The following is a 69,032-nucleotide window of genomic DNA, read 5'->3' as shown; positions in this document are numbered from 1 at the left end:
TTTCCTTAGGAGAACTTGTTTTAAATATTATTCAGCAAGGAATCGTGTTTGACCTCTGAGCGTCCATCATGAAATGATTCATTTTCGCACGTCCTGTCACTGCTAGACGTCTCCATAGTCTCCATCTATTTTATCACGCGCTGCTGCATCTACGAATCTAGTACTTAGGGAATGTGATCCAACCACTAACAAGCAAAGGAACAACGTTCCAACGAGTAGATTATGACTTACTAAATTACAATTGAAATCGCATAAATCAGATGGCTTTTTCCATCTTTCGGTTTGCATCTTGCAGAAATTTTGTCTGCATCGACCGTCCAGCATTCATTCCTTTCAAACTTCAAGGCGACGAAAAGCACGGGGCAACTCTCAACCATGGCCGAATGGACTAGCCAAGAAGTACGTGAGAACTGCTCAGAACGACCATTCATCATACCAATCTCCCCTCCCTCTTTATAGGATCGTTTCTTACACAAAGTCGTCAACTCTACAGAGGATAGTGGAAGTATCGAGTTTGCAAAAGGTAAGAGAGACAATTGTAATTGACGAATTAAATCTTTCATCGGACTCATACTACTTTCAACTAGTTAAACGAGAGTTGAAAACTGGCAAAACGGTCGCTGAAGTATGGACATCAAATTCAGAGGATTTTCCAGACATGAACCTTACGTGACAAACCCATCAGACCTTAACCGAAACCGTTTCATTCTTTTTATTGGCAGATCCGAGAACGAGTCAGATACCTACGAGCACAAGGACGCCGTCGTAGTTTTGCTTCCAATGCGTCGCCATCTAAAAAATCAACAGAGGAAAAGAAACCCGCTATGAAGAAACCAGCATCTCGTAAATCTCAGACATCGGCTGAAGTCACCAAATCTACTGCTGCCAGTAAATCTCGACGATCTAACAGCCGAGTTAGGACCGATGATGTCGCCGTAAACCAGGAGGATGTTGCGACCGATAAACCACAACGATCTAGTAGTAGCTTCAGAACGGAAGATGTCATAAAGATCGAAGACGACGACGCAGATTACGCAGCTGCTAGTGCTAGTACTCCAAAGGCAAAGACTCCCAAGGCAAAGACTCCAGGAAAGGCCAAAGCTACTCCAGCAAAACCAAAAGCTACTCCAACCGCTGCAAAGTCAGCCTCTGTAGTCGAAACTGCAACCCCTCGTAGCAGTCGTAAAGCCGCTCAAGTAGCTCGAAGCAGTATCTCATTACAGCTCAACGAAGATGCCAAACCAGCAATAGGTAAACGTCGTAGATCAGATGTAGTAGCCGAAGCTCCCAAAAGTGTCAAAAAGGCCAAAATTGAAAAGAAGGATGCTGATACCGAGACTGCTGCGGTGGCTAGTTCTAGTAGTGCTGATGCAGTAGCGGATAAAAGTGTTGCTACTCCACGACCCATTATAAAGAAGACTCGATCTGCAAAGGATGTATCTAAGGCCGATGAGGCCAAGTTATCCACTATTGCTAGTGCAAAGAAGGCTGGGGATAGTGGTTGGTTGACTGATATATGGTCAACTATTGGCCGTACACTGTATCTCTGGTAGTGTGTTTTAAGAGAGGACGATGTCATATAGGTGTCTTTCAAACTGTATTGGTGCCGGAAAGGCATAATACTCCCATCTTTGAATGTAGATTTTGGTTGTATATAAGTACGATTTGTAGTCGGGTGTGTGCTTCTTTAAAAAAACACCATACATGTACCAAATAGAATCGAATAACTTGCATTTCCGACTTCAGAAGAGAGCGAGGGAAGGAGTCGTTGACCATTTGGCTGGAATTGTCGAATGTCTTGACAATAGATCTAGGCCAGAGGAAATAGGAAAGCCAAGAAGAGAGGCAGCCTATTCGATACATGCTCTGTTATTATAAGAAAACTTCTTATGAGCAATATGTCATTAACGAAGGAAATGTAATTGGGTTGTTCGAAAGTTTGAGGATAGATCTGGACCACAGTGAGAGGAGAGCCAGAAGGAGAGTAAACCTATTCGATGGATGCACTGATAATACAGAGAATCCATACAACTGTTGTGCCATACTAGACAGAATGGTCTCATTCCAACCACCTCGAAAAACAAAAACATCAAAAACTTGCAGCAGCATGAATAGCATTCAAGAGAGGACTTGATACATACCTGGATGTGGTTGTGTGAGTCATTTCCGATGTGTTTTGGGGGTTTCTCCTTTGTTAGGGTCTTTTGGAATATAAGAGTTGCTGTCGCCCTTCGTTCGAAGTCATTGAGGCGTGTGGCTTTGAAACAGGCGCAACGAATCGATTTCAAGCTACACGTGATTACCAAACGTATCAAGAGGTTAGAGCAGGAAAAATGTCGTGAGAAATTGCAGTGTATTTTGATCATCATGCTCCGCTTTTCAATTTCAATAACTGTTGAGTATTGGCAAACTTAGGAGGTGACAAACAACACATGTGTGCATGAATTAACTGGCACCAGTTGATTCAGTTTAAGAATCTTTTCCTTGATTATTGTCTTCATATTTTCATGAATAAATGTCTTTTTGAATCTCTTGAAGAATCGAACGACTCAATCAGAGGCAACGACAAAAGATCGTAATTCGTGGTTTGGAATCGAAGTAACATCCGGTACTCCGCGACAAAGGTGAACAAAAAAAGTCAGACCAACTTATTGAATGGAAAGCAAGACGATGACGATGATCTAATCCTCTGACAGCACTCAACAAGACCCGCGACATTCGAGTTTCCCTTTTCAGCAACGACATCTGTTTTGTCAAGAAGGCCCAAGCAGGTCGTGTCAACATCCATTCATGTAGCTCACTATGTGGGAATTCTAAACGATTTACACCTTCCAAATCCGACAAGGATGTCATCTTTTCAAAAGCGAATTTCACACTGGGTACTTGTGGGCCAGTTGCTGATACAGGGGATGCGACGGGAGATGTTTCATCGGGAGTGGTACCTATTGTTGGTGATATACTGCTACTTATGCCGACAGTGCCTTCGGGAGTATCTGTCCAGGATGGCAACTTGTTGTGGCAGTTGTTTTGAATGATGAAGACGGGGGTGGTCCAGACTTTACATCCCCGGACTATTTGGAATATGTAGATACAGATGGTCCCACTCCTCCAAAAGTCATTTCCTCATCATTATCGTCTTCAGCGTTTCCATCTTCATCTGCATGCATATGATCATGGCCCCCTACTTCTCCCTCATTGTCATCATCATCGTCAGTACCAGACAACTCCTCTTTGTCACTGCCACTGCTACTGCTACCAGAAGAGCTACTCCTATCGGCGTCGCTCTCGTCGCGATTGGTTGCGCAGCGAACGGAGGTGCGACTCTTGTCCTACTGCCACCTGTAAAAAGATGCAAGTTTCAACACTTCGAACAAAACTTAAAGTTCAAACACTCACGTCTAGCTGACACAGTATTATAGTGTGGCACAACGTGATGCAGTGCGAGAACTGTATGGAGTTCTTCTGTAGAATTATCAATATGAACCAATCCAAATGCGTCAAGATTCGACAAATTCATGATTATTTCACTCACGATGGGCGATAGGCTATTAGAGCGATCTCGAAGGTTTTGATGGCGAGAAACCTCTTCAATCTCTTTTCCATCGCAACCTCCGACTCTCCGTCCCTAATCTCGAAGCATGCCACAGAAACCAAACTAAATGGTTTCCAATCGTTTCAAAGTGAAGATGTTTTGCTGCACTTCTTTGCTGACATACCAACGAGAAATGATCGCCTCCTGTAGACAGTGTCGTTGAGGGGGCGAGTATTTCGTTGTTTATCAACACCAGCGTTACCATTGGCAGACATCCTAGCCGTCTTGTTTCGATTATCATATTCACCGGCTGGAGCTCATTGTTTGCTGCGGTAGGCACACCAGGAGGTCTAGGCACACACACTGGTATGGGGACTTACGATCGGACGTTGATACATATGTTGATTGTCTGTTGGAAGTCTACTGTCATTGCCATTCAGCTTATTCGTTGAAGGAGCTGGTCGTTGGTTTAGTTGTTGGTTACCACGGCCTGTAGTCATTAGTGCCGGTGGTGGAACTTTCCCTGTTGAGACAGAAACGGAAAAGTGAATTAGCTGATGGTTGGAATCACTCCACAATCACAACATCGATGACAATTGGATTTGTTTTTTTGTCTTCTCGCCTTGTGCTATCCAATCAAACAGCGAAATTCCAATGCAAGCAACATGCCAGTATGATGATCATCATCAGCCAAAAACGCATCCATTCAACATCGTTTATCATGTCTTTGTAAGCCCGATGCACGACTTGATCTACAAGCGAAAAGAATGTTGTCAGATGACTGAAGATTTAGCAGTCAATGTATCCCTCATTCCTCTCTTTGTAAAAGCGAATAGATAAATAAACCACGTTGAGACGAACTAACTTCCTCACGATCTCCTTCTCTGCTTGCTGTATGATTCCTCGCTGGAAAAGTAGGCGGAGGCACCCTGCAAAGAGGTCGTTGTGGTGGTTGTGACGTCAGGAACAGATTTGAAAGCGGCATTGGTGCAGGAGACGGCATTGGCGAAGGTGAATATGATGAAGGGTATGCGGTTGGTGAGTGCGTCTTTGAGACAGTGAAGAAGGCGGACTGCGGTTTCTGCAATTGTTGGGTTGACTGGTGTTTCGACGGCTTCTTGGAATCCTTTTTTCTCTTCTTTCTTCTGCTGGTGCCTAATTGTCAGAAATTCCAAAAAAACTGTGAGCGAATGCGTTTAGATGATTGTTTCTCGACCAGTTCCCATCGAACTGAATAGATCCAAAGAAGAAATAAAATTATAGCGTGGCATAAATCATGATACATACATTGTAGTTGCCAGCCCTGTCGGGCTCTTTGCCTTTGGTCATGCTGTACTTGAGAGAAATGTCGCACACCGAGAGCTCACATACAGACATCTCGAATTGTCACCAAAAGAGACGGATCTCGTGATTTCGAGCATTTACAAGATGACTGGCTATTTAAACTTGCACTTGAGCCTGTGCTGGTCGTGCAATCGCGTGGCAAAAATCACGTTCAAGCTCGCAGGAGAAACAAGCTAAGCTGACCGAAAAAGTCGCATCTGGATATGGAAATACGCCATCTTATGACCCGATATATGGTATGCACATACGTCTATTCACAACACGTCATCTCATTGCGGCTTCGCACTCATCTCCCGTACTCTTCATTCATCAACGCTTGACATATTTGAACATATAGTAAATGGCAACCATGTCTGGTTCCAGCAAAGACATCCTGGTCAACAGATCAGGAATACCACAGGCTCCATTCATTGTAAGCTCTGTCCATCCTCTTGTCTATATTGCTCCAGCTTTACTCAACTTCAGTTTCTTCGTTCAGGACGATGTTGACAAATGGATGCAAGGAGAAGAAGCTGAATCAACGCTTCGTAAATTCGACGAAATGCTCCAGTATGTCTTTTCGCCCCTCTCCTTATTGTGTTGGCATCGAATCAGTCGACATCAAAACATCACCAGACTGTGCATATTACAACTCTACGAACGAGGTTGACACTTATACCATCATCATCATTATAGAAAATACAAGTACATGGAGGCTAGCTCGCAAGCTAGAAAACGGACCTTGGAAGACAAGGTACCTGAAATTCGAAAGACGTTGGATGTGGTCAAGTTTATTATGAGCCGAACGGTACGTTCAGTGCTATTTCCAATCAAGCAGAAAAATGATGACTAACGTATTTATGATGATCTCCTTATAGGATTCAGCTGAACCGATCGACTCGCAATTCGAGGTGAACGATACCTTATGGCTGAATGCCAAAATCAAGAATCCTCAGACAGTCTACCTTTGGCTTGGGGTAAGCCATCCTGGAATTGATGCTGTTGATGTTTGTTTTGGTTGGGAATCGATACGAGCAATGATATACTCTTCTGTCAAGTGTTTGGCTTGAGCGACTCAGTGATCGAAACACACACAACACTAGTATCCTTCAAACGCTCACTCGTCATCTTCATAGGCTAACGTAATGCTGGAATATCCATTGGGAGAAGCTGAATCCCTCCTAGACGAGAAATTGACTGGTGTTCTCAAGACACTGCAAGCTCTCGGTGAAGACTTGCAGTTCTTGAGAGAGCAAATCACCACGATTGAAGTCAATATCGCCCGTGTGTACAATTGGGATGTTAAGGATCGCCGTACTAGGCGTGATGGGAAGGCCAAATAGGATGTAATGAAGGGAGAGGAAGGTGTTTGATACTATTCTTTGGAAGGAGTGCCTTCTTTTGCTTGAATATATATAACGACTGCTATCGCTTTGTATAAAAGTGTTAAAACCAAAACAGGATTTCAAGATTGCAATAGTCAAAAACTGGTGCCTTTGTTTTTATACTATAATTGCATCCTTTGATACAAAGTTGCTCTTTTAATTTCATGCTTTAATACAAAGTTGCTACTTTGCTATGAGTTACATCTCGCATCTCCATCATGGGCTTTTTGCATTCCCTCCCTCGTTTAGCTTTATACAACAATCTGTCCAATCTGTACCCACAACTCCTCTTCAAAGCCCAAATCGTCTCATGATACTACCCAAACCAACAAAAAGAACTCCAACCACCATCCCAATCACCCAGCGATACGACAAGGCCGCCATTACCGCATGAGCAAACACCAAGGTGGATGAAAATGTCTTCATTCCTGCTGCACCTCCAACACCAACATCAGAAGACAACAAGTCCAGACTCGCTACAATAACAGCACATCCCAATACGAGTCTGCTTCGGGCATATACCACACTCAAGACCTTGACCACGAATAAGACAACTTTGATGTCGAGGGGTCTAAATGATGCCTGTTTCAAGAATGGAAGAGAGATTCGAGATGGTGTATGACCGCTATTATGGTGTGTGGCTGATGCAGAAGATGGTGGAGATGGTAATACTACAAGTGATGCTCGACGGGTCATTGCTGCAGTTTTATCGTTATATGAGGATTTTACTGGCACGTAGGGTAGGCTCGGTGATGCATCATCTAGTAGCTCGATACGACTTGACTGGCCGTTCAACGTTGGAGGCGATTGTGACGATGTCGATATAGGAGAAGTCGGCGATGAAACTGATAATGGCCTGTCTATAATGGCAGCAGCAGCCGCATTATGATGATGGGTCTTCTGTCGCGCTAATGGTGCAGGAGCAAGGAATACTCGACCTCCTGTTGCTGTTGGAATTACAAAAGACTGATCTCCACTCATAGACTACAGAAATGGACAATTGTAGTGTGAGTAATATGCTTTTTTTGGCACTTGCCATGTCACTTCCCACATACAGTCTTTCTCGTTCCAGATGGAGCCAGACCTTCAGCTAAAGCTACACGGACGGACGAGAAACGATCTAGTATGCTCTGAGCTGAAGGTCTTGCAGCTGGGTTTCGTGACAAGAGCTCGAGCATGAGACTCTTTAGTTCCGTTGGTACTCGAGGATCAACTGATGGGAATATAGGTCTAAGAAAAGGTGAAGAATGTATAAGACCAAATTCCATTGTTTTTTGTTGATAATGTAAACGACAACTCACGTCTCAAAACGCAAGATCTCCTCCTTAAGCAGATCCACATCATCGACCTGCGAGTAAGGCACGCACGAATAGCAAAGATAATATAATACAATCCCCAGACTCCATAAGTCGGCAGTCTGGGATGCTTCAAATGGGAATTTCTGACCCAAGTCCTGGAAGAGGAGTTCTGGTGGTAGGAACTCTACAGTTCCAGTAGCACCAGTCCGTGCTTGCTGATGGATTTCAGACAAGACCTCGCATTCACCAAAGTCGCTGATGAGGACTCTTGGTCTAACAAGGAGAGACATGCGTTAACGCAAAAAAGAGGATACAGAAGGAAAGGACAAATGTCTCACATTTCAGACTTGTCATTCACATTCGCGTACTGTAATAATAGATTTGGAGGTTTCTAAAGGTTGAAACGATGATCAAGTTAGCCAAAGTCTCGTTCCAATGAACCACCACTTCACATACCAGGTCTCGATGAATAATCGAATTTTTATGAAGGTGGGCTAGTCCTTCTACTATATCCAGAAACAGAGACCAGATCTGGATATCTTTAAGATATCTGACCTTTCTCAGTCCATCCTGACTCATTCCTATACCTCCGTACAGACGAGCTCTCTCATCAGCTTCAGTCAATGAGGGCTTCGTCGTACTTCGCTCTTGTCTTAGTCTTCGTAATCGTTCTTTGGCAACTGATGCTATAGATGGCTGCTTCTTGACACTCGTATTACTCAAGTCATCGTAGTCATCCGAGACGTATTGTACCGATACGAACTCTTCTAGGTTGCCTCCGTTGGCCCGTTCCATGAGGATGAAGAGGTATGGCACTTCGGGAGCGAATACGGTTAATCGATGGTTTTCAAGCCATGCATGCTTGTAATTGATGATGTTGGGGTGTTTAAGCTTTTCCAAAAGATTGACCTCCTTGAGCATCCTGACTAGCCAATTATGGGAGTCACCTACAGGAATCTTCTTGATGGCATATTCACCTAGAGTGACGCCATCTAATACATGTTGACAGCCAAAGACACTACCCCTGTATCCTCTTCCTAATCGTCGTTCTTCGACAAAGAAGCGTGTGTAATATCCATCTATAAAGGAGTGTGACGAGACTCCTGGTGCTGCGGCTGTTGATATTGGCGATATTGGATATGATTCCTGTTGTGGCTGCACAATGTCTTCATCAGCAGCAGATGCGAGATCTGGCTGCTGATCATCACCACATATAGAATCCGTTTCGACTTCTATACTAGTCCTGATACTCGTGTCTGTATCACGACCTTCGAATATTGAAGGATGGATTGATGCAAGTAACCTAAAGTAGCTTCTGTCGGTGTGTACGAATGGCGATCTACTATTCCTTGTTTGAGCTTCGACATTGGTGCCTGGTTGAGGGTTGTTGAGGGAGGCAGCGTATTCATCTGCTGGATTTATATTACAGTGTGGGTTGCCACAGAATGGACATCGTGGTTGGGTATTGTTGTTGGTTGTTGTTGGAGCTGTGGATACGGGAGGTCGTATGGAGCGTACAGCTAGCATGTGAGGCTTATATAAGACGATTCGGCCTTCATGTTCGTTGTGTCTATAAAAAGATCAAAAGTAAAAATGATTGTGACTTTCAGTACGACGAGTGAAAGTGTTCGTGATGAGTGACTTATAAGGCCGAATTGATCAAGAAACTAGTTCATTCACTCCGTCATATCACTGATCCATCATTAATCCAGTATGTAGCGTATAACACAGTTCTTTGCGAACAGATAGAAGGTCAAGTGATTTACACCAAATGTTGCAATGTTGATCGTGACCAATAGTGAATAGTAAGAAGAGTAGAGCATAGATGATCTTGTACTTACAATACTACACTCCAAGGAATAAGAGTATTAGGAGTTGGGCTGTCTCTTGGACCAGCTTCTTGTTGGACATTTGAGCTTGTATTTGAAGGCCGAAGCTCTGAATTGGAAGCCGTTCTCGACAAGTCAGGTTGTTTAAGATGCTCACGTGGGCCTGCTGGGGGTGTCGAGGTGGACCTTTTTCGTTTCTTCATGTCCATTGTCTTGAAATTTGTATGTTTGCTATACTTCCATGCTGTTTGACGAAGATGGCGATGCTGAATGGAGATGTACACTTGAAGTAAAACGCCACAGTGACAGTTTAAGACGCGTTCTACACGTCAACCGTGTCGCATTTGCCAGTTCGTCATCAATGATCTGGCAGCCTATTCTTTTTCACATTAAGCAAAACTTGAAGATTACCAATTGGTCTATTCGTGTATAGGAAGCAGTACACCATAATCGTATATAGTTCTATCAAACATTCGTAGGAGCAAATGAATGAGCTCTTGGACAACTTAATCTCTCCTAAACGAAGTGCTCATCCAGAAATGGGAACTTCCAAATCAGAGCATCTGTTGCCACCGTTGAATGATGCTACCAGTACTGCCACATCGCCCCGTGAACGGTCTGGCACCGGCTCGTCTTCTGGAACTCTGTCTGATAGCAGGCATTCAATCATCACTACCAGCATCCAACAGCAACAGGCAGAGATACCAAAACCATTGATAGTCACGGGTGCTCCTACTAGAGACCATTGGGTGGTATGTACACTCATCCTTTACGCATTGTTAAGCCTCCTGGACTGCTTGTTTGACTGTGTTGCTGTCGTCGCAGTGTTATCTGTCATGTCACCCTGAAAGTACTCTGTCAATACAGAGGATATTTCAGATGTCAATTCTGAGTCTTGTCATCCATTCTCAGTATCTTTATCAGTATTTTAGTATTAATCTCGTCTCTTTTCTACATAGCCGGACGCTGAACAACAATCTTGTCGATATTGTGGTCTCAAATTCAATCTCTTTGTAAGGAAACATCACTGTAGGAGATGTGGTCTCATAGGTTGTGGGACTTGCTGCTCGGTAAGCCAGAGTTTCGATATATTGAAAAGTATACACCCAAGGGATGATCGAGCAAAAGCAACCGATCGCTACCCTCATGCAAAGGCAACTGATCTGCAGCCTCAACACCCAACTCGCTCGTTCTTACACGCTCTCCCCTTTCAAACAGCAATATTGCCGTCTTGACCAAACGGCTTCATTTCACCCTGCTGGAGTACTATCCAGAGTTTGTCAAGTATGTTGGAGTGACTTTACTGCTCGAGTGGTGCCTGTAAAGCCAGTCATATCTTCAGCTTCTGAAGAAGCAGAAGCTGCTCCGTTAGAAGGTATTGCGATCAGTACTGGAGTGTGTATCAACGTGTGATCTGACTTGCTCTGCTTACTAGATGCAAATGGAATACCCATACTATTGAAGGAAGGAAGAGAACAACCACCACTTCAAACAGTTCCAAATGATTGGTCTTGGAGCACATTTTAAGGCATTGTGCTGTTGAAACCAAATGTCATCAGCATCATCGTTCACTATACTAGTAGTTTCACCTTTCCGTCTTGTCTTTATAAACAATCACGCACTTTAAAGTTTTGTACAGTAGAAAGTAACCGAATGAATAGAGTATTAGAATCACTCCTCAAGTAAAGTGGCAAGTGGGAGCGTTTTGCATAAGCTAGCAGTAGCATCACTTTTTGGACGTCCATCTTTCGAGAAACCTTTCTACAGCGTGATGCGTTCAGGATTCAGATTCATCATTCATCCTTGATTATAACGCGAAAGGATTTCTTTAACATCGTGCTTATTCTTATTCGACATCTGGCCAAGATCTAACTTGAACTTCAACTCATCACCAAAGTACACCCAAATAACAACCATGAGCGTTCCGTTTGTAGCTAGAGATGGACATGTGCTCGTTGTAGAGACAGGATCCTATCGAGTCAAGGCAGGAGTAGCTGAAACTACTGGAACTGTCCTGGTAAATCCAAATTAATCAAATTCCAAACCTTTTCTCAAGCGCAAGCTCCTTTAAACACACTAACTCCAATACGCCTCCAAATTAATTCCATAGAGCATACCGACCCTAGTTGGAAGCCGATCACATACCACCGAAACCCGTGTAGCAAACAAACATGGAGGGATGGCTGGTCATCAACAACATCAAAAAGATGGCGATGATGGTGGTGTCGCCACTGCCAATAATAATGAAGACCATTCCAATGATATGGATGTGGACAGTCAATCAAATAATACTACAGTGAAACGAGTTGTCCATACAGAGAGATTCTGTGGTGACTTGCTGGACGATGAATTACAACGAGTCAACACGTTAGGTCCAACGCAACAATTACACATAAAAAGCGCTATAGAAAACGGATTGGTGTCTGATTGGGGGGATTTAGAAGCTTTGCTGTGAGTATGCATCGAAATGCTTTTACATAGAATGTTGAGCTAACAATGCAATCAATCGGTTACAGGGCAAATATGCTGGCACGACACTTTCTGATACGCAGACGAAATAATACATATCCAATCATGTTTGTGGTGCCAACTAGATGGAGCAAGTTAGAATGGGAAAGGCTAGCTCAAATGGCGTTTGAGAGACTTAATGTTCCTGGATTGTATGTTACGGATCAAGCTCTCATGACTACGTATGGTTGTAATGTACAGACTGCTCTCGTTATTAATATTGGACATGATGTTACTGGTAAGCTCTTGAGAGAAAGCTGTGGAATAAAAGGGACCGCATGGAAGAAAGATGATTCCGAATCGTGTCCGTACAATCACTACTCATATACAATATCTCACATGATCGTCCTCTTTATGCAGAGGTGACTCCCGTAGTCGACAACATAGTCCTCCGATACGCATCACGAACACTTTCAATCGGAAGTTACGATATTGATTCGTATATGGCTCAATTACTACAGTCAGATACAAACATGGTCGCCCAACTGTCGTCAAAATTGGGCGGTGAACAGGTGGATTGGATTCAGTTAGCTCGAACCATTAAAGAATCTAATATCTGTGAAGTGAGATCCATGCCTGCTGAATACTCCAAGAAGGACTTAAGTGTTGCTCCTGTTGAGTTTGAGTATAAAGATGTCAAGGTAAGGAGCAGAGGCATAGGATGTTTTCTTGGCCTTTGGTTTGGCAGACATTGTCTACCCTTCCGTCAGGGCGTTTTGTTGGGTTGGTGCTGCATTCTTGAACCGAGGCTCACGCTTATTCCTTATACCACGATAGATAAATGTCGGGTTTGCCAGAACACATGCAGCTGATGTGCTGTTTGATCCTAAACTGGTGGGCAAGAATGAAATGTCACTGCCAGAAGCTATCGTATCAGCTGTAGCTGCAGCTGTAGAAGTTGAAAGGAGAAAGAGCCTATGGGAGAGCCTGATTCTCACAGGTGCAGGTTGTCTCATCAAAGGTAACAAACAAGATAACAAAAAATGTAGTGTATCAAGCAAGGGATGTTTTGGTAGTGTTGAGGCGGTCAATACGAATGTCTAGGGGAATTTTTTTGCCTCATTCGTCATGTGCTCACGAAAACACCTCATTTTTTCCAGGAATGCCAAAACGCATGGAACAAGAGTTGGCACCTTTTATAGCTGCAGCAGACACAGCCAACGAAAACCAAGCCAAAGAAGTCAACTTTTTGAAATGTCCAGAATTCTTTGTGGCGTACAAGGAAAGACCACATGATTGGAGCTTCTTGGGTACTAGTGTCTTGTCCAAGGTAAGCAATGGGAGTTGTGTTGTGGTGTTGTTAGTGTTAATTCGCATGGCCGCCTCTGATGCAGTGTTTTTTTGGCAACATAGTACGTGTTTATTGACACCAGATCGTATACGAGCAAGGTTGAATATAACGAGTATGGACCATCAGTTATAACGTCCTCGACTCCACGAGACAATAGATGAGGGGATGAAAAATATTTTTACATGTATAGTTTGGCTGCTAATGTGTTGTAAAATAAAAGGCCGTAAGTAGAAGCACAATCCCTTGAGATTTTTATGTTTCTTCTATTATGGTCTTTTTACAAGCAAGACATTTGTTTGAAAAAGTAATTCAGATGTTCGAAATAGAAGACTCATACTCACTTGCCATTAGACGACCTGCGTTTTATTATATTCCAAAGATATGTAAACCACCTCTAAATTTATACAAATACCTACATAACCATGCTGTACATAAACAGAAGAACACCATCAATCCATCTCAAATTCACTCTCATCACCACCACCATTTACACCATCTCCTCCCCCACCAATATCATCCTCATCAGCCTTCATCACATACGAAACTCTACCACGTGTAGATCGTGCCGTAGACGCTCGTCTTGAAGAAGACGTTTCCACTACCACAGCGTCCTCGTCATGATCGTCTTCATCGTCATCAGATACAACACGACGAGACTTTGCTACACCATTGCTATTAGCACCACTCTTCCTCCTCTTACTGGCACTACCACCTTCACTCCTGTTGTTGCTATTGCTGCTGCTCCTTTTACGTTTAGATGGTGAGCTAGTTGATACTATAGCTCTTGATGATGGTGGTGAATTGATATGCTTGGTCAAGAAATCTCTAGCACCACCAACATCATCATCACTACTACTTTCTTTATCATGTTCTTCATCATCGGAGTCAACAGCATTGCTATACACCGACCGACGTTTCGGTAGTCGTGTACTACTATCCGTATCATCGTTATCGTCGTCTTTGTCATCGTTTTCTATACTACCGAATGAGAAGAGCCGGTTTCTTGAGGTCTGTTTGTCGTCATCACCCACATTCTTAGATTGGTCAACTGACGATCCATTTCGAGTTGGGAATTTTACTACAACAGGATCATCATCGTCGACATTGACTACAGGATTCCAAGCCTTTGTAGGCTTTGTTCCATGTTTAACTCCAACTACAGCGACATCTGGACTAGCCTGTCGACTGCTACTACTTAAACTAGTGGGAGTGGTGGTATTCTTTTTAATGGGTAATTTGACGGTTGTAATTGCAGCAACTGAATTCCAATCATCGTCCGAATCTCCATCTAAATCGATGACTTTGGGTGGTTTGGGCTGTTCAGTTGCTGTGACAGTTGATTCGGTCTTGGATGAAGGGACCTTGTTTAAGAAAGTGGATAAAGAGGCTCGCTTCGTGCCTAACTCTACATTAAAAGATCGTGAGCGCGAACAAAGAGAGCATACGTCCTAGCTAGCTTTACCTAGAATCTTCTTGCTCTCATTCACAGCTTTACCACTGTCCACCTTCTTGACATCACTAGTACCTTTACTGCTCTCGGCAGCCTTCTTGGCCTCATTTGACCCTTCGCTGCTACTGTCGACTTTCTTCTTGATCGAATCTGCACTTTTACCTGTTTCGTCTTTCTTTGCAGTGTTGCTTGAACTGGCCTCCTTGGTAGTAGCAGCAGCAGTTGGTGGTTTCTTAACTGCAGCTTTTGAAGATGCCTTTGGCTTGACGACGACCAAATCTTGAGGAGAAAGAAATGACGGCGTTAGTCTAAGCAATCATATTGTCGTTTCATTGGTTTTTTGTTGTACAGAAGTTTCTAAATCATACCATTAGCATCCTCCATCTCATCATCAGTATTATCACGAGTTGGTACTTCATCGTCATCACCTCCATCGAAGGAGACATCGTCATCCGATTCATCTTCATTTTTACGTTTCGATGTGGTTGATGATGAAGTGGCAGCCTTTTTAGAAGCACCACCTGTAGAACTCTTTCGTGGCTTACTGATGGTTTTACTGGCAGTGATTTTGCCTTTGCCCTTCAATACTTTGGACATTGTTGCAGTTTCACGATCTGTTCGATCGACTTCTGTTTTCTAGGTTCAATGAAAATCTGGTGTCACAAAAAAACCACGATAATGCGACTTAATGATGGTCAACTGTTTGAAAGCAAACTCACATTCCATTCAGCAATGAAAGCATCCAAATCCGTCCTCCATAAATCCTTGACTGGAGTACCCTCCAACTCTTCAAGTGCAAACCGTTTCTTGTCTCGTTCAGCTTCTAGCTTCTTCATCTACAAGGACCAAAAAGGCGTCAGCCAACATCCATCAACGCCCTCATGCTCGACTTCTCAATAACACCAACATACCTTCTCAGACGTCAAATTCCATATTGGCATAGACAAGAGGTAATCATAGCCATGCGCAATGGCATTCTCGTCATCATCACCTCCATCATCGACCTCTCCTTCATCATCTTCCCCATCAAGAGATTGATGATCTCCAACAGTACCGTCCTTTGATATAGTAGCATAACCGTGACTCTTCAGATCACGGTAAATGTCTTTTCTAGGTCGATTCTGGACTTTGATGTTGCCAATAATCACATCATAAATAAATCTGACTTGATTGTCCAGTTTGGTGTATTCTTGTTCGAGCTGTTTAACCAGAAATGCCTAACATTTGAAAAGAGCTATTGCGTTGGAACAAATGCGAAGAGTTTCAGAAGCCAAAAACGCCGTGCATGATGGACCTTTCGTTTCTCATATAAATCAAGCCTCAAATCATAATACTCAGTCATAATATCATCAACAGACCGATACTTGGTCAATATTCCATCCTTGTTGAACAGGACCATGTTTGTAGTTGCCTTGTTACTGGTCATTTTAAACTTCTTTTCGAGCCCTTCTTCAAGTACTTGTTTCATCTTTTCTTCACTGAGTGATATCACAAAGTGAACAGTCGTGTCTGTGTGATATTCTTTGTAATCCTAGAGAGATAATAAATTAACATCTTGAAGACCGGAGCGAAAAAAATACAGGATGGCAATGTCTAGTACCTTGATGGTAGGCTCAACATTCTCCTTCCCAATCAACATAACTTCTAGGAACTCTTTATACGTTTGTGTCCATGATCCAATAGGCAGTTCGGTAATCTCCAAAGTGGTATCGTCAAGCTGACTTATAATGCCTGAGAGCTTGTACTTGTCTGCACCGACTTGCTCAATGGTGCCCTACATACGCAAAAAAAGATGGAAATTAATTACTAAATTACATGCTGTACAAGATTAGTGCCATTGCACACCTTGAAACCACGATACCACGGATGCATGATCTTAAAATCTAGTCCATCCATGCGGCGTTTGAGATTTTCGGCAACATCAATTGGATGGTAATTGGGCACACTCGTTGCCCATCCTGTCCCAATACCCTCTGCACCATTCACCAGAATCAGTGGCAGAATTGGAATGTACCTGAAAGAAGAAAATTGAAATATGTGAGTCACAGCAACAAAAGCAAAAGAACCTCAGTAGAACGGGATTGCATACCATTCAGGTTCAATCTTCATGTTTTCCTCATTCAAGTAAGTCACCAAATTATCATCAGCAGGATGAAACAACATTCTGGCAACCGGTGACAAGAGCGTAAAGATGTAACGACCATTCGCTGCATCTTTACCACCTTGTAAACGTGTACCAAATTGGCCACGAGGTTCAAGTAGATTGATGTTGTTGGCTCCGACATAATCCTGAGCCAGTCCTATTATTGTGGCTTGCAGTGATTGTTCTCCATGATGGTATGCTGAGTGCTCTGCCACATAGCCAGCAAGTTGGGCGACCTAGGATTTAGGTGTCGACCATTCGTGAGTGTTGGATGTTTTTCGCTGCATGACCCTCAAGAATCACGACTTTGTTACCTTGATTTCATTTTTCACCAGATTCCTCTTAAAGCAAGCAAAGAGGACTTTACGATGACCAGGTTTAAATCCGTCGACCAGAGACGGTATAGATCGAATATTGTCTGCCATACTAAACAAGATCAACTCCTTGTTGACAAAGTCTTCAATTTTGATGGCTGCAGCTCTGTTATCAAGAAATGTTCCTGGCTAAATGTGTAACAAGGAAAGAATGAGTACCTCGACACCACAAACTCTCAACAGCATCTGTAAAATACAAGACACTTACAATATAACCGCCAATCCACTCTTTACGATCATCCGTCTTCTTCTTATTGAATGCTAGATCGATAGCATTTCGATCATTTTCATTCGCAGACTTGAACGGTTTCTTGTGACTGTCCATGCGAGAAAAGTATTTCCTGGCATCTGCCGCTGTAGATGTACCAAGACCCTGTTAATAAATTGGACGAAATTGTGTCAGTAAGCTGAGAATCGTTCGACGCAAAAACAGACGGGTTATAGCATGGATGGATGTGTCCTACACTAATGACTTCTGCAACGCATTACCTTGTAGTACTTAATGTTCCAACCTTTACCGCCAGCAGTATCTTCCTTCCATTGTTCATATTCAGGAATCGTATAGAATGATAGATCACGAGGTCCTTTAGTCACCTTCGAGCAGGAAAAAAAATTGCACAGGTTATCGATGTAGGTCAACAAAGGGTGATATGACAGCCCGCATTTACCTTGACGATAGGAGTAATAAACTCCAACAAGAATCCTGGAATCTTGAGTAAACTGGGCCAGTAATGATCCAAGAAATTAATGAGCAGTCCTTTAATATGAGATCCATCATGATCCTATATCGTTAATGAGTGAGATACGAGTTTGTACATCAACAAAAAAATCTACTAAAAGCCACGTATACTTGATCAGTCATCAGCATCAAATGCCCATATCTCAATCCTTCAACGGAGGCATACACTTTATTATGCTGCAACCCCATAATCTTCTTTAGATTATTGATTTCAGCATTATCAACCAGTGACTTGTGAGCAGCATCCCTCACATTAAGCAATTTTCCACGTAATGGAAAGACACCGAAATTATCACGCCCAATAACAGAGAGGCCAGAAACAGCTAATGCTTTAGCTGAATCTCCTTCTGTGAGAATGAGGGTACAATGACGTGCGTTTTTCGTGCCTGCATTATTGGCATCGTCTAGTTTTGGTATTCCTGATATTCGTGATCGTTTGACTCCATCGGTTTTTTTCAGTTGCAGGTCTTGTTTGGCTTTGGCTAGAGTCATGATGTTGTCGACGATACCAGATTTGAGAACTACAGAACACAGTGTGTAAGTGGAATGGCATATAAACGATACGAGTGAAGTCGTGTTTTAGCTCCTTTAACACATCGTCTTTCTCCTCATTCATTTCTCTGAAAACGTACCCTTCTTCATAAAAGCTTCCGTCAAGGTACATTTAGAACCAAATTGAGAGACTTTGGCCGTCATGTTTTCTTTTGTTTGAGAGTCAAACGACGGATTCTCAATCTGACAATTCACAAAAATCCACATGTGGTTTTTGATTTGTTGAGGTTTTATAGTACCGGTTGCTGTCTTTGTCTTTTTAACAGCAGCTTCCATGATTTGCTTGACTATCTGATCTGTGACATGGTTTACGTGGAAGCCTCCTTTTGATGTACATATACTATTGACAAAGCTGACCTAGGTTTTGAAGGGAGCGCAAAGAAAAGAAAGTCATTCGGCGTGAATATCAAATGTAAAAGCATCATGCTTCACAACGCATAGACACTGACTTGTTGGAATTGACCATCACTAAGCGTAAAAGCGACTTCCCAACGTTCATGAGGCCGTTCAATAATGACTTCATGCTTGGATCCATCTTCAGTAGTACCCTTCAAGTACAGATTTACATACTGCTTGAATCCTTTAATTGTGATTTGTTCGTCATTCAGAAACACTTTGACGCCAGTTAGAATACCAGCCATATCATATACACGTTTCTTCATGAGCGATATTATATCGTCATCTAGCACTTCCATTCCGAAACGTGCTAGATCAGGCTTGAAGGTAATTCGTGTAAAGTCGTTCTTGGCAGCGTTCTAGTATAAATTGACAGATAGGGGGAAAATTTAATCCATATTGTCAGTTGAAGGCGTTCAACACTTGAAACTCACCGTGATGCTAGGTTTGTCTCGTTGAGACATATTCTCTCGGAAAACCTGTTGATGAAAACAGAGAGAGTCAAAAACTTGTGTGAATACGACGAGAATCAAGAATTTGACGACCATGCGGAAAAACAAGATATGCTGTTCAAATATAACTCCAAGTTTACCTGTTTAAACTTTTTCTTTGACTCTGCATGCGAAGTCTCGACAATAAACTCCTTACTAAAGATATTGCAAAGCTTTGCACCATAACCGTTACGACCACCAGTGACCTTCTTTTGCTCATCGTCATAGTTTGATGAGGTCAAGAGATGACCAAAGATCATTTCAGGGACATACATTTTCTCTGCAGCGTGTATTTCGACGGGTATACCGGTACCATTGTTGTATACGGATATCGTGTTTTTGGATTGGTCGATAGTGACTTTTATTTGATCCATGGAGGGATCATTGACCTTGTTGTCCGCTAGAATGAAAAAGATTTGTGTGAGATACTGTGAAACGCTTTCCCAGAATGCTCTTGCGATTTTATATGCGTATTTTTGGTTCTTTGAGTGCCACGATGTGATCATCCTCTCCTTGATTCTCTTTTCCACGCAATCCTCCCGAACACGATATAATGCGATATCGACGTGTACATACCAGCATTTGAGAGGATTTCGTCGAATATCTTGTACAGTCCAGGTACAATGTTGACAGTCTTGAAGACCATTTGGTCATCCTCGTAGACCCACATAGGTTGGGCATTAGACATGACGGAACCGACGTAGGAATCAGGTCTTAGCAAGATATGTTCGAGCTGAGAGACTCGTTGATATGTTTCCTAAAGTAGATAGGAGCAAAAAGATGAGACAGATGTCGGAAGATAGGTCGGGTGTTGTTCTAGGCCTTACTTCGAGAGTTTTAGCCTTCTTCTTGTTTGGATTCTTCTTGTTTGTCGAAGAGGAACCGTGATCGTTGGGATCGTCGACGTCCCTCACGTCGAGGTCATCCTGAGCTTTCCTCTTTGCAGCGTTTGATTTTGGAGCAGCAGCAGTAGGCTTCTTGGTCTAATAAGTAAAGCGATGTATAGAGTTAATTTGACGAGTTGATCTGAATTGAATGAAGGAAATAATGAAAACAAGTTGCCTTTGTCTTTGATGCCTTCGGTCTCAAATCATCAACATGGTCGTCCTGAAAGTCAGAGTCTTGATCTTGATCCGAGTAGGTGTCGCTGTCACCTTCATCGTCTGATGTCATGGCTGAAATGACTGTTGATATCTATCTCTATATATGGGTGCTTATTACTATACTTTGATTGTCTATGACATTGCTTGTTTTGCGTTTGGAAAAGACAGATTCAGCCAATAGCTCGTGTTGCAACGTGTCATATGAACGAGATACTGCAAACATCGCGTCAAGGACTATATATCGACCATTTCCAACCAGTCCTGAGCTCGGAATCTGGTCATTAATTTTCATTGTTTCTCGTACCAATTTGCACACGTACAAGTGAACATACCATAGGCAACCACCCTGGAGAGCCACCTCCTAGTTAAGACTGCTATAGGAAGCACTCCTTAACATAGTATCAGACCAGGATGGGCAACCATGCGCCGCCGTATTCAGCGACCAAACGATATGATACTATAAGGAAACTGGTCAAATCAGCTAGCATTGCTAAAGATTGTATGAAGAGAGGAAAATCCTTGTCCTGGAGGCTCTCTATGAGACGTCCTTACTCTCTTGCTCTCGAATATATGGTCTCAAAGTCGATTAAACATTTACGCACAGTTGAGAGGGTATGTATCTCAGTCATGCTTCCTCATCGAGTTACTGTGTTTCTACCTAGTCTTCATACTCCATTCTTGAATTGTTGGTGGTATCAGATTACGTCTGAATTGATTCAAATCATTATTCACTAAACCCAAGGATCACATAGTAACCCACCGTATTCACTATAGGCATGCGTCAGAGCCGTAGAACGAGGGTCGGCTATTAGTGATGCCCTGCTGGAAAAGACTCTGAAACTCGCTGAACAGAATATCGGACTGGATGTCGACACCACTGATACTCCCAATACTACAACCACCCCGTCTGATGACACGGTATGATATCCGCTGCTCCTGCTGCTGTGGTTCTCATCATGCAATCTCTAAATCCTGACTTTTGTGTACAGACGACCGTTACCATCGAAGGGCGATCAATCAAGTTTGGATCTAGGACGGATCCTAGAAACAAGACATATCCAATGGATGAATATGAAGGAACTGGATATCTGGGATTGACTTTTGTCATCAAGGTAAAGGTCCTTATAAAAGGGATTTGTCACCTCGTGATCGCTCTTGTGGGCAAATGTTTCCTTGCCCCTATATTTACACGAATTAACGCTCATACCACAAAATACAGGCAATCTTATACGTCCTCGAAAACATCCCAACCGATCAAAAATGTAGAATCTTCCTAGATAATGCCTTCCTGGTCCACGTCCTACGAAACCCGGAAGTTTCGCTACCCATTCCTCGGATACTCGAGCCCCTAGTAGAAAAAGTCAAACAACGGTCTGGTCACCTCAACTGGTTTTTCGCTGAAACCGGTCTCTCAGATGAAGAATATAATGGTTACGACTCGTCATCTGATGATGAGGATGACGAGGACGATGATGATTGTCATGTTGAGCAGCTCGCAGATACTGGTGTGCCATACACCAATTTCAGGCCATTTAGAATAGAAGATCATGTGGAGCCCACATTTCCTCCAGGATGTATGTTACAACCGAATTGTTTTGGATCCCAACCTCTGCTAAGTTTTTGACACTTGCTTTTCTGTCTGATAGATTTCGACAACGCAGCCAGGTATCGTCGTAGAACTCGTACAATAAGATCAGATATATCGCTGCTATCTTCACTCTCGGAACGTGATGCTCGCAGAGACACCCAAATCATCCGACGTGGTCAAACCGGTACTAGTAGTGCGACAACCCCTATGAGTGGTGGTAGACCAGCAATCGAAATAATAGCTGTCGAGGAATTAGAATCAGATGACGAAGAGGGTGACGACGAAATATCCGGAGAAGAGCCACTACCAACCACACAAGGTGATGGAGTCGCCAACTGGTGGGAAATGGAGGACGAATACGCTCACACTGAGACTGATGAAGAGGAGGGTGACGATGACGTTAGTGGATTCCGTCTAGCTGGACGACGACAATCACTGGACGTTGATGATGGTGACGAACACGAAGTCGACGAAGATTCAGTAGCGGAAGAGGACCGTAATGGGTGGAATCGACTGCTAATGGAAACGTTTGGTGGAGGTGATCGGGCCTCATCAGGTCAACATCACCGTCGTTCTCGAGGTCCTAGAGCAGGACCTAGCTTTAGTAGAGACGGTACTCCAACATTGTTATGAGAAAGAGCCACACGCATAAGAAGATTTCACCGATTTGGACGTCTGCTGTTGTAAGATATAGGATAGAGCAAAAAAAAAACACATTTATATATGACCTTGTTGAAATGATGTGTTTTTTTCAAGTTGGAAAAGGTACAAAGGTTTGAAATTTTGAATCACACTAGCACTTTCTATGAAAGTGGTGCTGATTCCTCTCGATTGATATCTTTAAATCGAGACTGTAAAGGTACAGTGGCTTCCTTGACAAGAAATTGTAACTCGTATACTTCATGTGTTGGTTTTGGCGAGAGGCGTTCAGCAGACCGGTGTGTCTGGCGTACTGGTTGCTGATTCTGCGGATGTTCATTCAGCTCCAGATTGTACAGAGGGATATTGCAGATATCGTCCGACCAGCAGAGATCTTTGTGGTTTGTGAATCTTGTTCACAGGTGCGCATCTGCCACATCGTTCCCAGTATTTTATGTCAGCTTTTGTATATGATCGTGCTTGTATACAGAGACTGGTTACCAGGGAATCGTTGATATAAGTGAATGAAGCAAATCCGGCCTACCTCATCGGAAGTTCAGCTTTGATGGCTGAAACTGTTTCATGCGAGATGATTCAGCTAATAATCGGTCAGATCCTGCACCAGAAATTAAGGGATTACCCCGAAAAGATTTGAATCTGATTTCGACCGTGTTGCAAAAGCATACGTAGCTCTGCCTCATCGCAGTCGCCAGTTCAACAATTCCATCATCGTCCTACAGAAAGGGATAAGTAAACTGTCTAAACAATTCCAAGATACGATGAACTTCCAGATTGGTTCCATCGGAGCACATCTTCCTTGAAGCATATCTATCGAGAATGTTTGCATTTAGTCGCATGAATTCCAACGCCATAGCACAAAGTCATACCCCGTTAGACTCTAAATCCGACAAGAAACGTACTCCAAATGACAAATTTGCTCCGTCTCTTTCCAATGCATTTCTACTCTGCTTCGAAACAGGAGCTTGCGTCAAAAAGTCAATTGGATGATGTGTCGATCGTGTTTGAGGTCATTGGAGGTCAGATTCTGGTGCCCATCATGAATCGATTGATAACAATTTGCAGTTTATATTACTTATTCGCTATCAGGTTCGCTCATGGGAAGTTGGTTGGTTTAGCGAGGTTGAAAGATGTGAAAGTAGTGGTCGTTGGGTGTGAGCCTCGATACCAGGTTCTTGACGTAAAGTCTACCCAGCAATGGTTAGCCAGTACGTCACTAAAGAAGGAAGTAGGCTGGTCTCATAGTCTGGCCAAAAACCTAGCATCCCTACGGTGATATCGGCACTTCGACCCTTGCGACAGCACTTTTAGTGGTACATTTCAAGGACCAGAATCGTCCTTTTGCATTGCGTAAGCGCTCGTGAACATCTAAACTTGTTTTCGACTTCTTTCGTCAGCACCTTGTCTCTTCATCTTCTTCAGGCACCTTGTCTCTTCACCTTCTTCACTCAACGAAATTTAATAAACCAATGAAAGCATAATACCAAAATATGGACCAACGATATCGTCTCCTTTGCTTGTGTATGAATGCGAGATACTACTCGTCTCGAAACAGTTATAGCTCATTGGGATTTCGGACCAGTACCATATATTGGATTGACTACTCCTTCCAGTTTGGATTTCTGCTCTTCCATGTCTTGCATTCGTGGCAGTAAATCCTATATATTCTCGGTTGACTATTCCATCCAGAGTCGTTTTGATGCAGCACACAATACTCAATTTTGTCCGACTGGCCTCTGAATATCGATTGGCTTATTCAAAGATAAACGAGACACACATTCAAATATGAAGATGTCAAATTGATGATTTCTTTACACTTGCCAAATTCACAAAGGTCTGAAATTTGAATCACTGTAGTACTTCTATGCAAGTGCAGCTGATGCTTCACGATTAATTTCTTTAAATCGAGATTGTAATTGTGCAGTTGCTTCCTTGACACGGGCTTGTAACTCGTATATTTCCTATGTTGGTATTGGACGGAAACTTAGCATGCAATCGTCGAGTCAGCGAATACGTACTCAAGCAAAATCAACACTCGATCATATGCTCGCACCTTGGGAGAAGACAAGGGTATCGACGATACAGAGAAACTGCTCACCAATGACAAGAGCTTCGTTTCAGCTTGCATACTACATTGAGGGAGGAAAAAAGAAGATCAGACCCCCAACAGACAGGCACTGCATGACAAGCAAACACTTTCATACCTTTCCTTGACACCATTTGGAATAGTCTCCATAAACAGTCCATTTAGGGTCTCTTGAGAACTCCCGACTCGATGAGACAACTCTTTCCCAACATGATTCACATTCTCTATCGACGCTCCAGATTCACATCCCAAACTTGTTTGAATGGAGGTGAGAAGTGAATCGTTCATCGCATCGGGAGAACCGGAGGACAAGAAATTCTAGTTTGAAAAAAACGGTCGGTTCTGCTGTGAGAAAAAATTGGAAGCCCAGGTAGATGCATGACTAACCTGTCTCTTCACACTCTGATTATGACGTTCTTTGATATCCTGCAACAAACTCATCACCATTGCTTTATGAGACTGCATTGTCTCCTTGTCGGAGGACAATATGCTTAGTAGCAATGAATGGAAGACGTGTTGCCGTTTGAGCAGATCTTCAGCCTAAGACGAGTAATCGAATAGTCAGTCATGTCATTGGAATTTTTTTTTCGTTTACACGGTACCTGCTCGGCTGACTTGATTGTTTCAGCTTGCTTGGCTATGTTTTGAGAGAGGCGTAACGATTTGACTGGATGAACGATTTGGAGGTCTGCGATATAGTTCAAGATCAGAGCCAAATCTTGGTTGCAAATGGTAGAGATCTGATCGTCCAGATCAATAGTTTCATATTGCAAAGCATTTCTGTTTGATAAAGGCGTATTATTAGAATTGGGCGAAAGAAAGATCGCTGCGTTTTAGCCATACGTTTGATCATTTGCACCGCCGTCTTGCAGAATCCTCCTTTCTAGCTCTAGAGCAGAGAGCTTCTTCTTGGAGGACTCTAAAGCCAGACTCGCTTGTACGAATTGTAGTTCCGTCAATGTAAATCTAGTTTGTTTGGCTATGAACGATGTTGAACAAGTTTGATCTTCAGACAAAACATGTACTTACAAGCTCCGCAATCTGTTGATTTCATAATTCACCTCATTTGGACCCCAACCCCCAGCCATACCACCATATTCTTCTGCTTCTGTCTGCTGGCAGAAGAATGAATGTTGGTAAATCATTGACACATCGATCAAGCTATAGCATAACGGCAACTCACAGGCATCTCCAACCAGTCATTCGAGATCCATGACATTGCAGCATTCCTCATCGCATCATCAGCAGATTCAAACTTGGCGACTTCTTCGTGACATTGATGCAGGTATACGTCAGGTGTACTCGTTGCTGATCCTGCGGACATCAATTCAGCGCCAGATTGTACAGAGTTCGATATTGCAGATATGGTTTGAGTAGCTGAGATACAAGTGGTTTGCATTTGTTGTTCAAGCATGGAGTCTGCAAGATCGTTCTGCCGTTCCCAGTGTTTGATGTCGGCTTTTGTTTCTGATCTCGCTTTTCTACAGAGAGTAATTACAATGAATGTCTGATAATAAAGGCTGTGGCGAAAACGGACATACATCAACGTTGGAAGTTGAGCTTCCAACTTTAATTGAAGCTGTTTCAAGCGAGATAATTCATCTGCTAGTTGATCAGATTCGGCACTAGCAAGAGACAAATACTATTCAGTATCGATGCAGGCAGGTTATGCTGTTTCCCGTTGACGTACATGAGCTCGTCGTCGTCGCAGTCGTCGTCCTGCGCAAATCCATCATCAGCCTATTGAGACGAATGAGCATAATGTCCGAATAATTCTAAAATACAATAAAATACCATATCCGATTCATCCAAGCCCAACTTTCGTAGAGCTGCATATCTACATTAAAGATGATGTTTGGATAGTGTGTCGCAGCCATGTCAGATTCACAAGGAAACGTTCATACCCGTTGGACTCTGTATCTGATAGGACACGTATTCCATATAATGAATTTGCTCTATCTTTGTCCAATGCGCTCTTATTCTTCTTCACAACAAGAGCTTGCGTCAAAAAGTCGATTAAAAAATGGGAGTTGGATTGTGATAGAGCCCATTGGAGATCAGATTCTAGGATATCGGATGTCTCGAATATGGAGTATCCTAGTGCGGTTAGTGTATTTGCTAGATTTGAGGCCATGTGGTTGTGTTTGTCTGCCAAATATTATATCGACTCAGAACAAGCGTTTCTCGCTGTTGGGTCCAGCAAGGACAAGGCAAGTGGCCGCACACTTTTCAAAACACTTTTCGACAAATTTTGCTGCTTGGCGCACGTCGACTCGGTCCTGAACAGGCTGATCTGATTTGCACATTTTAAACTAGTGATTTTCATTTTGCAGATGGTGTTTGGTATTGGTTGATTTGAGCCATGTTTGAGTTGATCAGACACCAAATCCTGGTGCTCACCAAGTTCTCTATATTGGATTTTCATGTATGGTGTACTCAGTTGGTAGATTCGGGCCTTATGGGTTCCTTCACCATTCCTCAGTTTCCGTATCTTCATGTAGTTTCCCAATATTAGAAAACTCGACCATTGAAACTCGACGCGTCATTTGACATTGAAAGTCCAAATTATCGTAAAGGTGTGTTCCTCCACAACTTCACAATACTCAAAAACAAGCTTGTACCCTTTTTCGCAAAACATTCACGATTCATACAGACAGGCAACAACACAAAGCCCTAGAGCTCTAATAGGCTTCAATTATCCTATCTTTGTTGTATTCAGATGTACGTTGCTTTCCCTTTGCTGTTTGCTGTCTACATACAACGACTTTACCGTTAACGATCTGGTAGTAGGAGGCGATGAGTGAGCACGGATCTCGTCATAAAGAAAGCAAGAAACGGTCTAGAAACGATGATGAAGACAGCGAACATGCCGATTCGCGATTTGGGCAGCCAAAGATCACGGCTGATGATTACTTTAAAAAATCATCAGAGTTTAGACTATGGTTGAAGGAAAAGGAAGACCTGTATTTCACTGAATTAGACGCTTCGAATGCTCGGAAGTGGTAGGGCTGAGAGTTTTGCTCCTTGCTTATAACTGTACAGTGGCTCGACATTTGAGAGCTCCACTTCCCTGCACAATGCCTTTACTTAACACTTCTATCAATAGGTTTGACAAGTTTGTAAAGAAATGGAATCGATCAAAGCTTTCTGGTAGGTCCCTCTCTGCAGCTTTCTCCGTGTTTGGGGTTCGCAGCAATGAATATAGACTTTCTCCAATATCTACAGAACGCTATTATCGAGGTATTGCTTCTACAGAGCTACATAGTTCCGACCAAACTCGATACAAGTGGAAGCTCAAGAATGTGGTATGTTGTCTCTAAGAGTTCAAAGTTTCGCTGCACAATCCCAACTTTCCGCTCCAACATACCCAAGGCATTAGAATTCTCTGTATAACACTATCTGACACCTATTTCTTTTATTAGGACGAGGATCAATTGATGAGCGCCCGAGATTCGGTCGACGACATGACTCAATCAACAAAATACCTCAACAACACTGGTGGTGACGGCAGCAATAGAGACGATACGTCGAAACGAGTCATGGGCAAGTTTCTAGCATTTCAAATCCATGAAACGTCGTAGGTGTTAACAATTTGGTCTATAATAGGCCCGCACCGACCATTGCCAGTGGGGCCATCGCTACCTACTTCAAGATACAAGCCAAACGAGGATATGGACGATGAAGACCGACTACGATATGAGAAGGGTATGGCCAAAAAGGCCAAAAAGTCGGAACAATCGACACATCAGGCAGTGCTCGACGAGATTGCTCCAAAAGCTACTGGCCGCGATGCAATTCTCGATAAAAAGAAGAGCATAACGGCGTATCATCGCCAAGAAAAAGACACCGATCCCGAATTCAAGGAAGAGTTCTTGATGGGATCTACATCATCCAGCTTCCAAGCCGCGTAAGAGTCTTTGCATGTGTTGGATTGTTCCTTATTTCATGAGTGTTCAACTATTCTCTGATCTCATCGTGTGTTGCACTATTATTGATTTTCATCCACTGATATGTTAGGGTTGCTGAACGTGAGAGAGCAAGGCAACGAAGGGACGGTTCTCGTCAAACAAAGACTGAAGAGAAGGCTGCTGTTGCTCAACATGCCGTGTCGGCCTATCGTCAAAAGGAGGACGCGACGATAGCCATGCTTAAGGCCATGGCCGAAAACATCCGCAAGTAAAGATCTGTAATCCTTATGTAAAATAAAATACATCGTTGTATGTTGACCTTGCTGATGGAATTCAAATACGGGAATTCTCAACGGAAGTTCAGCCACGATCGTGATTACTTTATGAAATCGGTAAAAGTACAGAACGCAGGTGAACGACACCAAACGACGAGCCTCCCTTTGTAAACAGTTCACTAAATCTGTTTCCCAGACAGGTAGTTTTAGTCAAGTAGAGGGAGACGCATACAGTGGAGTTGATGCATATCCCGATCAACCTGTTCGATCTAGTTGGAAGTTACGAAGGCTGTTCTAGTTGTTACCGTGACGAGACGTTAACCAGTCAAGTGTGTTAAAAGGTGATGGACAGCTTCTTCTTTGTTCCTCCACCTTCTTCAAATCATGGAGAACAGACTAATGGACAGGTATTAATGCTGAACTATCATCTAGCTTGTTTCGAACACGGTGTTTTGGAGACATTGCGCAGAAAAACTTGAATTTAACTCCAACTTTATTATTCATTAGCAGCAACGACTTCCGCCGATGGGAATATCAGCTGCATCAAGTAGTCCAATGCTGCCATCAATTGACCCTTCTTTGCCATTACAACAGCCACGTCCACAACAACAACCAATGCCAAACGCCAATATCACGAATATAGGACGAACCAACTATTATAGTAATAATAGCAATACAGCATCAGCAGGTTCACCACTGCCATCCATGAACTCGAATCTAGGCATGTCTGGATCTACGGGATTTCCTCTCGGAATGCATCCTTCTTCGCATATAGCTGGAACGCATACAACGATACCACCTCACTTAATGCAATATCCCTCGTATTCAACATCGCCGCAGCTTCCAACTTCATATATACCGACCGATCTCAATGGTGCCCAACCCGCAATGAAAAGGCAGAGACTCGACGACAGTAGCAGTAGCAGGCAACAACTATTGGTATCACCGTTTGCTCTTCCTCCTTCTTCATCTGGTGCCCATGCAGCACAAATGGGTTATTCATATCAGAATCCGATAAGAGTAGGAGGAGGATCGCCGCTTCTGCCTCCACATTATATAAATTCTCCACCGCAGCAACAACAACAGCCGCAGCAGCAAAGACCACTTGTAGCAGCATCAGTAGTTCGGCCTGCAATGACGCCGCGTCAGAATCTAGTACTTAATCAAGTATCTGTCGTAGCTTCAAGCTTGAACATGAGTCCTCAACAGTTAGTTGCTGCTGCTCAGCAGGGTCGATTACCACCAGAAGTAATGACGTGGCTGCATCAACTCACTGGTGCACAACCATCGACTCTAGTGAATGGTGCTTCGAATGGAGTAGCCGGATATGCACCGCAGAATAAGCTGCAGCAGCAACAGCACCAACAGCAGCAGCAGCAACAGCAGCAGCAACAACAGCAGAATCGTGCCTATCCTACTCCAGTGTCTAGTGGACAACAGCAGCAGGCTCGACGTACAACTCAGATTTCGCCTCAAACAGGTCATACATCTATGCCACAACCACAATCACAGCAACAAAAAGCTCCATCGAACCTTCTCCCACCTCATTTGTTAACACAGCAGCCAACAGCGGCAGCCCCACCAAATACAATACAATTGCAACTACGACAAGGAAAGCATAGACCAGTACCAAGACCAGAATGGGATGCTAAATGGCTCGCATCTCTGAAAATGCGAAATATACAGATACCACCATCGAACATGGGAGTAGATTTCTACCTGCTATTCTGGAATGTAGTCGCGGAAGGTGGTTATGATGAGGTCTGTAAACGTCAATTATGGAATGTCCCAAATCGTTTTATACCAGGCCGTGGTCCATCGAATCTTGGACAATTATATGGAGCGTATTTAATACATTTGGAAGATGTCATGTTTCCTGGTATGTCGCCCAAGAAACCTGGACTTGTAACTCAATCAACGCCACTAATGAATCAGACACAGTATCCGGCTGTACAAACGAACTCGTCGCCTGTATCGTCACGACAGCAGGAGCAACCAGCTCAATCTAGACAACTATCATCTGCTTCTCCCATTATGTCTATCAACTCACCGATGCGATACGGTATGTCAAAACGGGTTGGCTTGGAATGTTGATCTCATAGCTAACATTTCCTGTTCTTGCTGGTTAGAATCATCCAATGTAAACAACTCTGTAAAAAATGAACCTATTGTCATTTCGTCTCCTGCTAAGGTCGCCGAGGAGGAATCCGTCCCAGCAGAACCACTACCTACTCCATACCCTCTGAAGAATATGGTATATACGCCAGTTGCTCGTAATGTAGATACTCATGGTGGAGTGGATATTAGAACCCTTGTAAAGGAATGGAAGCCTGCTCGCCGCATAGTCAAGGAATCGCTAGGTGAGTTGCGATATACGATTTCTACAAAGCAAAACACAATGTCTGAAAAAGAATGTTCATTGCCTTTGATCTTCGTTTAGGCACTGTAAATATACATATAATTATCATGAAATTACGATCTGCTCTACCCACTCAACTCACAGAAGCTCTAAATACGCTAACTATTATTACTGCCGACCCTGACGAGCCATTACGCCTCAGGCACTGCCCCGATCTCTTGACCGTAATAATTGAGACATTTTTGGGTTGTTTAGGGTCATCAGGCTTATACCCAACTGTAAATCAGAAAAAACATTCCACATATTCAGAGTTACATGACTCTGAAGTACAAGTAGATAATACCTTTTTTCCTAATGCCAAGGTAGCTAGAGATCTAGGAGCTGAATCCGATGAACGGGCTGTAGCATGTGGTGTCATCTTGCGCAACTTATCGTTTGCTCAGGATAATCGAGACACGATGGCACGAACTCCTTTCCTATGGACGGCTATTGATGTCATGTTGCAAGCTGGTGAAAGTAGTTATAGCAGTAGTAGTGATATAAGTGGTAGCAGTAAGAGTGTAGGAACGACGGAAGGTGCAAGTGCACATACATCATTATTTAATGACGTAGAAGACAATGAGGGGCTAACATGGAGGGGTCGAGCACTCGAACATAGAAAGAATGCCGTAATGATGCTATCTAATATCACTGTATCAGACAATGGAATAATCTCTATAGCTCTGAAGAGGTCGCCAGCTACTCAACGTATATTTGATACTCTTGCCGATTTTATGACGGTCTCCTACTCGGAATATAGATACGTGGCAGCTCATGCTCTGTCGCACTTGTGTCTCAGTGCACTAAATCGACCAACAATCATGGGCCTGGAAGCTGGAACCGTCACACGACTTGTAAACGGTATATTAGCTCTACTGCCAATTGGGTTTATGAAATGGGAGGAACTGCCGAATCAAACAGATTACCTTGGTTGGAGTGCTGCTATGATATCTATGTCAAGTTTGTCGGATTTGGGAGGCCATATAGTCGAAGAGATGGTACGAGTCCCCAATATAACGTCCTTGATGAATTTGGTCATGTCGCAGGTATGGAACCAGACCTACTTTTATCAGGATAAAGTACGGGCCTTGGATGTAATGAGTGCTCTGGCATCGTCTGGTCTGGCTGGCCGATCCCTAGTTGCCAAGTTTGAACCAAACTTGATCAAGCTCGCGACCCAGCACTCTCGAGTCGCTGAGGTGGCGGCTGTTGCAGGAGCAGCGAGTGAGGTATTATATTCACTTACGCGTGATGCTACATAGTAAAGTACAAAATAGATTCTGTATATTCTTAGCAAAATAGTAATTCGCATTGATTGTCTCGACTCTCGAAGGCGAACAGTGATCAATGAAGTATGTGGAACGCGCTAGGGCTTCGAATCCATATTCTCTTTGCACCAGCTTTAGAATTGTTTTCTTGTTCGATCATCACTACTCACGATGCAAGACAAAGAGAGACCAGAGCTTACTCTCGGTACGACCATTAAAATGTTCCTGAATCGTTAATATTTGCTTTTCCTATTTATGATTATGTACTTTCCAGCTCACAGAGCTAACATTCAATTTCTAAACTAGACAAGGGATCTGAACAAGGATTTTGCTCCTTCTTCAAGTCGTTGCCTCAAGTACGTATCAAGTGGATCAATTATCCTCTCGTTTGATCTCGCCGTTGCTGTTCTCAAATCGTCTTTGATCAAAACATCAAAATATGATTTCATTCTAGCCAAGTGACTTGAGCTCACAACCATCATTGTTATATAACTCACATAGAAACCTGAAACTACAATTCGAATCTTTGAACGTAATGGTGGTGTAAGCAAAAAAGAGTTTGGGTCTACTAGAGTATTGCGCAGCGAAGCCCACTTCACACATCATTTCATATATAGGAATGGTACAGTGTTCACGGTGACGACGCGCTCTACGTGGCCCAAAACGTGTACAAGACATCAACTGTAATCAAACAGCTCGGCGGTGAAGGCAGTCGAGCTGTTCCAAGCTGCACCTTGAGCAAACTCAACACTGTCATGTTCTTGCGTGATCTCTTGCTCGTGAAACTATATCGGGTAGAGATTTGGGAGCCTGAAGGGAGAAATAATTGGAAGATTAGTAAGAGGGTATGTGTGTTGGATTGATTGGCATAACTTTGTCGTAAGTGGTGTAACGGATTTTGGGTCTACTAGGCATCTCCAGGAAATTTACAAGGCGTTGAGGATTTGATATTCAGAGACAATGACGTGTCTGCTTCGCCAGTTGTGCTGGCAGTTAAACTTGGAAGCAAGAACGATCAGATCGTGAGTACCTTGTGCTTTGTTATTGATGCGAGACTAAATCCATTCTAGTGTGATCCTGAAATTGCTTGTTTGTTAGTACGTTGGAGCCGCATTCGCCGATACCACAACACAACGAAAACTCGGCGTCTCAGAGTTTGTCGATAACGATACCTTGACCAACTTTGAATCACTCTTGATTCAGTTAAGCGTCAAAGAGTGTGTTGTATCTGACGAGACTGGCAATTACGAATTGGCTAAACTCAAGTCTATATTGGAACGATGTGATGTGGTGATTACTGAACGTAAAAAGAATGATTTCAATGTCAAGGACATTGAACAAGACTTGAATCGATTGTTGGGTGAAGGAGTGTCGGTTGCTACTTTACGTATGCAAGCTTTTCATTATGCCCTTTTTGTCGCCAAGGTATTTTAACGGTTTTTACTACACGTTTTAGCTGAATATGATATGAAGTTGGCTATGAGCTGTACAGCATCACTCATCAAGTATCTTGGCGTAAGTCTCAGTCTTTCAAGTTTCCAGCAACAATTGTACAGTCGATCAACCACAATCTCATTTTTTTAGCTCATGAGTGACGATACCTTCCACGGGCAATACGTGATGGAAACTCATGATCTATCACATTACATGCGACTGGATGCTGCTGCAGTCAAAGCTCTAAATATGACTCCTGGACCTCATGATGGTAAAACTATAAACTTGCGCAAGAGTTGTTTGAGGCCCGTAAACTGCATTGCTCGTTCTAAGGTAATCTTTTCTTCGCTAGGCACTCGAAAGAACATGTCCTTGTATGGACTGCTCAACAAGTGCAAGACTAGTCAAGGATCTCGAATGCTGATGCAGTGGTTGAAACAGCCCTTGATGAGTCTGCCTGATATCAGTATGTCGACGTGCTGGAAATTGATGATGGAATTCTGTATTGATGCCCGTCTCAACCTCCCCTAGTCACTCGACAAAATATTGTGGAAGTGTTTTATACGGACACTGAATTACGACAATCGATGCAGGTGCGTGAGAAAAATCATTAACAGCATTCGTTGCAAAACAAAGTATGAACTTTGCTTCTCCAATCTACTAGGAGGAACACTTAAAAAACTTTCCTGATTTACATCGACTATGCAAAAAATTGCAACGTGCCAAGAGTAATTCAGGCTTGCAAGATATCGTTCGCGTCTATCAGGTTGTGATTCGTTTGCCTGCTATGAAGGAATCTCTTGAATTGTATGACGGCACATACCGTCATTTGTTCAAGGAGGTGTATCTTGAGAAGCTAGAGGTATACGACTGACATCTGTTGAGTAATCTGAGGTTCGCTTTTTGCTCAAGATCCATTTTCGCTTAGAACTTTATTGCAAGCCTGACACCGTTGACTGAACTCGTTGAAACCACAATTGATTTGAAGGCCATTGAGATGCACGAGTTTCGAGTCAAAGCTGATTATGATTCAGAGCTGCAAGGTGAAGCCTCCCAAAGTTGGATGTTTCTCGATTTACTGTACTTTTTTGGTCTGATCTTGTTCTCGTTTTCTCAGAAACCAAGGAAAAGATGGACGAGGTTCGAGACCAATTACAACCGGAAGCTGCAAGAGTAGCTGATGATCTTGGAATGGAATTGGAAAAGAAACTCAAGTTTGAAAAGAACGCTATATATGGTTATCATTTACGATTGACTCGAACGGTAATGAACTTGTCTTGATGTCTTGGATTTGGCTTGCCAACTGATTCCTATCGGTTTTTCATTAGGATCAAAGCAAAATTAGAGGAAAGAAGGAATATATAGAACTCACCACTCAAAAGGCTGGCGTCTTGTTCACGACCTCCAGGCTGAGAAAGCTCAGTGATGAATTTCACGAACTGCAAGACAAATATGATACACTGCAGAGTAATTTTGTCAAGGAAGTGGTTGGCGTCGTTGGTATGTGACAACTTTGCTGTGATCTACTGCTGGGATGAGATACTTATTTTTTGGCCTCAACAGCAACTTATTGTGGCGTCTTGGAGCAATTGAACCAAATGATTGCACACCTAGATGTTCTCGTCAGGTAAGTGCAATCGCAAAACTCGAACTCACACGTTCCATCCTCAACAAAAACACGGAATCTATAACTAGCTTCGCCCATGTATCCATCCATGCACCCACTCCATTCGTACGGCCAGCACTCCAACCAAGAGGAGAAGGGGATGTCATATTGACGAAGTCACGTCATCCATGTCTTGAAATGCAAGACGACGTTTCATTCATAGCCAATGATGTCTTGTTGAAGCGAGGTGACTTCACATAAATTTCGAGAGATATGTTTTTGGCACTTTGTGACTCACGTTGCATTTTTGAAATAGGCGAGAGTGAATTCCAAATCATCACTGGGTTCGTATTTGACCTGTTTGACTCTTCAGTAATGTGGCCATCTTCCTTACTTTTGTCATTCGAAATAGGCCCAACATGGGAGGTAAAAGTACCTACATTCGCCAAATCGGTGTAGTTGCTTTACTTGCTCAATGCGGATGCTTTGTGCCCTGTGAAGATGCAGAGCTCTCTATCTTTGACTCAATATTGGCTCGTGTTGGCGCTGGTGACAGTCAAATGAAGGGTGTTTCAACATTTATGGCAGAAATGTTGGAAACCGCTTCTATCTTGAGGGTAGAGAATCCATCGAACTCGTTTTCATTTTTCGTTTCGGAGTCCTGACATGTGGTTTCTCATAGTCTGCGACATCAGATTCGTTAATCATTATTGATGAATTGGGACGTGGTACTTCTACATACGACGGGTTTGGATTAGCTTGGGCTATCTCTGAGTAAAATTCATTCAATTCTCCATGAATACTGATGCATACTCATTCAAATCTTTTCTCTCTCGGTATAGACATATCGCTACGAAAATCAAAGCCTTCACCATGTTTGCCACTCACTTCCATGAATTGACGGCCTTGTCTGACCAAGTCTCGACCGTCTCAAATCTTCACGTCGAAGCTATGGCTGATGACAAGAGCATCACTCTGATGTATAAAGTCAAGCCAGGAATTTGCGATCAAAGCTTTGGTATTCATGTGGCTGAACTAGCTGCTTTTCCTGAAAAAGTCATCAATGTGGGTTGTGGTTTTCTTCCAAGCCAATGGGCCAAACCCGATGTATATAATGCAGAATATGAATGAATGACATATCTGGTTTCTTTGATTTGTAGTTGGCAAAGAGGAAGGCTGCTGAATTGGAAGACTTTACGTCATCCAATGATACTGAAGAGAGATCGAGCAAGTATTCCAAACAAGAACTTGAAGTCAGTATTCGTGGCCTTAAATCAACATTTTTGGTGCAAGACTTATGAGCTCTCTATATTTAGGATGGCAACAAGACTATTGAGAATTTCTTGAAGGAATTAGCTGAGAAATCTAGGGACCAAGATGATGCAGATGCAACCATGAATACTGTGAACGAGTTGCGAGAAAAGTACAAGCAAGAAATTGATAGCAACACCTACCTGAGAGACATGGTTGTCGAATTGTAGAAAATATAAATTGTAAGTAAAGGAACATCGGGATTGGTAGAATAAGATTCACATATGTAAAGAATCCTTCGTTTCTTTGTGCATAGTACCTTATGTGTCCTATGAAAGACCTACTTTTTCATCCGGAACTAGCGAAAACGTTAAACACAATCACGAAGAAATTTGCTTTAACAATTTATATTTTTGCTCTGCCCTTTTTCTAAGCTATACATACAAGATGTTCACAAATCCCTCTTCACATTGTTTCTATAGCTCATCGTGGTCTCCTGGTGCTTCATCTCCACCACTTGCATCACCACCTGGAGCTCCACCGCTACCATATAGTTTCGACGTAATTGGGTTGACGACAGCCTCCAGTTCAGATTTTTGTTCTTCAATGTCTTCTTTTGTGGCGGTAGATCCGTTAGAGTCCATCCAATCTTGTTTGACTTTGAGAGCATCCAGAATCTTTTTCTTGTCGTCTGAATCTATCTTGCCTCCCAATTGTGATTCATCATTGACTTGGTTTTTGATGGTGTACATATAGTTTTCAAACAAGTTCTTGGCCTATGTTTAAAAAAAGGTTTATCAGAGAAGGGTACAGAAAAATAGGCCGTGAAGACTTTACTACATGACTGAAGATTCCTTTTACCTCAATCTTCTCCTTGAGTAATCGATCCTCTTCAGCGAATTGTTCAGCTTCTTGAACCATTCTTTCGATTTCTTCTGGAGATAGACGACCCTTGTCGTTGGTAATAGTGATGGATTCCACTTTACCAGTACCCTTTTCGGTAGCTGATACTCTCAAGATTCCATTCACGTCAATTTCAAAGGTGACTTCGATTTGAGGTACACCTCGAGGAGCAGGTGGGATGCCATTCAAATCAAACTTGCCTATTAATGCAATGTGTTAGTGGGAGAGGAAGTGAGAGCGGAAAAAGTAACCTAAGAAAAATTGAGGTCATCCCAGACTATACTCACCCAGCAAGTTGTTGTCCTTTGTCAGTGGTCTTTCTCCTTCAAAAACTTGGATCAATACTATAAAAGAATTAGGAATGTCAGTCACAAATTCAAACTTATTATCCAAACTGCACTTCTTTTACAACCCAAATACGTCCAGCAGACCTCAAACACATACCAGTTGGTTGGTTGTCAGCAGCCGTTGAGAAGATTTGAGACTTCTTTGTGGGAATCTGAGTGTTTCGTGGTATCAATTTTGTCATGACACCACCAGTAGTCTCAATACCAAGAGTTAGAGGGTTGACATCCAATAGTAAGACATCGCCCAAGTTCTCCTTGTCTTCACCAGTCAGTACACCACCTTGAACTGCAGCACCATAGGCCACAGCTTCGTCTGGATTGATACCTTTGGAAGCCTTCTTTCCGTTGAAGAAGTCTTCCAGGAGTTGTACGACCTTTGGTATACGCGTGGATCCACCTACTAGTACTATATCATGGATTTCGTGTTTGCCTAGATTGGCATCCTTCATGACCTTTTCGACGGGTATAAGAGTCTTTTTAAATAGGTCAATGTTGATTTCTTCGAATTTGGCTCTTGTCAGAGTCTCGGAGAGGTCTTCACCATCGAAGAAGGATTCGATTTCCACACGAGCAGACATTTGAGACGATAAAGCTCTCTTGGCTTTTTCGACCTCACGTTTCAGTTTACCCATTGACTTGGCATCTGTGGTACAGTCCTTGCCACTTTTCTTCTTGTAGAGTTTGGCAAAGTAGTCAATGACACGGTTGTCAAAGTCTTCACCACCCAAATGGGTATCACCGTTTGTTGCTAGGACTTCAAAGACACCTTCGTCGATGGTCAATAGAGACACATCGAAGGTTCCACCACCTAAATCGTAGACCAGGATGTTCTTTTCACCTCCAGTCTTGTCTAATCCATAGGCGATAGCGGCGGCTGTTGGTTCGTTTATAATACGGGCAACGGTTAGACCAGCGATGACGCCGGCATCTTTGGTTGCTTGACGTTGTGCATCATTAAAGTAGGCTGGTACTGTCACAACTAATAGAGGAAGTGAATGATTGGTGAGTTGAGATAGAAGAGACAATGGAAGTGATGCAAATTAAGAAAAAGTCAGTAGAAAGGCATGCAGGAGCATCATCTCCCCCTTTCCAACACATCCACACACCCCAATATTCCGAAAATACACAACATAATAGTAGTAAACCTACCGGCATGAGTTACTTTTTGACCTAGATACGACTCAGCGATCTCCTTCATTTTGCCCAAGACCATAGCCGAGATTTCTTCGGGTGAGAAAGTCTTCTTTTCGCCCTTGACCTTGACTTCTACATATGGTTTGCCGTCTTTACCAACGACTTTGAATGGGAAGTGCTTCATGTCTCCTTGGACGTCCTTGTCATCGATACGACGACCAATCATACGTTTGACGTCGAAAACTGTATTATATGGGTTTAGAGGAGCTTGGTTCTTTGCAGCGTCACCGACGAGACGTTCTTCGTCAGTGAATGCGACGTAAGATGGAGTGATTCGATGACCTTGGTCGTTGGCAATGATTTCGACACGGCCGTTTTTGTAGACACCAACACATGAATATGTTGTACCTATTGTGAAACAAAAAAAGTTGAGTGTTATTGTTCATGAATATGATGGAGTGGAAGTGGTGGAAGTGTCAATTTGTATGTTTATTATGAGTTTCAACAGAAGGACGAGTTTGATGTGTTGAAAGTTCTGATGTTTGTATGCATAACGAGAGGAAACAGAAAAAGGCTTACCGAGATCGATACCAATGACAGGACCTTTGATGGCATCCTTTGCGTCCTTTGCTGATTCGTTCTTTGCATCAGCGGCGACTACATCAATAAATCCAGACGACAGTGACAAGAATATGGTGATTGTGGCAAATAGTTGCCGATATAGCGACCTTCTACCCATGGATGGAGTCTATATGTAATTATCCTGTATTTATATGCTAGTTCTCGTTGCCCTCTCTAGTAATGATTGGGTGTTGGAGCGCTGCTGAGATTCAAAAGAAACTTTTCGAAATATTGAGAGATGAAAGACGAGACGTGTGAGCCAGGTGTGTGAGGCAAGGAGAAGATTCGAGAGCATGAGTGGAAGTGACGATGGCACTTATGTGCTGGAAGTGAGCGGCAGATGTCAACGCGGTGGAAGTGATGGCTGTTGACGCGTCTGAGACTCACTCAACTGACTTCAAGAACGTTAACTCTTTTTGATCAACCAGTACATCTAAGATTCCGCTTCTTCATATCTTTCATAGTCTTTTATTACTGTACTCTATATTCTTGAATATGAGGTCTCGTGTCGGATATGGGTTTTGCTGATCTCTCCTATGTTGCGACAACCTGCCAAGGCCATTGTTAACGAGAGCTCCTCTTTTAAGATGTTCATCACTGCAGTCAGTCCGCTCTCTCCGTCATTTGCCGAGTGGCCACCTTGAAAGAGACCTAAATGTTAAGAAATTGTCAGTTTGGCTTCACTACAAGTAAGTGGAGACGAGAGGAAGCTACCATAGATCATTGGTCGGCCAAAAAAGACAAACTTGGCACCAATTGCTAGTGCTTTGAATATGTCAGATCCACGTCTAGATACAGAGAGAAGGTTGGTCAGTCAGCATTCGAAGATGTCAACAATCATCATAGTACTACAATTACAATTCAAGCTTCAAGACTGTTAAGGGACGATACATACCTTATGCCACCATCTAGATACACTTCAACTTTTGTTCCCTTTAGGGCGTCCACGATTTCCGGTAAAGCTTCAATAGCTGCCGGTGACGTGTCAAGTTGCCTTCCACCATGATTCGACACTATCACGCCGTCTATACCATTTTGAGCAGCTAAAACAGCATCCTCCGCTGTTAATACTCCCTTTAGTATGATGGGCAAATCCGTCAAAGATCTCAACCACGCAATATCTGCCCAATTCAGCGTTTGATCGGCCATAGCTGAGATCATCGAGCCCCATTCAGCAGTTTGCGATACCGCTCCCCTTGGATCATTACTACTTAGATTCGCCAGCGAGTATTGTGGCGGAAGCTGGAAGTGATTCCGTAAGTCACCAAGTCGTCGTCCTTGTCGAGCCACATCAACGGTCAATACGATAGCTGAATATCCTGCCTTTGTAGCTCTTCTTACTAGAGCTTCGCTAACTGTGCGGTCCTTGTATACGTAAAGTTGAAACCAGTATGATCCATTCGGTGCTTCGATTGTTCGACTTGCATCAATAACGTCCTCTAGCGATGTTGTGCTATACGTCGAGAGCGCCATAACAGTGTTGAATTTGGAAGCGACTGCATTCGGTCGAGGAAATGGGACGCGAGAGACGTAACATTGATGAGTTAAATTCCAGTGGGGTTGAACATAAACTGGTCAAGTCCTTTACCTCTTGAAGTGGAGAGCTCGCCGGGATATTTTCCAGCATCGAATGCAAGCCTCTGCATTCCCAGTGGCGCAAATCCAACGGGTATATCAACAGCTCGCCCAAGAACTGTAGTTGTGACGTCGATTGCAGAAACGTCCCTCAAAATACGTGGTCGCAATCGAATTCTATTGAAAATGGATCAATAAAGAAGTCCGAAATATTAATCTACCTTAAACAGACAAACAAGGTATGAATATGAAGTTTCCAAAATCCCAATGTTTCCTCAAAATGTACAGAGATGCATACACCTTGATGTCATTGCAAACAAGGAAACATCAGAGAGATCACACTATATAGCATCGTAGCTTACTTTGAGAATGCATCGACATTATTGGCAAACGTATACCCATTCATCGAAACTCCTTGCCAAAAATCGAATTGCTCCTTTGGAGCATATTTAGCAGTATACTTGAAGTAGTCATCAACGCATACCAGCTTGTCACTCGTCATTGTACCGTGAACCTGTATCCAAATCTTGAATGTGATTTGCTATTTTGTCAAATAATCTCACGATTTCAAGTTTGCAACTGTGAAGCTGTCTCACAAACCATTATAAGCCAGGCATTCAAGGATCTCCAATATCGAATTACGCATCAACCATTAGCGATAGGCTATACAACATAAAAATATCACAAGAACAAGCGAGTTTTATATCTGAGTGGGTTGTTTTGATGAAAGCCAGGCATAGACCTCGAGAACAACAAACGAGCTAATCGCAACTGGCTAGAAACCATCATTGGGATTACAATTACTTGACCTTGACTTGGCTGAACAAGACTACTTTGAAGGCTTTTGAACGACTGTTGAACGTTTGAGCCTTAAGATGTGGTATTGAGGAACCCTGATGCTGGACTAATACTCGAATTTTCTCACTTGGTGAGTGAAACTTGATTTGTAATGTTCTTGGTTGCTATTGATCATGGTATATATGGCACCATTGCAAGGGAAACATTTAGTACCTCCAAACTTCCTTGATTCTTTCCGACAAATGGTATCAGGACGAACCCTCCTCTCATGAAAATCAAGAGGATGAATTTTCAGCTCGATTTCATTACTCCCCTGCTTCTGTTTGTGCAAAAATAAGTGTTCAAAATAATACTGAAGCGGCGAAGCTTTGAACTTTGACTGTCTCAGCGCGCTAAGCCAAAGCCAATGTTTTTCCTGCGAAGGCCTGCCTAACTCCTGAATTTGTTTAAACCAACCGCTGCCTTTCCCAACCGAAAATGGCTCAAAGTGGATATCGCTCTCAGACCGACCTTCCTGTAATCCCAAATGGTTTCCACCACCAGGAACGCCCATGGTACTTGTTTGACCATGAAGATGAAGAAACTTTCGGACAACATCTAGTACAAGTAGAATCTACCACTGACTCAGTTTCTGAGAAGGCAAGTTGTTGGAAAGAGGTTTAAGATGCCTGTTAGGAAAAAAAAAAAAAAAAACTCGTTCTCTAACAAGTTTACCTTCCCTAGCTTGCCGATCTCGAAAACGAAAATGGAGACCTTAAGAAGCAAGTTGGTATTCTTCAAGGCCAACTTGCTGTTGCTTATACTCGTGTTGCTGAACTCATGAGTATGGCTGAGCTTTTAGAAAGTTTCAACAAACGATCTAACATTTTCCCTCAACCAGCAACTACACAACCCATGCTACTTGATCCCTACCCCACGGATTTGCCTGAAGATACTCCAATGACTTGTGCTTCCGAGGAGGTGACATCTCAAACGTAAGATTCATTGTTGTTCGATTGCACAGAGATTGTCTTGTTAACCACATTTTGATTTAGTAGCCCTCTTGCTGGCCGATACAACTCCATGGGTTTAAGAAAGGCCCGCGATATTATCAAGGTCTTGGAAGCTCGATTTGGAGTTGTATTCGACCGTCACGATACTGTGGTCGTTGGATATCGTGGGTGGAAACATTGCTCAGTGGTTGGCACAGCTTGTGCCGTAGAAGAGTTCTTAAAGGAGCTGGCCTCAGACCAGATGCTGAAAGTCCAAGACTTCTTTGTTTCGTTATAGGCTTTGATAACCGGCCGTCAATGGTAAAGTTCAAATACGAAGGTTGATACCAATCCCTTTTAGTTGTCCTGCGTCTCCACATATATGATTCTGTGCTTGAATGCATGAGTCCGATCAATAAAAGGAATTTCAAATCTCTGTTTCCTTGTTCGGATTATTCGTTTCTTATTGGGATTCCGATTGACTTTTGACAAATTTACGAGACACAGACAAAACACATGCGTGACGTCCAAAGCCTGTTTTGCTGAGCGGATGCTGTAAATCCTTACTTCTATCAAGTGAAGCTGGTCATCCTCCGTAATGTTCCTGGCATTCAAGAGAGTACTTGATACATACCTGGATTTGGTTGTATGAGTGGTCCCACATGTGTTTTGGTAACATTGATCATTTTTTATGCTTTTACAATGTTAGGAATTCCTTCGCAGAAAGTCATTCATGGCTGTGGCTTTGAAACAGGCGCAACAAATCATTTTCAAGCGCTACACGTGATTAGCAGATGTATGGGGAGTTTCAAGCGGAATCAATAACGTAATACATTGTAGCAGATTTTTACTATGTTTCCTCTTCCCTCGATACGAAAACGTTTGGTATTGACAAAGTATCGACGTGACAAACCAAACATGTACTCGAAATCAATCAAACAAGCTTGCAAATCTGCTTTAGTACTATTCCTTACGTTATTTCACTTAAAAATACGCCTGGAACCAGCTTGAACACAGCTGGAATCATTGGGTTTTCTTCCAGGAAAATCTGAAGGACATTTTCTATTTTCTGGTTTAGTTCGACCTTGCTAATGCCCTATCAAGGGAGAACTTGATCGGCGGCTCATCGAATCTGGCAATGTGACGATACTGTCACCAGCGAGCGGCCGGTCGCCCTGTATGGAGCTAAAATTGGAACACCTAAATTGCAGTGGGTGTTTTGGAAAATTGAAGTGTGATAGGGACATACTCGTCACAATAATCGTTACAATTTGAATAGGATTACGTATCCGTCGTCCTTATGGCTCTTTGGGTCCATCTGTGTGAAAAATGGGACGGAGAGTAGGCCGAGTTACTTAACAAGCCCGTAGTTTCTGTTAGCTGAGACGCAGAAATTGAACCGCAGCTGAAGTTCCATCTCAAATTTGAGACGGCGTGACGGATAAAGTGCCTCGCGTGGACAATATTTCAGACCACTTGACCACTCCCCAACACGTCTGTTTAAAGTCTCAATCTTGGCAAATCAGCCAAATCAGCCAAATCAGCCAACCCTGTACTGGCAGTCACTGTTTCCATGAGATGTCAACCACTGGAGATGGTCATCGATACATTACGGATCTATTCTGATCGCTTGCCCAGTCGAACCAGACCGAAAGGAGCAGCTGTCGCATAAACGGCAAACACTCCCTAAGCTTTGTATAATTGGATACATCCAATATTCTGGAATCCGATTTCCAACGGGCTGAAACAGGATCCAATTCGCTCAGTTGATTGACATTTCGACATTGACATGTTGATGCGAGCTCTCGCTGTACAGAAAAGCAGAACGGATTTAGAGGGAATACCAGGGGGCTCATTATCCGAATTCCATTTCTTCTTGAATATGGAGTCAAAGAGGTATTGCTGGTGCGACTTAATTTAAACATTTTCGCCAGGTATGCAGCTTTAAGGAAGTCACATTAATTGAATACGGTATTTTGCGTTTTCATAGAGTTGTGTGAATATAAGGCTCACTCATTTCAATAGGCTGATGAAGCATTTGGCCAAGACGATGACTACGGCCGGCACGAGGTCATGTGTGCTTTTCAAACCCCGTATGGAGTTTTGATTGAAATCGTCGATTAAAACAACGGCTTTGATTTCAAGCACCGAATCTGAGCGTACGTGGTATCTTCAAAGCGCCGAGATTAGACCTGGTGCCTCGGCTGCCACACAATATCAAATACGATATTTACGCATCACAGTCATTCGGTTTGCCACCATCTCCACTGGAAGCTGATTTATCTCGCATGAGACACTTTGAACCAAAGTTGGACTCTCAACTTCCAATGCTGAAGTGCCCCGTTTACATTAGTGAGAATTACCCAATATCATTGTTGGTACTGCAGATCGGCGGGAGTTGTCAATGGCTTGCGCTTATTGATGACATGTGTGTGGTTGTTTCTAGTTTGCCAACTGTCAGTTTTCAAAAACGTCGACGCAATTCGAACAATATGCCAGTACACTTGGAATGTGCTACTTGATGAAGTCGATGTGGAGAGGATTAGATTACGAGGCTTGCGCGTAAGTCCCTCTGCTCTGCATTACAATGTCTAGCACCATCTCAGTCAATCATTAATTCAGAAATATGTACAAGCGCTGGCTTTCTATGGTTCCAAAATGAAGCTATGTGCTCGGAATTGAAGGAACCCGCGCTATTAAAGGCTGGTGCAAAAGGTCAGTGATCTCAAATGTATTTCTTGTAATCAAGCAATGTTTCTTTTAGCACAAATACTCATATTATGCCCTTCTCAAATAAAAGTGATTTTAGACAGGGATGCTATCATTCTGAACTGTGATAAAATCATTTCCACATTCAACCTATACTTGAATCTCACCTTGAACGATATCGCAGAGGTGCGAGTTGTTTATGCCATCGTAACGTTACAGCTCGCTCAACACATGGCCAAGTAATCTGAAACCATCCAGACAGCTGAACAGGTACAGTGAAATAAGAAGCAGGTAACCAATACAAAGCAGCTGCTAGTATTATAACGTACTCATTCAACACCGACGATATGCTGACACCCCGCCTTACTTTCTCAGCAGTCGCACACAAGGAGACGATGTAGTCTAATGAGGCTATGGTGATGCGTCCGCTGCTGTGTTTTAATAATTGACATGAAACGAGTGGGAATAGACAGGTGTGGTCAATATGACGGGAATCTCCACATTTGTTCTTTGTCGCGCCAGGAATCACCAACTTTGAAAACTAGAACGTCGTCTTTTCATTCACCCAATATGATTGGCGACTCAGATCTCCCAACCATTCCAATCAAGTTTTGGGGGGGGGATGTGAAGCAACGGAAAAGAAGATGGATCAACTTGGGAAGCTAGCTGGCTCAGCTGGTGAAGGGATCAAGAGACACTGATATGCATCGTGTATGGAGACTTTTTTTCACGTAGAGTCAAATGTATTCGTACATTTGCTGGCTGGGCATGCACCAGCTGATGGTTTGGTTATCTGGATTGTTTTGGCTCTCCCTTCCAATGTATGTGCGAGCTTAAACAGTACTGATATCATTGGCGAGTGCATGCTATGTCTCTCCAACGCCATATGGCTTTCTAGGACAGGAATACAGAGCTGATCTTGCAATGCTTAAAGAATTTGACCTCGGTATCTCGTTTTGGGCATGCTGAATTCCTGTTTCCAACACCAACGTAGAAAGTATACGAGCTACAAGCTCATGTCAAGGAAGCAACTGCACACTTGCAACCTCGATTTCAACAAGAAGAGGCAGAGTTTCATCGGGAGTGTGTCCCTCCACACAAAAAAAACGGTGCTTCCATTGGATTTATGACATTCAAACAAGAACTCACTTCTGTACCTGCTGCCAATACAGAATGAACGGAAGCGATTCACGATCTATGTGCAATTTGAACAACATGTATAATAAAGAGAAAACACTTTGAGAAAATTACTTATTTACAATTCAATCATTGCGAGCGCCATCCACTTTCTGTTTTTGCTCAAGCTACAGAGTGGCGTTGGATCTTTATATCGATTCGCTCTCCCGAAAATATACTTTGGTTCAGAGGTTCCCAATGCCGTGTTCCGACCTTGGATACAGACTTGCAATTCGAGACATTGACCTAAAAATGGATGAGTGGGTTAACAAGACAAAGGGCCAGCGATTTGTTCTCATGCTATGTTTGCTACGAGCCGTCCTCAACAAACTCAAAAACCTTTCAATGTTCCGAAACCCCATACCTTTCGCAATGCCAGCGCATGCTCAGCCAGCACATTTAATCCAGAATCAGTGACTTGGATACACCCTCTGATACTCAGCTTATCCAAACTACTACTCAATCCCCGTCCCAGAATTTGAAGAGCAGAATCCGTGACAGCTCCACCACAAAACGACATATCGAGCTCTTCTAACGCGGCACAGCCTGTAACCAGTGGTGTAGCGAATGATTCAGAGAGGGCACAGCAGAATGACAGAGACAAGACCTTCAGGGAGTGACATGATAGAGATATGGACGTTATAGTGTTGTCGGTTAGGAAGGAGCAGTCGGCCAGACAGAGTTCTTCCATGGCAAAGTCGAGGTGGTTGTGGTGTTTGTTGATGTGCGAGTTGCTGAGGGAGGATGGTGTTGGATTATCATTGCTATTCACGTGTCCGTTGATGGAATGGTTGTTACTACTATTGCTGCTGTTGTTGTGACCATTGTGATGCGCACTACTATTTCGTTGTTGCAATTCCCGTTCGGCTGTAAATGGATGTCTCCATCTTTCGAATCCAGCATCGGTGATACCTGTACATCTTTGCAGGTCTAGTCTTCTTACTCGACGCCATTGAGGATGATCCAATACCAAGTCAGAGAGGTTTTTACAGTATGATAATGTGATGATTGTGAGACCTGGACAAGCAGACAAGACAGCCAAGACCCCATTGTCTGTTATTTTACGGCAGTTTGATAAATCCAATGAGGTCAGGTTGGGACATGATCGGGCGAGAGACAACAGACCGCCATCTGTTATATCCCATACGGAAGCAAGCACCAGGTCATGCAGCTGTGACATGTAGGCTGCAGCTTTTATGAGACCCTTATCTGTTACTGCCCAGCAATTTCGCATATTTAGTGATGTCACGGACGTGTTTGCGTATGATGCCACATCACATAGACTCTTGTCATTTATACGTTTATGGAATGGACTCAGGTCGATATGGGATAGTAGATTACGGTAGTTTGGTTCGGTGGATGTGATTAATGTAAACACGAGGCGGTTCAGACTGCGTATTCTAAACAAGGTCGTGAAGGGTAGATATGAGAGTATTCGTGACATTATAGACTTTCCGAGTATGCCATATCTGTCATCGACGTAAACACATCCTGGTCCTTCTACTGCACCATCTGCATCAGAGTCATCGCCTTGCACTATACTTTCAGCAAACCTTTTACGATTCAGAGTAGCTGGTGATTGATCTCCATCCCACGTTTTTCGTTTGGTTGCATCATTACTACCACCACTGCTATTGCTGCCTCCTTTATTTGCAGCAAGCTGCATCAGCTTGTCGTCAGACCATACAGCAACAGAAGCTCTTCGTCTACCTCCATTTTGCGAGGCAAATGCACTCAACATTGGATTGGCTTGTCGTGGGATTTGTATACTTCCAGGTGGCGTTTCTGCACTTGAGGTCGAAGAGTCTTCTGATGAATTACTTGGAAACATTTCTACTTCATCGTCTGTGGTTTGATCTTGCTCGACATCATCATCGTCATAATAATCATATTCGTTATCGGGTAGAGCTACGTGCATCATGAATGCTGGATTGGCATTGCGAAACACGTCATCGTTCGATGGATCTGATTCCTCTAATGGATCCTTGACTATTGTACTGGCCACTATGGGCTTCTGGTCGAGCAGGTGCGATGCTGATAGTTGTTGGTGCAGAGGCTGTTCTGCTGGGATGCTTCGTTCACCAGTCAGTTCACCTTGGTGAACTACGTTCATTGCATACATGAATTCTCTCGATGGGCTAGTTGACATATTACCGATATCTAAATCACTATTTCGTCGACTAGGTGCTAGTGATTTGGCACTTGAAGATTTTGACACGTGTCGTTCTTGCTACAAGTTTGAGCGACGCGATTAAGTTTGGAGTTTTGCATAGACAAATATACAAAATGAGACAAGTTACATACCTTCCTCTTCTCCTGCATGCCTTCAAAAGTGATTTCCGGCACACGTTTTCCAGCTCGTTCCATTTCACTCAACAAATCAGCAAATCTCTTTTGTGCTTCATTGTTGATTGCCGTTGCCACATCTGGAAACTTTTCCAGTATGTTTTGTAGTTCTAATTGAATGATTGCGAGCGAATCAGTGACCTGTTCTGAGTGAAGATTTTTCTTTCAACATACCCTCTGAGCTCAGTCGTGCAAGAACACACTTTGTCTTTGCACTAGTAGGAGATGTTGTTCAGAGATACGCAAAAGGAAGACAGTATCGTATCCGAGGCGACAATATTACCAGACAGTAGCCGTCCGATTGACACTGAAAAGTAGAGCGATTTCACCAAAGAACTAGGAGACGTGGGAGTGAGTTGCGACGTTCGGAGATGATAACAGTTGAAAGAGCTTACTTGAGAGCGTCCTAGCTCAGCAAAGACGACTTCTCCATCGCCACTTTGGACTTGCACAACCCCCTTGATCTGAAAGAAAGCATGGAGCTCAACATTGAGAAACACGATAGTTCAAAGCTTCCAGGGCTGTACTCACGACGAAGAACATGGATCTAGCTTCATCTCCTTCACGTACAATCATATCGCCCGGAGCGACAAACCTCGGGTGCATGACAGTAGCCAACTAGGAGTCACGTTTGAGATGTGTCAAAGTCTTGTGGTGTCGAGAGACAAGAAAGGGTAAAAGGAAGACGATCAACAGAAGAGGATATACCTGTTGCAAGAAGTTCTCGTCGTGAATATTGGCAAAGATAGGATGTTGGGCCAATATCGAGTAGATTTCGTTTGGAATAGCTTCGTTTTCGATAAAAGAGGAGGATGTGGGCGGTGGAGACGGACTCAGGCTATGGAAAGCCATGTCTAGTGAGGGGTTTCGGTGGTATTTTATGTTAGCTCTCGGGGCATCACGTTCTGTTTGGTTGTGACTGGTTTTTGACGAAATAAAAGTCACTGACCTTTTACGGTGTTTCCAAATACAATTGTCGATGATATCGGCGTGTCTCTCATCTCGATCTTCTCATTCCTATATCTATTATATGCCCTCCAATTTCTTTCCTAGAATGTTACTTGAACGTGAACTGTGCAAGCAACCTATAATATTCCGCTACATCAAATTGCATCCAACAACCTAAACGAAAGCTCATGCAGGAACACTAGATCTAGGAAATCCATGTTCGCTATGAGCAACAATAGTGTGGTTCCTGCTGTCTCCACAAATCGCCAAAGTTCTGCTGAACACAATGCGATTAACGGTTCTCCAAGGCGGCAAAGCATAGCTGCTGACACAAGACGAACTTCAATATCTCTAGCTACTCCTGTAGCCCATAGCTCTTCAATCAATAATGGACGCTCCCAATACACCGGCGCCGATATCATCCAGCATGCTCCTCACTTTACGTCTGGTCTTAAGAGTGGATCTAGTAGTGCTGGCATGGTACCTCCTCGTCATGGATCTTCCCTGGGTGAATTCTCTCAACAGATACAAGATAGTAACCGCAAATCTCCAGCTGCAACAACCAATTCGTGAGTTGTCCATGTTTGCGTCTGTCATACAATCAGATTTCATTTCTCAACCATCCTTGTTGGTGTTTTCGTAGAAGTAAAGCAAGCAAAGGTGGGCTGAGGTACTCGAATTATTTCGCAGAGGATGGTAGTGATGCCATAAAGGGGCCAATTGAACCAATGGTATGTCAGCACAATTTGACGCTTTTTAGTCACCTATAACCTCACTCGTATGATACAGATGATGCTACATTACATATGGTATGGTCTGCTGCTCATTGTGCTCGATGCGTCAGGATGGACAGAGCTCTACTATTGGACATTACCACAATGTTTGCAACGTGCTTGTTTTTGGCCCTCTTCTGAAAGCGCATTCACCTATTGTTACATATTAGACTTTGCTACTGCATTCTTTGTGCATGAAATCAATCGAATCATCGTTTTCTTGCATCCCCTTTCCGTGCTGTACGTGCTATCTTGAGCCAAACATCTTTCTTGCAAAACAGTGTCGAAGCTCACAATATTGAATTTATAGACCGGTCATTCTAAGCTTCATTCCTTACTGTATTTTTCACTTCCTTTGTGGAAATGCTCACAGGATATTCGCAATTTGCTGGTTTGTCTCGCTAATGGCCGTCAACCTGCAAATCGGAACCGAGAGATTAGGAAGACATGTTCTGGCGGCTTCCACTTGCTTCATGCGTAAGAAAATCCTGTGAATTTTCATACCCGGAGTCGCGGCTTGGTTTCTAACCCTTTCGCAAATTTAATAATTTAGTGGCATATTGCAGTCTCATTGTCTTTTACGGATTCGAAAATGCGAGTTCTGCAGTAATAACCTTCCTCCCAGCAAATTTCAACACTTCGGATATCAGTGTGATGCCAGACGGATCCATTTACGCTGTGGATGCTGAAGGCATCAACATTCAAACTCCACAAGAAGTTACTATTATTGTCACGATTTGGTTGCTTGGTTTCGCATTCTATTCTCTGCAACGATTTATTCGAAAATATGCACTGTCGATGCTGGATCACCAAAATGAAGCGATAAAGTTGACCAAGATGAATGATGATTTGAAGGCACAATTGCAGACGTGAGTAGATTTGGTATTTCTAGATATAAAAATGCGTAATCTAATACAGGACGTATCATTCTAGTATGAAGAAGGAAGTCAAGCTCGATCTGGACTCACCAGTCACCAAAGTTATCAACCTGATTCGAAATATTCAAGACAAGTGCAGTGAGTGCTCGCGTTTCCGAAATGATACATAGATAGTGTCTGACACACGTGTGATCTTTAGGACTGGACGCAGAAACAATGGAGAACCTTGAATACGTCATCGACATCCTATCATCCAACCAGCTCTTCATGCCAAACCTGAACGTCCAAGGTAGCACAATGGACGCCGAAGTCAACAGATGGCTAAACGTTCTCGTCGCTACTGAAAGCAAGCCCCAAAACAAGAAAGTAAACCTCTCAGCATCCGAAATCATGTCTTCCTCTGTCCTCCTCGCAAACCAAGCAGCCAACGTCTCACGTATCAACATGATCGAAATCCCGAAATCCACAGTTTCGTCCGCCAGCGAGGCCAAGATAACAGGCGCATTATACGCAATGGATGAATGGGAATATGATATATTCGCTCTTGTGGACGCAACCGACAACCAGCCGCTCTACTATCTCGGAATGGCGATTTTCGAATCGTATCCATTCAAGCAGAATTTCGGGGTTGATGATATCACGTTACGGAATTTCTTTAAGAGGATTGAATCGGGGTATAAAAATGTGCAGTACCATAACTCGACACATGCTGCGGACGTCATGCAAGCCATACATTGCTTTTTGGTGACACTTGGATTGGGTGATCTGGTCACCATGGAAGAATGTTTTGCTGGTTTGGTTGCTGGTGCCATACACGATTTCGAGCATCCGGGAACTAATAATGCATTTTTGATTAATACGTCGTCGCCTTTGGCTATACGATATAATGATGTTGCTGTATGTATCATGTCTTGTTTGTCGAGACAAAATATGATGTGACTAAGCTTCAACTTTTCCATAGGTGTTGGAAAACTACCACTGCTCACGCGCATTCGAAATCATCACCGCACCAAACTCTGACTGCAACATTTTCGCAAACCTGCCCCTTGAAAAATTCAAGCAAGTCAGATCGTGCATACTGTCCATGGTGCTCGCCACTGACATGGCTGGTCATTTCGAGTATATTGGAAAATTCAAGAATAAGATATCGGGAGCTGGTAAATTGTTGCAACGTTATTTATAATCAGATGATACGTACTTACTACTTTCGGTTTTGTTCTTGGCAGGATTGGACTTTAACGACTCAAAGGACCGACAACTCGTACTCGACATTGCCATGAAATGCGGTGATATCAGTAACGCTGCAAAACCACAAGAGTTATGTCTGAAATGGACGTTTAAGATCATGGATGAGTTCTTTTTACAGGTATAGCTTTCATGTTGATATCAGTCAACTCCTATACATGCGTGTTGTTAACAGTTATTTGTGCTCTTTTAGGGTGAAGAAGAAAAACGTCGAGGCCTCCCAATTTCAATGTTTATGGATCGGGCAAACCAGAATATTCCAAAATGCCAACTCGTAAGAAACCAGTACATTCATCGCCTTCAAAAACAAACATCATCCTTCATCCCACATAGGGCTTCATCGACTTTATCGTGCAACCGCTCTACGATGTTTGGAACACGTATATGAACGAAGATGGTGACTTTTTAGCACTAGATTACTTAAAGAGGAATAGAGAGTACTGGGACGCTGAAAAGCAGAGGTATACACAGCATGACTTGATGTATCGATCCAATTCCTGACAGCTTTTTTTGGCAGGGCTGAAGCAGAAGCAAGAGCAAACCAAGCAACGCCACTTCTACCACCACCACCACAAGTTTCAGACTCTGCTGCTTCATCTTCTGTGAAGATTCCAATTTCAAAACTTCCGTAAGGAAGTTTCTCAAGTACAAGTCTGTGTGGTTTTCTATTCGACAATTTCATAATCAAGACATGAAAGCCCAGTTGTAAATTGTTTTTTGGAATGATATCTGGATCTGCTACTATTTGAGAAAATACATGACCAAAATATGAACCAAAGAACCAAAACGAGTTTTCAAGTTTGACAGACGCTAGTTTCTGTATCAAATTTTTCCTTCGAATCTCCTTACAGTCATTCCTTATCGAGTGAATGGGCATACAACAATTCCGCTCTCCTTAACGCAACAGAGTACCACTCTACTGTCTCGGACTGGCGTTTCTTTGTCATTCCTTCAATCAAACTTTCGGGATTGACTACTATCACGTTTAGTTCCTTTCTCAAGAGCATCAAATTGAGATAAATCGTTCAATCCATTGCTTGTTGGTAAAACTGGGGTTGGGAGATCAAGTCACAGTGGAAGAATGCTTTGTGGCATCGGTTACTGGTGCGATACAAAGATTTGGAGCATCCGAGAACCAATCCGTTTTGGAATAGTACGTCGTCGCATTTGGTTATATCTTGCAATGATGTTGCGGTAAGTTTACACAGGCGTCAAGCACAAAAACGACATTTTTCACAAATCACATTCCCATAGGTATTGGAAAACTGTCACTTTTGGTTTGGTCGCCATCACTTTCCAAAGAGACTTCCCAATGAAGTCTCAAGATCAATGTCTGTGAGACAGGTTCAATTTGAAGAATATTAGACTGAAGGGATTGATGGGGTGGTAAGTGTCGTTGATGATGATGGCATGGAGCAAAGGAACTTGTTGGAATTGTTGATTCAGTGAGATAAAAAGATGATGGCTTGAGGAGTGCGAGATGACAAGCTTTTTATAGTTGCTGAATTTGACAGGTGAAACCTTATCCTGACAGGTTCATCCTGAGAGGTTTATCCTGACAGTTCATCCAGGAATGTTCTACGACGTTCCTGTGCTTGGGTTGCTGTCTCAACAGAACTGTGCTTGTTCTGCATCTCCAGAATTACATTTTTTGTCGTCGTTAGACTGCTCTCAAATCAATCGTCTCGATTCACACCCCAATGAAGGAAGAAAGTGATAAAAGAGTTACTGATTACCCTTGTGCTGAAATTTTCAAAACGAGAACAAAGAGCCTCGCCTTAGAAATATATCCTTGAGTTGGCTGAAGGACGGAGTCAACATGTCTTTCAACGCTTCGGCATCAAGCTCCATTCTCTCCTGTCGAGTAGGACGACGACACGAAAACGCTTCCAGAGGAACAAGTTGACGTTGAGTTGACAAAGATGCTCCGAACAATACTGGAATTTGACGTTAAATTTAAATTGATTGATACCCCAATGCAAACTCCCATGTCGGAAATGCAAGTTTGAACTCTCTAACCATCATCTGCAACGAAGTTTACCTTGGTTATGGCCACCACTAAATCTTCCATTGAAAATTCAAAGGATGCTATTCTGACCAGCCACACTTACGACTGTTTAGTGTACGGGAATATTACTCGCTTTGCCTTGCTGTTTGCACGGAAAGTGGACGTCAAACCATCTGGGTGACACCCTCTCCACTTCTTCATTCAAACCCACAACAGGACAATTTTGGGGGTTCTGTCTCCTGGCTGTTGTTCGAACCACACAGTCAAATACCCCGTTGCTAAAATGCGTAAACGCTAATAAATTCCGCCCCATAATTGCCTAGCCTGCATGGGCAACGATCAGGTTAATGCCCGGTAGGTGATCAAAACTCAACATTATTCTTTTTTTCACCCTTTTTCTCTCTTCCGGGCAATTTTAGGAGTGCTAAGACAAGAAACACCGTAGTCCACTGAATGAACTTAGATTAAGTTGATAAATTCTTGATGAGCTATTGCTTTCACGCCGTCAAAGTGTCGTTTCATCCATCGTGGAATTATCAGAAATTTTGATCATCAAGCCAAACAGGTCTTCAACAGAGGCAAAGAACTTACTCATGGTGTTTCAGATGCAAGCTGCTGAGAAATGAGTAATCGGAAGGCAGAGCCTGACTCCACATTGGGCAAGCATGGGACAAGCTAACATCTCTACTTGTGTGAGTGATTTCGTTGAACCATTTCTGATATTAAAACGGTGCTACATGGCTGGTTTTCAAACCAAATCCTTCCCAGATGAATTTAAGGTACCGTGTTCTCTTCAATAGAATTGTGATTGTGACTGAATCATATTATAACGTCTCAACCACTTACACTCCCCCATGCAGATGCCAAACGAGCTGTCATCGGATCCAATTCCAACGATGATAACCACTGATAACCACCACCAAACCAAAGCGCTGATGGTGTGTATTTTGCAGGCCTATTTCTATCCCAATTGTGATGTTTTTGCCTGTAGTTTTGACATCTTACGTTCAGTTAGCCTTAGACGCTGTCACCTTCCAAAGACATAAGGATTTCGCAGACTGGCATGCTCGAATTGATAGAACTAACTTGAGACATGAACATGGGATGGTAAATGTCATTTGTAGTACTACTCGCTGAAACAACCAACTACTACTTCACCGCTTCTTTTTAAAATGACCTTACATGTCACTTAGCATAAATATGTTTAACTTGTTATTGCTGCATGAGATGATACTACTGATGCTGCTGAATGAAGGAGTTTTGAGGGGAATGAGTGTCTTGTTCGTTTCACTCGTGGAATAATCTCAGCAATCTTCATCGTTTACCTCGACCAAGATACTATTACTATCGGTACCTATGAAGTCGTATCCAAGGTCTGTGGCAGTCAGCAGTACCGGGAGGTTGAAGGCCTTGACAAAGGTGTACATCTTAGTGATCCCGATGAAGACATGGTTGCCCGGTTGCTGCACGTTTGCCGCAGACAAGAAGAAGTCTCTCACCAGTTGACTTACGCCAAGACTAGGGCGCAACCATGGGCACTGGAACCAAATATTCGGATAAGCATCACTATAGTCGCAGACCAGTGGCAAGCACCTGGCGTCGACATTCGCAAAGCTTAATGGCCAGTCCATCTCTACCAAGATCTCATGCCGACGTTGGACCTAATCAATATTGAATATAGATGTATCTATTGGTGTTATGGCGCAAAGTCAAACTACCGCCAGGCCAAATGAAGCAATGGAACGAAACAACCTACCGTTCGAGGAAGCAATGAATCTTCTTGATTGTTCAAGTGCTATCCTACGAGCTTCCTCCCAATCATAAGTCCCAATTTCGTTGTCGGCTTCAAATGTTGTGGTGATGATGTTGGCTGTAGAGCTGCGTAGAGCAGCAATAGCGAGTGTGAAGGTGGGGTATAAAGCCTCTCCTACTATGAGCAGTATAGGCAGGTCCCCGCTGAATGAACGTTTCGCACTTTCGGCTGGTGAGGCGACCTTGTATCCGTGTGTCTGAGCATACGCATCGTTTATAGCGATAAAATCGGTATCGATTTCCATGCTTCCTGTATACCCGTTAGTCCCTTGCTTTCTTTGTGCGTAAAAGTAGTGGTTAAGCAGCAGGAAATTGGTTTTAAACCCATTCTTCAAAAAAGATCTGACCGCGTCCGTATACGTGAGGATACATTCATCAGATTCTTTAAAATTAGCGCACGCTGAAATGTAGTCTTTCACTGGCTCAAACGCTGTTCACTTCGTTGCCGTTGGGTCTGCGCTAATCCAGACTTGACCAAACACGAAAACACTGCCAAATCAAAGACCGAAGCGTGCAAAGAATTGCGATTCTCACTCTTGGACGATTGGATCATTTTTATGTCATCAAACAAATGATAAATGATCCTTTGTGGTATTGGTTGTATCGTGAAAGAATCATCTATACTACTACGGTTTTATAAAAGTCGTTTTTATGCTTTAGGTGGAGGAGGAGCACTACCACCTGCAGCTGGTGGTGGTGGCGGTACATCTGCTTTTGGTGGTTCTGGCAATATTTTAGGGACTGGAGTTCCGGAACCTGTTTGTTCCCAAGGTGATTGTACATCGACTATCGAGTGGAAGAAGGTTAGTTACGAGTCTTTGTCAGGTGGTTGTAAGACAAAGGCGAAATGAACAACTAATATAGACAAACACCAATCCGCCGATTGATCAATTCCCTCTTCACAGGAGGGAAAAATTCAGTCTCATTAACATCCTTCGAAGAGTCTCCAACAGCTAGCAGCATTCTCGAATTGCTGCTCACGCTACTTCATCAATGCATCTCCTCTAAATTCACAAACTCTGATAACTCTGTTCGCACTCCACAATCCGCAATGATACCAAGATACTTACAGACACGAAAAGACTGAGCAAGCTCCAACGGCTCGGCAACAACCCTCTTCTTCTCATCATCATATCTAACCTCGACATAACCCGTCAATGGGAAATCCTTCCTCATTGGATGCCCCTCAAACCCATAATCCGTCAAAATACGTCTCAAATCCGGGTGTCCAGTAAAGTAGATGCCATACATGTCCCACGCTTCCCTCTCAAACCAGTTAGCCCCTGGAAACAAGTCGACTACCGATGGGACGGGCGATACCTCCGAAGCATATGTCTTTACACGGATACGGGTGTTGTAGCGGAGAGACAAGAGATGGTATACGACCTCGAATCTGTTTGAGCGGGTTGGATAGTCGACCCCGCATACGTCCTGGCATTGTTTGAATTGGGTAGCAGCGTGGTCGCGCAGGAAGGTCATTGTTGGGATTAGAGCTGAGGGTGCCACGAATAGGGTGAGTTCGTCCTTGTAGATGGATATCTGCTGAATATATTTTGGGAGACAGGACATGATGAATTTGCCGTATTCCTGGAGTTTGGCAGTGCCTGATGTTGTGTCTGCTGCTGTAGTTGCTTGAGCTAATAGGGATAAGTGTAAGCAAAGAGCGGAATTGATATAATAATGCAAGGCCTAGTCTGAATACGGTATATACCAGCGATGCGTGTCGAGTGAAGGAATCGACCTAATTTAATTGTCGTCAGTTATATTATCTTGGCCAGACCAGTATTGTGTTAATCCATACCTTGCATGAATTGTTGACTGGCTCCTATCAGCGGGCGACTCCGCAACAATCGTTGAAGACTGGCCATTATTGCTTGCTTCTACTCGTTAAACGTTTTGCTCGAAAAGTGTTGGGAGAGAGACGAATCAGGACTAAACATTTACGACGAGAGACAAAGGAGACCGAACAGGATTATTCGCTTTAAAGGTACGTGATTACATGTGAATGCGTCCTTTATTTTTGCTATTGTTGAGGCTCCACGGTTTTTTTGACACTTTTCACTTAGTAGCTTTGAAGATGATATCTACAAGGAGAGTATGCACGAGCAGGACGCAGCTGCTGCTATCTGCTACCAAAAGATGCAAATCAACCGCATCGGATAGACCCTTCCATGTGCATCCATACATCTTCCATCAAGTAATCTCGCAAGTGTGAGAGCTGATTCCAACCACCTTTGCTAACGATCAACATAGGCTGTAGTGCTATCGGATGGATCTATATATCACCAGCCTACAACATCGCCTAAATCGCTGCTCTCGCTAACAAAGGACACGAGAAACCATCCACTATGGAACCCTTCTGAAAAGAAATTCACAGACCAAGCTGGTGAAATATCAAAGTTCGAATCGAGGTTTGCTGGGCTGGAATTCGATGACTTGGTCTTGGACGATGAGCCTGTCGCACCTCCACCAGAAAAGAAGAGTAAGAAATAGATATTATTGTGAGTCTATATATATAACTTCCACTTAAATACATCATCAATCTCATCTACCTCGACCCACCACCAATCTTTCGATCCTGCATAATTACATTACTACGATTCGCAAGCGCCATCTTGTGCAGATTCAGCTTTTTCTGCAGCGCAGACGACTCTCCAGACAAGACAGCCAACACCTCATTTCCAAACCGTTCAGGAAACGGCTTGCCCTTTCCCCGACTCTTGGCAGCCTGCACAATCCACAATATCCCAGTTCTCCTTCTCACATGCTCACTAATAGGCCGTGGATGATGTATAGTCTTTGCACCTCGTTTCATTGATGCGATCTTGACGAGTGGCGAAGCAATGTCTACAGCCTGCGACAGTATATTACGTGGATTCGATGCTGCGTCCCCTGTTTTACTGATGCGTTGGATGTAGAGCAGGGCATCGGATACGAGGCGTCGTGCTAGTGTTTTTTTACCATGCTTCATGATGTTGTTTACGACTTGTTCGACTAGTGGGTCGGCTTGGTAGTTGGATGCTGTGGTTGCAACATCGGGGATTATGGATTTCGTGGTTGCGATGGTGCTGCTGGTGTCGAGGTTTGGTCGGGATGTTATTCCTGACGCCAGTCCTCGTATTCTGCTCGTACTGTATAGAGATGCGGATGCATCCGTGACTCTTCTGCTGGCTAAAGCTCTGAACCAGCTCATTCTCCCTCTCTTCTGTAATGACTTTCTATGCTAGTAAATGTTGTGAAGGTTCGAACAGAAAAAGAGATTGGAGCCATAATCACGTTGGGAAATGATGAATTTTGACTTTATTATGCTTTGACATGCACAGTAGTCACAGTAGTGCCTATATTCTGGTTCGTGTTGCTAGTTGAGACCTGTTGATCGTGTTGAAAGTTGCACTCAACGCAATCGGTGAACTTTTCGCGAACTGCAAGATAAGTAGTAGATACTATTGGAGTAAACATATAATACTGCCCTATTGTAAAGTGGATCAAATGTGCAGGTGTTGTTTGTAAACGCCAGTATAAAAGTACAAATGCACCACTAGCATACTAGTTCACATTCTGAGATTGTGAGAAAGGTATAGTTGATCCGAGGCAGTTCTGTCAAGACGCATTCGGAGAATCCTTCCCTTATGTCATTAGACTGAAGTCATGTTTGAAACAATGACTTCCCCTCTGCCGTTCAAGATACTGCCCCAAATCGGCAGTTATGAGACCGTACGTTTTTCGAGCTTCGGAAGAAGCCCAAAACATTTCCCCCCACTAGAGAATCAGACTGATGGGTTTTGGTGAGAAACACATCCTGTTCGCAGTTCTGGACATTACAACAGCCTATACCGGTATAATGTAGAGGAAACGAATGCATTAGCACCCACCTTTGAGACAGCTCCAATTTCTGGAGGGCTATGAGAAGGTGGTATTGCGGTTGGATTGCTGTTGGATCTGTTGGTCAAAATTTCAGACTTCAAGTGTTGGCAGGATCAAATGTTGATCAAAGCACTTCCGCCCACATCAAACACAGGACCCGACAAGACCGTTGCTTGGGAAGAAATTTCTAATCACTTGCTTCTTTGACTTTACAGTGGTCTTGAGCCCTTTCAAAATACATCAGCGATGATAATATACGTGCATTTTTACAAATCTCATAGTCTCAGCCGTTTCAGGTATCAGAATTTGGGTCTACTTGTGCCCGTCGGACGTTCAGCTCGTATCTACATAGCTTTGCGCATTCTTGTAGCAGACAGGCCTCTACGTCGGAAACGAGATGCTGTGATAATGATCGAGATTAGCTTTCAAACGATATGAGGCTCCGAGCTACAGTTTTTCTTACTGGGGGAACTGTGAGTTCAACTCCACGTAATGTACGAAAAGCATGTATATTTTCCGACGACACCTGGTAAACACGTGCGATAGAACCTACACAACAGCAGATGAGTATACACACATACAGCTTTGAGCAGTAAAAAATAGGATGTATTACTTGAAATCTGTGCGGGAGTCCATTCTGGAGCACACTTCCGAAAACCTTGGGAGTGCACTTTCAAGTCAGGTAGAATCAAAAACTTTAGCCAGGCATCATGTCGGCTTGCATTTTTTGCTGTAGGTAGTAACAACGACATGTGCCTCGTAGCTTGTTCTATTGCAAAACAAAACCAAAGACCTGTCAGTAGCTGACGAAATCCCTACAGCATTGTAGTTTCAAGCATAGGAAGGCCAAGAAGCAACATGTCAAAGCTTTACCTATTATACCTCTCCAGGTGACAATGCCGAGTTGTATGAAGGCCTCGGTAAAATCACGTCGTAGGCTCTGTATTTCCAGTTTCAGAGCCAGTTCAGAGTCTTTATGCGCCAGTTCAGAGTCTTTGTGCGCCTTTTGCAAAGAAAGCTGGGATTCTGCGACTACAAGTGATTTCTCCAAAGCTAGAACAGCCTGTTGTTGCTTTATATAAGTGTACGTGTCAATCATATAGTTTTGTGCGTCAACTGGTAGACGAGAGAAGGATGGGAGCGATGTTGGTGGTGGCACTGGTAGCGTTGACATCGCTCGTTTGATAGTCCAGCTGTATATGGTTTTGGTGAGAAGCACATCGCGTTCGCAGTTCTGGTCATTACAGCTGCCTATACCGGGATAATGTAGAGGAAATGAATGCACCTTTGAGACAGCTCCAGTTTCTTGAGGGCTATGGGAAGGTGGTATTGCGGTTGGATTGCTGTTGGATCTGTTGGTCAAAATTTCAGACTTCAAGTGTTGGCAGGATCAAATGTTCATCAAAGCACTTCCGCCCACATCAAACACAGGACCCGATAAGACCGATGCTTGGGAAGAAATTTCTAATCACTTGCTTCTTTGAATGCACTAGCACCCTCCATCGAGACGGGTCCAGTTTATTGAGGGCTATGAGAAGGTGGTATTGCGGTTCGTCAAGATTCAGAGTTCAAATAGATGTATCAAACGTAGATTAAAACTCTTCTATACCAGATGAAAGAGAGCAGAGAAGGGGCGATTCCGGTAGTATACTGGATTGATGCACAGTACAAGACACTTGGATTCTTAGAAAACGTCTGAGCGTTAAACGCGATCTATCTGCCAACTTTTTTACAAGGTAAGGCACAACGAAGAAGCCAAATGTCCACAAGAGCAGATCCGAGCTTACTTCATAGACGAAATGAAGTATTTATATTCTCCTCTCCGTCGTATATTACGTTTCAAACTCAAAAGCACGGCACAGAATAAGAAGAGCTGCAATATGAGCATGACATTATTCATAAGTAATCACGTGTAGATATAGCGCATATCACATTAGTTACGAGTCGATATGAGTGAAACGCACGGCTCGGCTTTTTGCTTCATCACCTTCTAGTACTCGTCAAAGAAATCGTGAATTTAGGATGATGTGTTGATTGAAGATGTGTTGCTAGCAATGCTGTCAGCGGTTGGAGCTCAGGAGCAAGTGCCGTCCAAGGAGTGGACGTGTTTGCAATGGAAGCAACATATTAATTCACAATTACTAAGGGGCACTACCAAATCCGATGTCCTCGCAATCTACGAAAAGGCCATTTCAACTATCGATGTCGACAAACACAAGAACGAAGTCGAACTCGTAGATCTGTATCTTGGTTATGTTCAGATTCAAAAGTACGTATTGATCTTGCTTTATCTCATGTGTTCTTGCTTGTTCCAACTCATTAGTGTGGGCTGACATCATGTTTGTATCAGTGAAGCAAATGTCGACCCATCAAAGACTAGAGCAACTCTTAAATTAATGACTCGCTATTGGCCTACGAATCCATCTATTTACACTACTTGGGCTAATTTCGAGTTGGTCAAAGGTAACAAAGGAGCTTGTAAGTGAGGATGTTTTGGACTTGCTTACAACTACATTAAAATAGATCAAAAACGACCGGCTACATCAAACGATAAGAGGGACATGAAATTATTAGATCCCTTTCGTGATAAAGAAGGTGCTCAACAACCAAGATTGGATTCTCCTCTTTCATCTTCCAAGGTATGTGTTTACCGTTCCGTGGTGTTTTTTTGCTCGTTATGATTAACCAACCTCTCAAATCTCAATCGCGTCTATTAGAATGAATCCCAGGCTCAAACACCACTTCTCAAAACTCCAAGCCCAGAACAGGGAGTAGATAAGAATTCCATGTCAAGTAGAGCTGGTCCTCGCCGATTTGGAATGGCTGGCGGTGCTCAACGTGTCAGGCTAGGCAAGTGCTTTTTGTGTCTTTAATTAATCATAAAAATGATTTCCAACACTTTCTTTGTGTCTGTAGGTCCTCCCATGCGAATATCAGACGGAAGCAGCCGAGGGTCTGAACTAGAAGATGAATCTGAAGACAAGAGTAGAGATGGCGATGATTCGTTTGAGCAGCCACCTACAATACGTGCTCGACCCATCAAGAAGGTGGCTGTAGTTAATGGTGTTGTGGAGGAAAAGCAGAAGGAGAAGGACGTCGTGCCAGAAGAACTCTTACCACAGGTGGTTATAATATTCGATGAGGTCTTTTTTAGCGATAGTGCTGATACGCTCCGTATTCTAGGACATATTGAAAGACTACACTCTGCGTCAAGAAGTAAAGACTTCCAGACCTCCTCCTAAAGCAAAGACTCTTAGCCCTCCTCCTCTTGTTGCTGCTAACGCTGAAGAGCTAGAGGATGAGGATATGATGGTTGATACTACTACCATGGTAGGGCATTAGTTTATTCCAGAAGGAATGATTTGATCTTGTTCTGACTTGCCTTCGCGGAAAAGATGTTGACAAGTAGACATGTTGGACCTGAGAATTGGAACAGAGCAACTTCAACAGCTCCTGTACCACCATTTTGTAGGACGAATTACGAAATGAACCTGCCTTTCGCGATACGCTGTATTGGTACTGAATAACTTCTCAACCAGATATGCAAACACCACGAGCTGCTGTACCGCCAATACCAACACCACCTAAGGAGACTGATTTGTTACCATCTCGACAGTCGTTGGCAGAGAATGTTCGGCCTTTAGGTAAGTCATCCCTTGAATGAACCTTTTTTTGCCTCGTGTATCTCGCTGATTTTTCTAGTAGTTCCGCCACCTCTTCCGACTTTCGGCAGTGATGTCTCTATGCATCGTGCTTTGGAATCCATGGAAATACAGTCGCCGTTAGCAGCTGCCAAACCATCATTCAAATTGTATAATCCTGCTGGAGCCATGACACCCAAGACTGGCATCGAGGTATTATGTCACCGATTCTTAGAGGGGCGGGGAGGGGTTCGGTGACCCCATAACCAATCAAATTACTACCGATAGGTCAACCACACTACCTACCGCAAGATTGAACTAATCGGACGCGGCGGAAGCTCAAAAGTTTACAAGATTATGAATGATGCTGGCAAGCTCTATGCTCTGAAAAAGGTCAACGTGCGAGGGCTGGAGGCCGATGCCGTTGAAGATTACATGAATGAGATTGCCCTCCTGCAGCGATTGAAGAATAACTCGAGGATTATACACTTGTATGATTCTGAAGTGAATTTAGAGAGAGGTGTTATACTGATGGTGAGTTCTTATGCTTGACGCTTTTATCATTACCGAGGCAAAAAAAATTCCGAAACATTCTGCAATTCAAGGCATGTTTCCTGACACTACTTTGCCTTTTCTCTAGGTCCTTGAGTATGGAGAGATTGATTTGGCACATTTGTTGATGAAGGATCAAGGAAAGTTGAGCAGGAACTTTATACGGTTGTATTGGGAGGAGGTAAAACCCGGATAGCTCGCTATCTGTTCTAATGATTCGAAAACTCAAGGACCTCGTACCTCATCCTAGATGTTGGAGGCAGTCAACTCGCTACATGCTGAAAACATCATACATAGTGATTTGAAACCTGCGGTGGGAATACATCATCGATTCAAGGTTTTAATATATCCTGATTTTTTTGGTTGTTGTATAGAACTTTCTGATGGTCCAAGGTGGACTGAAGCTCATTGACTTTGGAATTGCAAAACACATACCTAATGATACAACTAATATACATCGTGATCATCAGGTTTGTGCCGGCGAGAAAATCATAGTCATAAATGGACGACTCTTTAACCTGTTTTTTGCTGAGCAAAGACTGGGACCCTGAATTACATGTCTCCTGAAGCCATAACATATGTTGATTCTGGTCCAGGAGTCAAGAAGCCTTCACTCAAGGTAGTGATCCATTTCATTCACTGTGCCGTTTTTTGCGGACGAATCTCAACACAACATTGAGCTAAATAACAATCTCCTGTCAGCTGGGACGCTCAAGCGATGTATGGTCGTTAGGGTGCATTCTCTACCAATTTGTATTTGGACGAACACCCTTCTCCCATCTACCCATGATGACCAAACTACAGTCGATTGTGGATGTGAATCAGCCAATATACTATCCACCATTGGATGATGAAGCCTTGCTGGATGCTATTAAAGGCTGCTTGAAACGAAATCCGAAAGAAAGGCTGACGATTGATGAATTGTTGAAGCATCCCTTCTTGCATCCAAGAGGTGATACTGTTGGTATGTGTGGCAAGTGCCGTCTTCGTACCGATGTTCTTGGTTTACTTGGCTGACTCGTCGATTTGTAGAAATGACACCGCAACTCATTCGAGACATTCTGGACGCTGTTAACCAAGTTCGGCCTTTACAACCCCTCTCGCTGGGAAAGGCAGCTCAGGTAACAAAAGCGGACCTGCAAAGTCCAGATGCATGAGTTTTACCAATCCGCTTTCCCCGCTTTTTGTAGATTCTTTATAAACAAGCTCGAATAGGAGTGAAGCTGGACTTGACCAGACCATGAAAATTTATTTGTTTGTTTAAAGTACCTGTACATATGTTTCTCGGGCCTCACAGATTTTAATTTAATATACTAAACGTTTTTTTTTACTTTGATGACTCTGTTATTGGCCTAAGAATGCATCTATTTATACTGCTTGGGGCCAACTTCGAATTGGTTGTAGGTAAAAAAACTTTTACTTCAAAGTTTTATTGCTGGCTTGCACTTGAAGGCGTGGTATCGCTAGCTTACACTTGTATGTCAAATAGTTCAAAGTGGCCCAGAGCATCAAAGGATGTGAATGAATTGAATATCTAAATCCTTTGGCGTTGGTGTGTACAAGAAGTCCAATAATTTGATTATGTAGTATCGTCTTGTTTGGACAAACTCGTTCTTTTGGAGAATTGACACCGCCAGCCTTTGAGACACTCTGGAAGCTGGTGATCAAAGATAGGGCCTTTTGGAAGAGGCAGCTTAGGTGAAGCAAAAAAACCTGCAATCCTTGCAATCCTCGTGAGTCGTAAACTAGCATGCGTCGAAAGCTAATTCTCTTGCCCTCGTTACTAGGTTCTTTGTAGACAAGTCGAACAGGAGTGAAGCTGGACTTTGACTATGAGCGTTTCTTTGTTTAACTGTACATATTTTTTTCTCGGGCCTAAAAACTGTACATATTAATTTAATCCAAATCCTCTCATTCTAAAGCCACAAGTCCTCATGTATCGGTTCATCAGCCACTCGTTCCATGGTCTCAGATACGATTGCCTGTACTTGTTCTGCGAGAGCGTCTATAGGTTTATGAGCGTCCAATATCTATATTGTTGGAGAAATCAGTACTCATGCAATCCCATGTTAGCATTCTTCTTGCCCACACATACCTTCCAACTTGGTTCCTTTAAATTCTCAAACATGACACGAACACGCCCTTGTAAATCCATTGTCTCGTATCTCTCATTCCCGAAATCGCCCCGACTTGCAGCTGTTTCAGTCGGCACTTCCAGGTAGATGACTGCGTCAGGTGCTATGAGGCCTTGATCTGGGGATTTGCACCATTGTAAGTTCAGACCCTAAGTTAGCATAAGGCGTGTAAGTGACTTGGACAGTGAAATTGTCATCAGTATTCATGAGTGCACGTTTCTTTGATATACCTTTGCAGCAGAATAAGCAACACCAGAGTATGCATATCGGTCTGATAGTATCGTTGTGCCCGATGCCAGTGTTTCTCTCATTGATTTCCTGTTGAAAACAGAGAGTTGTTGGCAAGTCATTGACCAAAAATGTGTTTCAAAGACGAACATGCTCTCCCAGCGATTAGCACTAAACAGCAGATGCACGGCCCGATCGTCTAATTCAATTTCTCTCTTCAAGTAGCGATCAATGATTTGTCCTGTTGGTGTAGTTCGATCTAAATTGAAATGAAGTTTAGATGCATGTTATCCCTCGATAATATACTTATCAGTCCCATACCAGGATATCGTAATAATACAGCGTGGTGTCCACACTTTATGAGTTTGTCGCGACAGGTGGCAGCCTGAGTTGATTTGCCTGAGCGATCACCTCCTTCGAATACGATGAGAGCTCCTCGACGGGAAGTGGGTGAGAGCATGGAAGGAGATGCCAGATCTTTGAATGAAATATAGGACTGAAATATTTAGAGTGGTCTGTCTAGTATGAATGTGGTTGGGTAAGCTTGATGATGGGCAGCCAGAATCAATCAAGTACGAGTAAAAACAAGTACTTGAAGAGTAAAAACAGACGGTCAACTAATTTAAATGTATAAGATTCTCATACCTGCTGTGTCTTATTGCTTGTAGCCCGACTAATGTTGCAAAATCGTGAAAGGTTTGAAGGAAGCAGCACGAACGAAAGGACGTGTTTCGACGTGTTTATCCTCTTTCAAGTCGAGTAAACTTGCAGTAATTTTGATACAAATATTAGCTCGCTCTGCTCTGCCTTGACCTTCCACGTGCATCATAATGAACGAGAAGTTGCTCTAATAAGTTAATAGATTCATCCTATTCGTAAACCAGTCTATACGAGATAGCACCATCTTATATTTCAAACTTGAAAATCATCTCCAATTATCGTGATTTCTAGTGCAGATCTGTCCAGGATCTATCACCATCAAGCTTGCTCCTTCTTCACTCCCTTCATCAAACACCAAGCCAAATGCTACGGACCGAGGACGAGAGGAGGCAGAGACTCAAGGACGACCAGAAGAGAGACTACCAGGTAATAATGATAATGCAGTTCCATCTTCACTCTAATTCACCACATACGCATTATATCATCACTCCCAATTAACCAATCCCCTTTTCAGAGCTTTCTTGACAGCCAGAAAAATGTCAATCCTCGATTCAAGCATCTGAGAGAACCGCCCACCGTAAATCAATCCAACGGAGGAGCTAATCTCGTACAACCGCCTTGGGGAACATCGGATCCTGCTCTAAACAATTCGAGACGATCCAGTAGAGCTGATCAGGGACGCAGACACCAACAACAACCACAGCAGGATGTGTCATATCAGCAGCAGCAGATGCAATATCAACAGCAACCTCCGCAGGGTTCATGGTTAAGTTCGTCACAAAAACAGCGTGGCTCCAACATATTCGCTAACAACTCACTCCTA

At 43.1% G+C, this 69,032-nt stretch overlaps 15 protein-coding genes across 15 annotated transcripts; 7 read left to right on the top strand and 8 right to left on the bottom strand.

Annotated features, from left to right (window-relative positions):
- Positions 1-5,225: 5,225 nt before the first annotated feature.
- SmJEL517_g03650 (uncharacterized protein) lies at positions 5,226-6,198 on the top strand (the record flags this gene model as incomplete). Its single annotated transcript, XM_031169578.1, has 5 exons — positions 5,226-5,288; positions 5,355-5,425; positions 5,552-5,663; positions 5,734-5,832; positions 5,992-6,198. The coding sequence occupies 5 exons, from the start codon at positions 5,226-5,228 to the stop codon at positions 6,196-6,198; spliced, it is 552 nt and encodes a 183-aa protein (XP_031024426.1).
- A 333-nt stretch (positions 6,199-6,531) lies between these two features.
- Positions 6,532-9,576, bottom strand: SmJEL517_g03649 (uncharacterized protein; the record flags this gene model as incomplete). The annotated part of the gene is made up of 6 exons (XM_031169577.1): positions 6,532-7,224; positions 7,296-7,470; positions 7,542-7,811; positions 7,877-7,929; positions 7,995-9,108; positions 9,380-9,576. The coding sequence occupies 6 exons, from the start codon at positions 9,574-9,576 to the stop codon at positions 6,532-6,534; spliced, it is 2,502 nt and encodes an 833-aa protein (XP_031024473.1).
- Positions 9,577-11,282: 1,706 nt separating this feature from the next.
- On the top strand, positions 11,283-13,327 carry SmJEL517_g03648 (uncharacterized protein; the record flags this gene model as incomplete). The annotated part of the gene is made up of 7 exons (XM_031169576.1): positions 11,283-11,384; positions 11,478-11,818; positions 11,884-12,113; positions 12,236-12,516; positions 12,653-12,836; positions 12,976-13,145; positions 13,229-13,327. The coding sequence occupies 7 exons, from the start codon at positions 11,283-11,285 to the stop codon at positions 13,325-13,327; spliced, it is 1,407 nt and encodes a 468-aa protein (XP_031024472.1).
- Positions 13,328-13,615: 288 nt separating this feature from the next.
- SmJEL517_g03647 (uncharacterized protein) lies at positions 13,616-20,484 on the bottom strand (the record flags this gene model as incomplete). Its single annotated transcript, XM_031169575.1, has 21 exons — positions 13,616-14,571; positions 14,629-14,895; positions 14,985-15,252; positions 15,336-15,452; positions 15,528-15,833; positions 15,911-16,147; positions 16,217-16,390; positions 16,462-16,630; positions 16,706-16,995; positions 17,074-17,262; positions 17,342-17,506; positions 17,623-17,727; positions 17,802-17,915; positions 17,984-18,393; positions 18,505-18,781; positions 18,874-19,179; positions 19,255-19,299; positions 19,413-19,711; positions 19,888-20,068; positions 20,139-20,294; positions 20,410-20,484. 21 exons carry the CDS (start codon positions 20,482-20,484, stop codon positions 13,616-13,618), a joined length of 5,106 nt encoding a protein of 1,701 aa, XP_031024467.1.
- A 4,037-nt stretch (positions 20,485-24,521) lies between these two features.
- On the bottom strand, positions 24,522-26,879 carry SmJEL517_g03646 (uncharacterized protein; the record flags this gene model as incomplete). Its single annotated transcript, XM_031169574.1, has 12 exons — positions 24,522-24,620; positions 24,713-24,788; positions 24,864-25,063; positions 25,133-25,285; positions 25,348-25,525; positions 25,589-25,711; positions 25,775-25,860; positions 25,929-26,226; positions 26,287-26,370; positions 26,436-26,485; positions 26,540-26,582; positions 26,650-26,879. The coding sequence occupies 12 exons, from the start codon at positions 26,877-26,879 to the stop codon at positions 24,522-24,524; spliced, it is 1,620 nt and encodes a 539-aa protein (XP_031024466.1).
- Positions 26,880-27,541: 662 nt separating this feature from the next.
- On the top strand, positions 27,542-28,925 carry SmJEL517_g03645 (uncharacterized protein; the record flags this gene model as incomplete). The annotated part of the gene is made up of 6 exons (XM_031169573.1): positions 27,542-27,747; positions 27,852-27,895; positions 27,971-28,050; positions 28,168-28,322; positions 28,398-28,652; positions 28,763-28,925. The coding sequence occupies 6 exons, from the start codon at positions 27,542-27,544 to the stop codon at positions 28,923-28,925; spliced, it is 903 nt and encodes a 300-aa protein (XP_031024465.1).
- A 347-nt stretch (positions 28,926-29,272) lies between these two features.
- On the top strand, positions 29,273-37,115 carry SmJEL517_g03644 (uncharacterized protein; the record flags this gene model as incomplete). The annotated part of the gene is made up of 25 exons (XM_031169572.1): positions 29,273-29,335; positions 29,436-30,990; positions 31,058-31,288; positions 31,369-32,550; positions 32,901-32,950; positions 33,096-33,137; positions 33,212-33,439; positions 33,506-33,616; positions 33,693-33,981; positions 34,051-34,109; positions 34,179-34,299; positions 34,381-34,494; positions 34,560-34,621; positions 34,693-34,890; positions 34,957-35,071; positions 35,146-35,291; positions 35,357-35,528; positions 35,592-35,655; positions 35,724-35,881; positions 35,951-35,978; positions 36,047-36,251; positions 36,317-36,408; positions 36,477-36,699; positions 36,795-36,887; positions 36,951-37,115. 25 exons carry the CDS (start codon positions 29,273-29,275, stop codon positions 37,113-37,115), a joined length of 5,766 nt encoding a protein of 1,921 aa, XP_031024464.1.
- Positions 37,116-37,361: 246 nt separating this feature from the next.
- SmJEL517_g03643 (uncharacterized protein) lies at positions 37,362-41,967 on the bottom strand (the record flags this gene model as incomplete). The annotated part of the gene is made up of 11 exons (XM_031169571.1): positions 37,362-37,661; positions 37,747-37,988; positions 38,076-38,132; positions 38,233-39,114; positions 39,285-39,677; positions 39,849-40,017; positions 40,489-40,541; positions 40,605-40,678; positions 40,786-41,386; positions 41,479-41,642; positions 41,828-41,967. The coding sequence occupies 11 exons, from the start codon at positions 41,965-41,967 to the stop codon at positions 37,362-37,364; spliced, it is 3,075 nt and encodes a 1,024-aa protein (XP_031024471.1).
- Positions 41,968-47,242: 5,275 nt separating this feature from the next.
- SmJEL517_g03642 (uncharacterized protein) lies at positions 47,243-50,466 on the bottom strand (the record flags this gene model as incomplete). The annotated part of the gene is made up of 9 exons (XM_031169570.1): positions 47,243-47,365; positions 47,484-49,349; positions 49,424-49,575; positions 49,640-49,680; positions 49,749-49,801; positions 49,861-49,929; positions 49,997-50,083; positions 50,174-50,319; positions 50,415-50,466. 9 exons carry the CDS (start codon positions 50,464-50,466, stop codon positions 47,243-47,245), a joined length of 2,589 nt encoding a protein of 862 aa, XP_031024470.1.
- A 172-nt stretch (positions 50,467-50,638) lies between these two features.
- On the top strand, positions 50,639-53,941 carry SmJEL517_g03641 (uncharacterized protein; the record flags this gene model as incomplete). The annotated part of the gene is made up of 13 exons (XM_031169569.1): positions 50,639-50,982; positions 51,057-51,144; positions 51,203-51,293; positions 51,357-51,426; positions 51,497-51,663; positions 51,740-52,055; positions 52,120-52,202; positions 52,264-52,961; positions 53,026-53,221; positions 53,291-53,430; positions 53,503-53,583; positions 53,643-53,770; positions 53,827-53,941. 13 exons carry the CDS (start codon positions 50,639-50,641, stop codon positions 53,939-53,941), a joined length of 2,517 nt encoding a protein of 838 aa, XP_031024469.1.
- Positions 53,942-57,778: 3,837 nt separating this feature from the next.
- SmJEL517_g03640 (uncharacterized protein) lies at positions 57,779-58,997 on the bottom strand (the record flags this gene model as incomplete). Its single annotated transcript, XM_031169568.1, has 4 exons — positions 57,779-57,915; positions 58,200-58,766; positions 58,841-58,870; positions 58,931-58,997. The coding sequence occupies 4 exons, from the start codon at positions 58,995-58,997 to the stop codon at positions 57,779-57,781; spliced, it is 801 nt and encodes a 266-aa protein (XP_031024468.1).
- Positions 58,998-59,206: 209 nt separating this feature from the next.
- SmJEL517_g03639 (uncharacterized protein) lies at positions 59,207-59,622 on the top strand (the record flags this gene model as incomplete). The annotated part of the gene is made up of 2 exons (XM_031169567.1): positions 59,207-59,326; positions 59,383-59,622. 2 exons carry the CDS (start codon positions 59,207-59,209, stop codon positions 59,620-59,622), a joined length of 360 nt encoding a protein of 119 aa, XP_031024455.1.
- A 55-nt stretch (positions 59,623-59,677) lies between these two features.
- Positions 59,678-60,322, bottom strand: SmJEL517_g03638 (uncharacterized protein; the record flags this gene model as incomplete). The annotated part of the gene is made up of 1 exon (XM_031169566.1): positions 59,678-60,322. The coding sequence occupies one exon, from the start codon at positions 60,320-60,322 to the stop codon at positions 59,678-59,680; it is 645 nt and encodes a 214-aa protein (XP_031024462.1).
- Positions 60,323-63,047: 2,725 nt separating this feature from the next.
- SmJEL517_g03637 (uncharacterized protein) lies at positions 63,048-66,430 on the top strand (the record flags this gene model as incomplete). The annotated part of the gene is made up of 17 exons (XM_031169565.1): positions 63,048-63,262; positions 63,344-63,456; positions 63,517-63,632; positions 63,711-63,831; positions 63,910-64,115; positions 64,177-64,323; positions 64,389-64,461; positions 64,533-64,637; positions 64,699-64,847; positions 64,923-65,168; positions 65,275-65,367; positions 65,437-65,499; positions 65,561-65,656; positions 65,725-65,805; positions 65,889-66,150; positions 66,219-66,307; positions 66,377-66,430. 17 exons carry the CDS (start codon positions 63,048-63,050, stop codon positions 66,428-66,430), a joined length of 2,229 nt encoding a protein of 742 aa, XP_031024451.1.
- A 672-nt stretch (positions 66,431-67,102) lies between these two features.
- CDC8 (dTMP kinase) lies at positions 67,103-68,009 on the bottom strand (the record flags this gene model as incomplete). The annotated part of the gene is made up of 5 exons (XM_031169564.1): positions 67,103-67,216; positions 67,282-67,470; positions 67,552-67,639; positions 67,700-67,808; positions 67,871-68,009. The coding sequence occupies 5 exons, from the start codon at positions 68,007-68,009 to the stop codon at positions 67,103-67,105; spliced, it is 639 nt and encodes a 212-aa protein (XP_031024452.1).
- Positions 68,010-69,032: the final 1,023 nt, after the last annotated feature.

This window comes from Synchytrium microbalum, assembly GCF_006535985.1.
Source record: "Synchytrium microbalum strain JEL517 chromosome Unknown SmJEL517_scf0020, whole genome shotgun sequence".
Taxonomy (NCBI): Eukaryota; Fungi; Chytridiomycota; class Chytridiomycetes; order Synchytriales; family Synchytriaceae; genus Synchytrium; species Synchytrium microbalum.
The sequence above is the reverse complement of the archived record's forward strand: the minus strand, read 5'-3'. Positions and strand labels throughout refer to the sequence as shown.